This window comes from Oryzias latipes, chromosome 6 (assembly GCF_053564925.1).
Source record: "Oryzias latipes strain Hd-rR chromosome 6, Olatipes_Hd-rR_3.1".
Classification (NCBI taxonomy): Eukaryota; Metazoa; Chordata; class Actinopteri; order Beloniformes; family Adrianichthyidae; genus Oryzias; species Oryzias latipes.
The window spans coordinates 8,336,858-8,398,498 of NC_136242.1; the positions used below are offsets into that span (position 1 = coordinate 8,336,858).

The 61,641-nt window shown below is 44.7% G+C and overlaps 4 protein-coding genes and 1 pseudogene across 7 annotated transcripts in view; 3 read left to right on the plus strand and 2 right to left on the minus strand.

Annotated features, from left to right (window-relative positions):
- Positions 1–11,124, minus strand: part of LOC101172156 (fibulin-7-like) — an 11,726-nt gene extending 602 nt beyond the window's left edge. Inside the window, exons 1-7 of one of the 3 annotated variants that reach the window (XM_078948372.1) lie at positions 10,977–11,124; positions 3,577–3,739; positions 3,208–3,378; positions 2,928–3,134; positions 2,677–2,814; positions 2,467–2,602; positions 1–15 (exon numbers count right to left, since the gene is read on the minus strand). The exon at positions 1–15 is cut by the window's left edge and continues 602 nt beyond it. In XM_078948372.1, coding sequence (XP_078804498.1) covers positions 1–15; positions 2,467–2,602; positions 2,677–2,814; positions 2,928–3,134; positions 3,208–3,378; positions 3,577–3,685 — 776 coding nt within the window. In that variant the 5' untranslated portion in view covers positions 3,686–3,739; positions 10,977–11,124. Of the gene's footprint in view, positions 16–2,466; positions 2,603–2,676; positions 2,815–2,927; positions 3,135–3,207; positions 3,379–3,576; positions 3,740–4,937; positions 5,144–10,976 lie in introns of those variants that run through there. The other 2 variants (XM_004069435.5, XM_020703775.3) reach the window with 2 other exon arrangements.
- LOC105354183 (uncharacterized) lies at positions 6,372–7,282 on the plus strand (annotated as a pseudogene).
- Positions 11,125–27,387: 16,263 nt separating the features above from the next.
- Positions 27,388–30,344, plus strand: urahb (urate (5-hydroxyiso-) hydrolase b). Of its 2 annotated transcripts, XM_004069436.5 has the most exons (4): positions 27,388–27,505; positions 27,889–28,074; positions 28,172–28,307; positions 29,246–30,344. In XM_004069436.5, the coding sequence occupies exons 2-4, from the start codon at positions 27,941–27,943 to the stop codon at positions 29,333–29,335; spliced, it is 360 nt and encodes a 119-aa protein (XP_004069484.1). In that variant the 5' UTR covers positions 27,388–27,505; positions 27,889–27,940; the 3' UTR covers positions 29,336–30,344. The 2 variants fall into 2 exon arrangements, with proteins under 2 accessions (XP_004069484.1, XP_020559436.1); XM_020703777.2 differs by lacking the exon at positions 27,388–27,505 and having other exon boundaries at positions 27,815–28,074.
- Positions 30,345–35,130: 4,786 nt separating this feature from the next.
- On the plus strand, positions 35,131–46,468 carry afg3l1 (AFG3-like AAA ATPase 1). The gene is made up of 16 exons (XM_004069377.5): positions 35,131–35,389; positions 37,609–37,702; positions 39,138–39,223; positions 39,638–39,787; positions 39,885–39,956; positions 40,669–40,793; positions 41,010–41,277; positions 41,353–41,490; positions 41,572–41,725; positions 41,806–41,913; positions 43,403–43,528; positions 43,752–43,862; positions 43,989–44,104; positions 44,994–45,194; positions 45,275–45,469; positions 45,717–46,468. The coding sequence occupies exons 1-16, from the start codon at positions 35,264–35,266 to the stop codon at positions 45,942–45,944; spliced, it is 2,298 nt and encodes a 765-aa protein (XP_004069425.1). The 5' UTR covers positions 35,131–35,263; the 3' UTR covers positions 45,945–46,468.
- A 1,076-nt stretch (positions 46,469–47,544) lies between these two features.
- Positions 47,545–60,599, minus strand: znf277 (zinc finger protein 277). The gene is made up of 12 exons (XM_004069378.5): positions 60,473–60,599; positions 57,282–57,489; positions 56,911–56,999; positions 56,755–56,837; positions 55,383–55,474; positions 54,723–54,833; positions 54,380–54,512; positions 51,673–51,743; positions 48,879–48,975; positions 48,417–48,459; positions 48,154–48,328; positions 47,545–47,853 (listed from the first exon to the last, which is right to left on the minus strand). The coding sequence occupies exons 1-12, from the start codon at positions 60,501–60,503 to the stop codon at positions 47,673–47,675; spliced, it is 1,314 nt and encodes a 437-aa protein (XP_004069426.1). The 5' UTR covers positions 60,504–60,599; the 3' UTR covers positions 47,545–47,672.
- Positions 60,600–61,641: the final 1,042 nt, after the last annotated feature.

Genomic DNA, 61,641 nt, shown 5'->3' on the forward strand with positions numbered 1-61,641 from the left:
TTCCTCTCACAGCGCCTGAGGACACAGAGGAGGAGCAGGTCATGTCAGGCTCAGCGGTGAGGAGGAGCCAGCTGACATCACCCGACAGCCAGAGCTCCTTCCAAAAGCCACCACCACCGTTTCAAAGCTACAGCCGTTCAGGATCTCCTCCCTTTGCTTAAAGCTGGGAAGTCTCCAAGTCTGCTGATCTCCTGGCTGCTTCTTTCAGATCCACAGACCGGGAAGAGGCTGGTTTGGCTTCAATCTTCTCTTCTCTGCAGATGACTCTGACCCGTGCCTCCTCTGTCCTTTCTCTCTTCAGTTCCCTCTGCCTGATCTGAAAACATGTCTTCAGACATGCCAGCATGCCTAAACGTTGTTTTTAAGCTTCAGCAAAGACCACAGGGCTTCTCTGCTGATGTTTGCATAACTCAGCAAACACAAAATAAAAGATGCTGTTTGCAGTCTAAAGATATATAATAATGATTCCGCTGCAGCAATAGATCTCCCTGACAGCAGAAAACGGGTCCCGCTCCAATGATCCAGCACGCCTCACACTTCAGAACAGCCAGACCTCTGAGTTGTTTTCAGACTGCTGAAGTGGCAGGCCGCTGCGCCCTGCATTCTCTCTCTGCATGATTTGGTGCTGTTGTCATTGTCCTCTAATTAAATCATTTTTCTCGTGTTTATTTAAAGCCATCTGCTTACTTCTAATGAGAGGTTGGTGGACTGACAGTTGTCATTTTCAACCATGAGACTGAAGTCAAAGCAAATTGACATGCATTTCTGTCATTTTTTCAAACCGCGGCCATAAAATTCATAATCCACAGTTTTTAAAAGGGAAAAGAATAAATCTAAGATCCCAAAAGTATTTTCCTGCTCTGTCTGCCCATGTTTGTTCAAGTGGCCTTGGCTGCACGACTGGGACACAGCACAGCAGGGTTTGATTTTCAGGAACCGCAATGAAAATGAACATAAATCAGTGTGAACCCCTGGACAAGGTCCTTCACCCTTCTGCCAAACTCATGAGCCATGAGAGACAATGAAACACGTCATGCCAGCCCAGACGTAGGTCTGCGTCAGGTTCTGGGGGACCAGAGCACCCTGATGGAAAGTGGTCCACTGGAGCAAGACGGAAATGGACTAGATGTGAGAACAAGATTCTGTTAGAATGCTACTACTCAAGTAATCCCACCCATGCAGGGGTTACATGTAGAGAATGTGGAGGGAATGGATGCTTCCAAACCCACAATCAAGGCTAACTGCCCAGCAACTCAATGTTCCAACATCCACAAACGGCAATTCCTATCACAACTTGAGATTGAAGCAGTACAATACAATTGCAATACCACGGGGGAGCCAGAAGAGCAGGTCAGAGAGGACGCTATACCACACCCCCACCCTGAGCTTGGGTACACAGGCCCAACAACCACAGATACGCTGAGCGAGGCAGCAACTGACCTGAATGACAAGATCATGTCTAGAATGAACACTAGGCAACCCCGACACCAGCTACAACGGTTAGGTGATGAACTGCCTGAAAGTCTACTGGAAACTGTGAATGAAGAATTGAAGGTTTATTATATTTGATTTTTGTATCAAGAAGGGAAGAGAACAGTTATTGTTAAAACCTTTACATTTTTTTACAAAATCTAGCGTTTTAAAAAAGATCTCACAAAGCACAACTATAAAGATGGGATTGTGCTTTCAGTAAGGAGTGGTTAGTGCTCTCGCCTCACAGCGAGAAGGTGCTGGTTCAAATCCCAGCTGGGACCTTTCTTTGTGGAGTTTGCATGTTCTCCTTATGCATGTGTGGGTTTTCTCTGGGTGCTCCGGCCTCCTCCCACAGTCCAAAAACATGATCCGCAGGTCCAATGGGATCAACCACTCTTTTGACCAGAGAAGCTCAAGCCTGATCCTGTGGATCCACCACCACCCCGCTCGTTTTGCAGATATCAGTTCTGACTGATGAAACCTCAGTAAATCTAGTCTTCTGTGTCTTTTGTTTCGTTTTTCCTGGTTGTTGGATCTCTCCGACTGTTCCACCAGAATCATGTTCAGACCAGGTCTCAGTTGGTAATCACATCTGCTGTTTGATCTCAGTTTATGTCCTGTCCTGTGTTGAAGTCTGTGCTTTCAGTTTCTTGTAGTCAAATCAGCTGTATTACAATGTTTTTGGGTTTCCAATGGTTTGGTATTGTTTTTTCTAAGCCAAGTTGTTATTAAATGCAGTTAATTGAATCAAATCAAGAAATGTTTGACTGTCCTGTGATTTCTCTTGCATTTCGTCCCATTACTACACTTTTCATGACCCTGAGGTCATGTGCACAGCATATTTATCCACCTAGAATGATTCAAATTGAAGAGACTGCATCAGGAACTTTGTTTTGTGACTTTCAAACAGAAATGCAGAGTTTTCCCGCAGGTCAGAAGTGAAGATAAGAAATGGAAGTTCAAAGGGAAGTTCAGGTTGAAATTCAGTCTTACATGGGAGATGTTTTGATGTATGTGGCATTTTTCATGTGAGGACACTCCACCGTCACACACTGGAACCCCCCAAAGGTGTTCACACACGTCTGCTCAGCTGGGCAGTTGTGCATCCCGTTTTCACACTCGTCGATGTCTGAAGGTTAGAGGTGGGGTTATGGTTGACACATATCCTAGCAGTCGTGGCACTGACCCCTCCCTCCCTGTTACCGCTGCAGCTGCGAGCGTCCCGGGCCAGGCTGTAGCCGGCCGGACAGACGCAGTGAAAGCTGCCGGGAGTGTTGACGCACTGATGGACGCAGAGACGGCCGGGCTGACCCAGAGGAAAAAGACTGCACTCGTCGATATCTGAAGCACAGAAAGAAGCAGAGGTTTGTTGAGAAGCTCCGCCTCCGAAACAAGCGCCACCCATGGCTGACGGAAACTCCTACTGAGGATCAGAGACAGGAGCACAAAGTCACCTGTGCAGACGTTGTTGTCGCGGCCTGAGATGGTGAAGCCTACATCACAGGTGCAGCGGGTGGAGCCCAGGAAGTGGGTGCAGTGAGACGGTCGGATGGAGGCAGGAGGGGGGGCTGTGGCAGATGCAGAAGAGTGGGTGGGGAGGGAAGAAGCTGACAGGGCAGCTGAGGAGAAGGAGGCCATGGAGCTGTTGCTGCCGTTGAGGCCTGAGGAAGAGGAGAAGGCTGAAGAAAGCTGAAGACCTTTCTGGTTTCCTCCAAACATGACGATGAGGCTTACGTCTGCACATGGGTGGCTGCCCGCTCCACTTCAAGGACTCCAGACATGCTCGGGTCCTCGGCCCGATCAGCTCATAGCCGGGTTTGCACAGAAAGTGCACCTCGTGTCCGATGCCGAACACCCTGCCCAGTCGGCGTCCATGGGGGGGGGCCTCAGGTTTGGGACAGGTTGCTGGAAGCAGACAGGCATTCACATGAACTCAGCAAGAGCTCATTGTAATCTGCTAAGCAGCATCTGTGGGTGGCAGCAGACATGTTTACAGAGCCCTCAGAGCTTCAGCTGTGAGACAAGCAGCAGGGTTCGAGTCCCTCTGCGTGAGCTTTCCAGTGCCTGACACGTTTCCTGGAGAAGAAGACCGTCACATCTCACCGTTTCTGCCAGAGTTAAAGATGGCCATGGTGCTGTTGTGAAGAGCGCCGATCTTCTTCCTGAGGGCACGCAGACCGTGCTGGTAGGATGCTTCATGCACCACCAACATCTTCTCCACCTGCCTTAATGAGTTCAGCAAATCAATGGTGGACGGACACTCCTGCTGTGGAGACAAGGACATTTGTCATACATAAAGCACGTACAAATAAAAAGAGATTCTGTGTTTCAATTTGTGGAGTGAAGTTGTGGAACAGAACCAGTAAATGCTTGAAACAATGTCCAAACATAAAAGAATTTAAGTATAAATACAGAAATATGATCATGGATAAATATGTACAAATACAAAAAAATACAGAATGTCAGTGTGACGGTGTGTCACATTCAGCATTTGTCAATCTGCATACTTTGACAATACCTTTTGTTATTCATTCGCATGTTGTTTGGAAATTAAAATTACATGTATATATGTACATATACACTTGGGTAGGGCACTGGACTTTGATGGTGGGAGTACTGGGTTTAGTTGGGAAAGTGAGGATTTAAGGTAAAGGGGGTGAGTTTTTAAGATTTTTCTTCTTCTCACTCCCTTTTGGACTTGTGTTTATATAATTTTGTCTTGTTTTGTTTTATATAATTTTCTTTTTTTTGTTTGTTTTTTTTTAAATAAGTTTTGTCTCATTTTTGTCTTATTTTGTTATTTTACACTTGTTTTCACTAGTCCAAAATAAAAAGACTACTACTACTACTACTACACAGAGATGGTGATGGACTGTATTTCAGTGCATGTATGTGTGTGTGCTTTAGCCGACATACATGCTATCACAGGTGGCCCGCAGGCTTGAGAACTGAAGAGACACTTGCAGCCAAAACTCAAAGCTTTGGAGAAAGCCACTTGCTCAAAAAGTGAAACTGTTGTGTTGGAATTTGACAAGTCAGTGCACTTGTGTACATGTGCAGAAAACCCCGCCGGTCAGGTTACTGCAGACAGGTTTAACAGCAGAGTGAAATGTGGATTGGAAGAGCAACCTGCAGCTCCTGATCATCTGTTTGGAGGAGGTCCTCTGGTTTCTGAGCAAACTAAACTTTAATCGGGACACTGAAGGGAACCACAGAGTCCAAACAACCGAATCAAATGCAAAAAATAGCAAATATGTTATATTGCAGAAATATGCTATGCTGTGAGAAAGTCCTGTGGAATCCGTCATTCCCCCAATTCTATATTTTTGACCCATTAAATAGTTCTCTAGTGGAGCCGAGTATTTTTTCACGATTTTACATTTTAAAATTCAGTTTAAAAAGGTGTTGATGGCAGGCAGCTGCGGGTAGAAGTCAGAACTCCAAACTCTTGTTACTCTACTCACCTGGGCAGAGGACATGGTGACCAGATGAAGACCCATCATTAGGATGATGAAGGTCGTGCACCTCCAGCTCAACAAATACTCCATCCTGACTGACTCTTCAGTCCAGCAGCAGCTCTGCCAAGACCGATTCTCACAAATCTCTGGATCTTTTTGAGGAGTTCTGCCTAGTTTCTTCAGCTCCACCTCCGCCCATATCCATGTCGGATATGTTAGGTTTGGGAGGAGGGAGAAGAGGAGGGCAGCACCCACATCTGGAGCATGCTTTCTCTTTTGTCTTGAGCCATCAGCATCCCCACAAATAGCCAGACACTTTGGGACAAGCCACTGCCAGACGTCCCCTATAATCTTTCTCAGCTGAAACAAAGCTGTTCTGTTTCAGACTATTTCAGTTTTCAATGTACAGCTCAGGAATGTGATCTCTGCTCATAGCAGCCCCACACCCTCACTCTAATTATGAAACCCTCAACCTGCTGTTTACAGAAACAATGTATTGTTGCTCCCTGATAAGAGGCCACCACTATTTGTAGCAGATTTGTTGACTGAAAGATGGAGGTGGAGAAAAAGACAAAAATCTCTGCAGGTGTTGCTGTGACCAACACACATCATAGATGCGCGTAATACTCGATGAGAATCAGTTCAAATGAGCAAAACCATCTTTCTGCTGGTTTTTCTCCTGGAGTGATACTCCAGGATACTCCTCCTACTGGAGGCGGAATGGATCCAGGAAGCGCTATGGCTCCAGGAAGCGGAATGGCTCCAGTAAGTGGCATGGCTCCAGAAAGCGCCATGGCTCCAGGAAGTGGCGTGGCTTCAGGACGCGGAATGGCTCCAGGAGGCGGAATGGATCAAGGGAGCGGCATGGTTCCAGGAAGCAGCATGGTTCCAGGAGGCGGACTAGCTTCAGGAAGCGAAATGGTTCTAGGAAGCTACATGGATCCAGAAAGCGCCATGGCTCCAGGAAGTGGCGTGGCTTCAGGAAGCGGCATGGCTCCAGGAGGCGGAATGGATCCAGTGAGTGGCATGGCTCCAGGAGGCAGCATGGTTCCAGGAGGCGGAATAGCTCCAGGAGGCGAAATGGTTCTAGGAAGCTGCATGGATCCAGAAAGCGCCATGGCTCCAGGAAGCGGCATGGCTCCAGGAAGCGGCATGGTTCCAGGAGTCGGAATGGTTCCAGAAAGCGCCATGACTCCAGGAAGCGCCATGACTCCAGGAAGTGCCGTGGCTTCAGGTAGCGGCATGGATCCAGGGAGCGGCATGGATCCAGGGAGCGGCATGGCTCCAGGAGTCAGCATGGTTCCAGGAGGCGGAATAGCTCCAGGAAGCGGAATGGTTCTACGAAGCTGCATGGATCCAAAAAGCGCCATGGCTCCAGGAAGCGGCATGGCTCCAGGAAGCGGCATGGTTCCAGGAGGCGGAATGGTTCCATGAGGCAGCATGGCTCAGGGAAGTGGCATGTCTCCAGTAAGTGGCATGACTCCAGTAAGTGGCATGGCTCCAGGCGGCGAAATGGTTCCAGGGAGCGCTATGGCTCCAGGAAGCGGAATGGCTCCAGTAAGTGGCATGGCTCCAGAAAGCGCCATGGCTCCAGAAAGGGCAATGGCTCCAGGAAGTGGCGTGGCTTCAAGAAACGTCATGGCTCCAGGAGGCGGAATGGATCCAGGGAGCGGCATGGCTCCAGGAAGTGGCATGGATCCAGGGAGCGGCATGGATCCAGGGAGCGGCATGGCTCCAGGAGGCAGCATGGTTCCAGGAGGCGGAATAGCTCCAGGAAGCGGAATGGTTCTACGAAGCTGCATGGATCCAGAAAGCGCCATGCTCCAGGAAGCGGCATGGCTCCAGGAAGCGGCATGGTTCCAGGAGGCGGAATGGTTCCATGAGGCGGCATGACTCCTGGAAGTGGCATGTCTCCAGTAAGTGGTATGACTCCATTAAGCGTCATGGCTCCAGCAGGCGGAATGGATCCAGGAGGCGGAATGGTTCTAGGAAGCGGCATGACTCCAGGAAGTGGCATGACTCCAGTAAGCGGCATGGCTCCAGGAAGTGGCGTGGCTTCAGGAAGTGGCATGGCTCTAGGAGGCGGAATGGATCCAGGGAGCGGCATGGCTCCAGGAGGCAGCATGGTTCCAGGAGGCGGAATAGCTCCAGGAAGCGGAATGGTTCTAGGAAGCGGCATGGCTCCAGGAAGTGGCATGACTCCAGTAAGCAGCATGGCTCCAGGAAGTGGCGTGGCTTCAGGAAGCGGCATGGCTCCAGGAGGCGGAATGGATCCAGAGAGCGGCATGGCTCCAGGAGGCAGCATGGTTCCAGGAGGCGGAATAGCTCCAGGAAGCGGAATGGTTCTATGAAGCTGCATGGATCCAGAAAGCGCCATGGCTCCAGCAAGCGGCATGGCTCCAGCAAGCGGCATGGCTCCAGTAAGCGGCATGGTTCCACGAGGCGGAATGGTTCCATGAGGCGGCATGGCTCCAGGAAGTGGCATGGCTCAAGGCGGCGGAATCGGTCCAGGAAGTAGCGTGGCTTCAGGAAGTGGGATGGTTCCAGGAGGCGGCATGGTTCCAGGAGGCGGCATACCTCCAGTAAGTGGCATGTCTCCAGTAAGTGGCATGACTCCAGTAAGCGGCATGGCTCCAGGGGCGGAATGGCTCCAGGAAGTGGCGTGGCTTCAGGAAGCGGTATGGCTCCAGGAAGCGGCACCCCCACCGGCAGGCCCCCCATCCTGGTTTCTCTTGTTCTGCAAGAGAGACCAGCATGGTCTCTTAAATAATAAAAAAAATGGACAAAGGACACCCCGTCACATCACCCTCCCGTGGACCCACCACCTGCAGAAGAAGGAGCAATGTGATTAGGGTGGCAGTTGAAGACGGGTACCTTGGCTGCCCAAACTCTGGTCATGGAATTTGGCTTTGGAGACATGGAATTTCACCTCTCTGCGTGGAAAGCTGAGCTTGTGCTGGAGGTTAGCACCTCACCTCACGCAAAGCCTGGCCTCTGAAACGCTGTCCCTCGAGAGGGGTTGGAATCTACCATTCTGGAGTTGCACATGGTGAAAAGGGGCAGGCTGGTGTGGACTTACTTGTGAGCCCCCAGCTCAGCCAAGTGTTGAAGTTGACGATGGTGGACGAGAGAATTATTTCCCTTTGTGTTCAGGTTGGGGACAGGTCTCTGACTCAGGTTGGAGACATTGAGTTTGAATGGACTTTGTTTTCCACCCCTATTGTCTCTGCTGCTATGGTCGCAAAGTCTCTGGTGCCTGTCATGTTGTCAACCCCCGAACCCGGTGGTGGACACTGGAAGTAAGGGAGGCTGTCAAGCTGAAGAAGGAGTCCTACCTAGCCTGGCTGGCTTACGGAACTCCAGAGGCAACTGACAGGTACCGGCAGTCTAAGCAAGCTGTGGCCCGAGCTGTTGTGGAGGCAGAAACTCGGTCCTGGAAAAAGTTCAGTAAAGTTTTCAGTGCAGGTGGGGAGCTGTTGACTCAGACTGGGGACATTATTGGGCAGAGGAAGGAATACTTAGAGCAGGGGTCGGGAACCTATGGCTCGCGAGCCATATATGGCTCTTTTGATGGTCACATGTGGCTCGCAGACACATTTTTAATTTTTTCTTTTTCATTAGACCAGTCCTTCTCGGGCGCGATGCGATGCCAGAGGCGCACAGTAGTAGCGGTGCTTGGAGAGAAGGATCTGCGCCAGCATTATCACTTTACTATTATCTATTATTTCACAGAGTTTGTACCAGCCGGAAACCTGTGAATTGCCGTGCCTAAAACTGCGCGCCCCCGTCTCTGAGAAAGAGCGCGCAGTAGCGGGGACGGGATGTGACTGAGAGGGAGAAAGCAGAGGGTGAGGGTGGAGTTGTGGGCTCGGTCAGTAAGGTGAACCGCGCAGGGATTGTAAAAACATAAAACCTGCTGCCCGTCACTCACTGCAGCGAGTGAGTGTGTGTTTGTCTCCGCGTCTGCATGTGAGCAGTCTGTCTCACATTTACAGAACATTCAGACCTATGATCACGTTTAAAGTATCAACGCCTGCATGAAGCAGAAACTCACCACGTATCAACCAGACTAGACCATCAGCAAAACTACCACGAGAAATACTCATCATTTATTAGCAACAGCATAACAATGTTATTAAAAATAATATTGTCCTTTAAAAGTGTTGAAATTATATCAAATGCACACATTCACTTGAATATTTAGTTTTAAACATATTGTCGCGGACTGAGTTTAACTTGGCTGTTGGGCCGCGTTAAAAGTTCTGGAGTTCCTTGAACGCATCAAGCAGAGATCTGATTGGCTCTTAGTTCTGTCGCTCAGCCTGTTGTTAGTTAATTTGGACCAATGGGGTTCAGCTATGGGCCGAATAAGGGAAATGGGAGGGCTGGAGCGGGAGGGGGGAATATAAAGTTGGGAGAAGCGCTCTCGTCTCGGCGGGAGAGATTCAGGAGCTGCTGAATTAATTTACGGAATTTGTTACAGCCTGCATTAACCAGAATAAAGAACCTTAAAAGAGGTTAAGTCTCAGTGTGGGAAAAGGACACTACATTATTGTATGGCTCTTTCGAAATTACATTTAAAAATATGTGGCGTTTATGGCTCTCTTGGCCAAAAAGGTTCCCGACCCCTGACTTAGAGGATCTCCTCAATCCTGTTTTCTGCCTCTGGAGGAAGCAGAGGCAGAACACTTTGGGGTGAGCTTTCCATCACTCAAGCTGAAGTCCCTGAGGTAGTCAATGAGCTCCTCGGTGACAAGGCTCCAGGAGTGGATGTAGTCTGCCCTGAGTACCTCAAGACTCTGAATGCTGTGGGAGTGTCTTGGCTGCCATGTCTCTGCATCATCTTGTATCAGACAGGAACTGTACCAATGGATTGGCAGACAGGGGTGGTGGTTCCCCTTTTTAAGAAGGGCGACCGGAGAATGTGTTATAACTACCGGGGAATCATACTCCTCACTCTACCAAAGAAAGTCTATGCCAGGGTACTGGAGAGAAGAGTCTGTCCAATAGACAAACCTCAGATCCAGGACAACAGTGCGGTTTCCATCCTGGTTGTGGAACAGTGGACCAGCTCAACAGCCTTTTTAGAGTCCAAGAGAGTTAGTGGGAATTCGCTCATCCAGTCCATATGTGTTTTGTGGATTTGGAGAAGGTGTTCGACCGCGTCCCCTGATGTGTTCTGTGGAAGGTGTTCTGGGAGGGTCAGGGGAGACTTATTGAAGGCTGTCCGGTCTCTCGATGACTACATCTGTTGGCTGGCCTGGGAATGCCTTGGGGTCCCCTCAGAAGAACTGGAGGAGGTGAAAATCTGGGCAGCTTTGCTTAGACTGCTACCTGGACCAGGATGAGCAGAAGATGATAGATTGATGAATGGACAGTGAAAAGAAAATTCTAAAGAATATTCTTTAAAAAAGCTCATCCTTGTTGGAAGTTTCATTTTCATTATTCATAAAAAAGTGATAAATTAATTAATAAGGAATTACAGTGGTGGACAATATTTTTGGTACCCCTCACTTAAAGAAAGTAAGTCCACAATGCTCACTGAAATGAATTGAAACGTTCAAAACTAACAATAAATTAAAATTTATTGAAAATTAAATAATCAAAATCAGCCATTACTTTTGAGTTGTTGATTAACAGAATTATTTTAAAAAACAAACTAATGAAATAGGGCTGGACAAAAATGATGGTACCCATCACCTAATATTTTGTTGCACAACCTTTTGAGGCAATCACTGCAATTAAACAGTTTCTGTATTTGTCAATGAGCCTTCTGCACCTGTCCACAGGTATTTTGGCCCACTCCTCATGTGTCATGACTGCCGCTGCCCCTCCCTCTCAGCGGCCGCTCATCAGGTCTGATTCTCCTCACCTGTACGCCTCAGTATTTAACCCTGCGACGTAGTCTCAGTTATTGCCGGAACGTCTAGCCTTTTTTGCCTGACTACCAGCCTTGTTGTTGTGATTTGAGCTGAAGTCCAAGTTATTAACCTCACGCCCTGTCTATGTTTACGCTCCAGGTCCTCAAGCCAAACATCTACTTACCTGTCACGCTTCAGGAAACCAAGCATTCTGCCTGCTCGTCAGCCGACGCTCTCACTCCGTGTTTTTCTCCACAAGACTGCTATTCCAAGTCGGATCCATCCCAAGAATCTCTTACCCCGGCTCTGGCCTCTAGAGGACTTCTTCAGTCAAGGTTTTCACGCTTCGACCCCCCCCCCCCCCCCCCCTTCTCGCTTCTCTCTAAGTCAGTGTTTTTCAACCTTTTTTGAGCCACGGCACACTTTAACCTTGACAAAAATCCCGCGGCACACCAGCATCCCATAAAAAATAAAAAAGCAGAAATTCATAGTCTGTATTGATCGACAGCCCCCCGCCGCCACAATCTCACGTGTATTTTTGTGATAATTGTGGTAGAAAAAGCAGGAAGTTGCTGCTGTTTTTTCTAAGAGATGAAATAAGAGTTAAATTAGAAAATTTAGAAACTGTTTGTTTGTTGTGGTTTAAAGACGTTTCACAAGGTCGACTCATTAGGCGCTGTCCCTTTAAGCCAATGCATCATGGGAGATGTAGTGTGAAAACGGCTGAAAAAGGGCAGAAGGACTCGCGTCTCTGAGCTTCATTGTTTTGTTCACTTGTTCCACGGTCTGACACCGGACTCTGTGGAAAGCTACACCGCTAAAGACGAGCTGTAGCTGGTATTTTTGTTAGAACTGAGCGACTTTTCAGCAGAATTAAGAACAAGGAAGTGAAGACTTTAAGCACTTCTGATTGGTCAGACTGATGACATGTGATTAAGCCTTCAAAAATGATTGGCGGAGACAGTTAAAGGGGCGGGATTTTTCCGCAAACTGCTATAGCTGGAGGGTAATCGCGATACCGTCATTCTTATCAAAATGTCTTTAATAGAATTAAATAAACACAAAGAAAAAGTAATTTTAAGATCTTTTATATTCCTAATTACTCAGTGTTTTCTCAATGCCTGTTTGGATGAACAAAGAGCTGATCTCCTGGAGATGGAAAATGTTGTTCGAGCAGTTAATGAGGGCAATTTCCCACGGCACACTTGACCATCTCCCACGGCACACTAGTGTGCCACGGCACACTGGTTGAAAAACACTGCTCTAAGTGACTGTTTTTCGACTCTCCTCTCAGCCTGCTGGCGGCTCCCACCTCTTGCAACGCCCTCTGGTGCTTATTCCGAGTACTGCAAGCTCTTGCTCCCCAGTCTCCTCAGCCCAATAAATATTAAGTTGCATTCCTGGGTCTGTCGTTTTTGGGTTGGTCCTCAAGATCCTTCCTGACCGTTCCGGCCAAGATGGACCCAAAGACAGCTCAGGAGTTCCAATCCCAGGTTGAGGGTGCCTTCAGGAACTATGATCTGCGGATGGCTGAGTTTTCTTCAGGTTTACGTGACATAACTGAGAAACTCGCTTCTGAGTGTTTCCCAAGGATTACCGCCCTCTATCACTGTGCAATCCATCAATGAACCCAAGAGGAATCCACCAGAAAGATGACGGAAATCCTGCTTCGTGTCGGACTTTTCTCTGTCACTGCGAACTGATTTTTTTTCTCTTCAGGAATCTTCTTTTCCCTCAGAAAAATCTAAGGTTGCCTATGTAATTTCTCTGCTGACTGGTCGGGCGGCTCAGTGGGCAACAGCTGAATGGACTCGTGACTCTATCATCTGTTCCTCATACAGGAGATTTTCAGAAGAGCTCAGAGATTTTCGACCCAGTAAAACCCCATAGAGAAGCTGCTCGACAGTTAACCAAGATACGCCAAGGGAAAGAGACAGTCGATGATTATGTCATTCGTTTCCGGACCATTGCAAGTAACAGTGAGTGGAATGAAGAGGCCCTCTACGACATGTTCTATTAAGGTCTGTCTGACAACGTTAAAGATGAACTGGCAGCACGTGAACTTCCAACCCGCATCAATGACTTGTTGTCCCTAGCAGCTCGCATTGACAGACACATCCAGGAAAGAGGGAGAGAGAGACCACAAAGATCACGCCCTGTTTCTCATGAACAGCAATCCTGTTTTTTCCCCAAGCAGTCAGCCTCTTCAGGCTCAAGCACGGAGGAGCCCATGCAGTTGGGTCGCACCCGACTCTCCAAAGAAGAGAAAGATCGTCGTTTCCAGCAGAACCTGTGCTTTTACTGTGGCTCTCCTGGTCATCATGTCAATAACTGCCCAGTAAAAGACCAGGCTCAACACGAAAGGAGGAGACGTGTATGAGCCTTTCTGTGTCCTCCTCCTCTCATCCCAACCCAAGAACCAGAGCGTCCTTTCATGTCAAGAATCAGGTACTCACAGAAACTGTTTTTATTGATTCAGGGGCTGATGGCAATTTTATGGCAGAGGAGATTGTACATAAGTGGGGTGTTAACGTTTCTTTGTCTCAGCACCCTTTGAGTGTCAAAGCCATTGATGGACATGTGATCACTAACAGTCTTCTTGTTACAGAACCTGTTAAGATGTAGATCGACAATCACACTGAAACTGTCAGATTCCACATCCTCAAGAATATTGACCTACCCGTTATACTAGGACTGCCTTGGTTGCAACGTCATAATCCTCAGGTTGATTGGCTTACAGGACGAATCCTGACCTGGAGTACTGACTGCCGCAGAAACTGCCTTGGCGCGATGGAAACCCCATCAGCCCCTAGCCAGAAAATCATCTCTATTGAAAAATACCCTGACCTCTCTAAAATACCCACCCCTTATCACGACCTTAAGGAAGTGTTTAATAAGGTAAAAGCTACCAACCTACCTCCACATCGCCCTTACGATTGTCCCATTGACCGCTTGCCAGGTACTTCTCCCCCCCTAGGTCATTTATACTCTCTGTCGGTCCCTGAGAGAGTGGCCATGGAGACATATATTAAGGAGTCTCTAGTTGCTGGACTCATTAGACCCTCCTCTTCCCCAGCTGGGGCAGGGTTTTTCTTTGTAAAGAAGGATGGGGGTTTAAGACCTTGTATTGACTACCGTGGGCTAAATGAAATTACAGTACGCAACCGTTATCCTCTGCCACTCATGTCCTCTGCCTTTGAACTCCTTCAGGGGGCCAGGATCTTTACAAAGTTGGATCTTCGTAATGCCTACCATTTGGTGCGGATCAGGGAAGGAGATGAGTGGAAGACGGCATTCAACACACCTTCTTTTTTTTTTTTTTTTTTTTTTTTTTTTTTTTTTTTTTAACTTGTCCTGTCCAACAGCTAGGCAGACAGATGAGAGCTGAGGGCCTCTTGGGTTGGACATATTTTACTTTAACAAGAGGGGTTATTAATCTTCAGACAAACCAAAGGTATGTCTGAATAAACCCCTTTTGTAATTGAGGCCAAACTTTATTAATTTCAAACATGTCTGAAAATCTTTGGTGTTGGACCGGACGGAAAAGGAAAGAGGGGAAGAAGAAAGAGGGACGTTAGAGAGAGGGGGGGTATGGGGTGATAATAGGAGGGGAAGGGGGATAAGACCATGAAGCAGCATAAATCAACAAGTTTACTGGTTGTTAATCATTATGGTAAGGTTCAAATGTAAAAAAAAAAACAAAAAAAAAAGGGCGGAGCCTGTCCACACACACACTCAAATGTTATAAACACACCTGTTAGTTGCAAAAATGTCCACCTGTCGACATGTACACAAAACAGATAGTGTTCACACGCATACTTATGCCTTAAAACCAACTAGTGTGAAATATTTCAGTCATTCAGTCTGTTGAGCTGACACCTGTGCTCAGGTGAGTGTTTATGTTCTTCTAAAATGGATGGTGGAACGTGAAAAGAAGGAGGGAGAGTGCCCAGCCATCCCCACCCCAAGACCCCCACCGCACCAGCAGCGGCAGCCGGATTCCCCCCAACACCACACGGGAACCGGCAGGGAACAACCGCCGCCCGGGCGACCAAGCCCGCCACCCAGGCCAGGGCCAGCAGGGCCGCCGCAAGGCCCCCAGAGCCAGAGAGCAGGGAGGCACGGAGGGAAAGAGGGCGCCGCCCCAGCCCAACCAGGAGAGCAGCCCCCCCGCCGCGCCGGGAGAACCCAACGCAGGGCCCCACCGGAGAAGGACGCCCACAGCCCCAGACGAGCACCCCACCACCACCCAGGAGTTCCGGGCATCCCCCCGCCCCAACCCCAGGTACGGGCCAGGACCCCCCAAGGGAGACCCACTCCGCACTCCAGGCAGCCATCCGCCCGGCCAACGGTTGGTCCAGGGAGGAGCGAGGCAGGGGCCCGCCGCCCCCGCCCAGGAGGGGGGAACCCCGGGGAAAAAAGAGGGCCCACAAGGGGTGTTGTAAATATGGCCCGACCAGGCTCGGCCACAGTTGGAAATTTGGCGGGGCCCAGCACTCAGGAGCAAGGACCAGAACCCACCCCCTAGGGACACGAACACCCCCGGCTCAGATGTAATGTGAACCCCCCCCACCGCGCGGAGAGAGCACCGCCGGGCCCAGGAAGCCAGCACCCCGGGGACACAGCCGCCGTTGCAAAGGGGCCCGTACCCCCCACCAGGGAAGAGGCAGGGGACAGATGGTCCTAGGTCCCACCTTCCTTGCAAAATGTGTGTGCGTGTATGTGTGTTTGAGAGAGTGTGTGTGTGCATGTGTGTGTGTTTATGTTGGGATGTATATATTGAGGGGGGAGGGGTGTGTGTACTAAGGGGGGTGCGGTTAAAATTGGCGGGTAGGGCACTAAGGGGACGTCTCCTGATTACTCACAGTGACGTCCCCTCACCCTCCCCACCAAGGGGCCCTAAATGTCTAAGGTGCGGTTAAAATTGGCGGGTAGGGTGCTAGGAGGACATCCGCTGCTTGCTGGCAGTGATGTCCAAGCACCCCCCCTACCAAGGGCCCTACATGTCTAAGGTGCAAATAAAACCGAAAGAGGGGGGGCCCACTCCATACGGCAACCACAGGAGGGGGGTCACTGCCTAGTAAACCCCCCCCCCAAGGCTCATCGCAGGCTAAGCCCCCCACCCCCTCACCCTATTATGAGGTTATATGAGGAAGGGGGTAAGTTGGGGACAGATGATAGACTGTCCCCCGGTGGTCAAACAGCCGTCCCCCGCCCCCCCCCCCCCCAGCAAGGGGGCCAGGCCCACCCAGCCCCGGGGCCCCACCCGCGGAGGCGCAGACACCCCAGGCCCAGCACCACCACCCCCACACAGAGAGAGGGGAGCCAGAAAGCGCCGCCCCCCCCCGGAGCAAGCCCAGGCCCCCACCCCCAAACGCCGGCCCTAGAAGAGCTCTGGTCAGGCCTCGACGGGACCGAGGCAGCCAACCGGCCGGGGAAACCGCCGATGGCCTCAGCGGAGACCCCGACCCGTCAACCCCCCCTGCCCCGTACCAATAGTGGCCCCCCCCCTCCCCCAGAATGCCCCCCCACAGGACAGGGCCGACAAGACCCCCACCCCACCCCACCCCCAGACCCCGCAGCCGAAGCGGATGACACCCAGAGCGACCGGGGGCCCCAAGAGGGTTGTCCCGTCCCGCCCCAGAGCCAGGGAAGGGCCGATCCCAGCCCCAGGTGTAGACGGGAAGCCCATCCAGCGCCGCTGGGCCCCCCCCCCCGAGCAGCGCCCCCCGCAACCCCCCCCAGCACAGGCAAAGGGACCACCCCCCCAAGCCAAGCCAGACCACCACCCCACCCCCCCCACCACGCACCCCCACACCCAAGCCCAGAGGACCACGCAGCGCCCCAGGCCGCCCCACCCAGGCGCCGGACCCGACCCCCTGACCAACGGAGCCCCCACCACCCCCGGCCAGGCACCGGAGGTCCCGACCCCCACCCCGGCCCACGGCAGAAGGGCAAGGAGCAGCGACGACCATGCCCCCCCCACCCCCTAAGTCACGGAGTTAGCTATGGGAGACCAGAGAGACCGAATTCTTTCAAAGTTACTTGAACTTTGGGCTGACATTTTTTCCAAGCTGATATGATCAAGCAGCAGATTTCTGTGTTGACTTATATTTATATTTTTTTTGCTTTTCCAATTTATTAAAATAGTTTTTTTAGCAATGCAAAGAGTTATGAAAATGATAGAGCCTAATCCTCCTTCTACATCGATGGCACTCATGTCACCAAGCACACAAAGTGACGGTGAAGCTGTGATTGAAACCTTAAGCCAGACTGATAGATCGGCACATACCTGCTGCCAGAGAGCCTGGACAGGCGTGCAGAACCATAGTGCATGCATGTAATTGTCGGGTAGATTACTGTCACAGTGCTGACAAATGTCTGAGTTACTGAGACCCATCTTGAACATCCTCTGTCCAGTGTAGTAAATTCTGTGAAGAGTTTTGAAATGGATTAGCTGCAGATTTGGATTTTTTGTCATTTTAAAGGTGTTTAGACAAAGTTCTGACCAAAAACTTTCATCTGTGCTGATGCTCAAATCCGCATCCCATTTTGTTGTCGGAAGTGAAATATTGTTATCTAAATTACATAAAAGTTTGTATATTTTGGAGAGAGTTTTATTCATTGAGAAATTGATCAGAGTGGTAACTACATCTGGTAGCTTTAAATCGTTGTCTCTGTATTTAAACTTTTTAGTAATAATTGATTTAAGTTGCTGATATTCCAAGAAGTTATATATTCCATGTTTGTCTTGAAGTTCCTGGGGAGTTATGAATCTTCTATCAATAATTATGTGCTCTAGTTGTTTTATGCCCCCTGCTTGCCAAACTGGGAAGTGGATAATTTTTTTGTTTATGAGGATGTCTGGGTTGTTCCAGATGGGTGTCATTTTGCACGGTTGAATTGATGATTTTGATATTTTGAGAAATTCCCATCAGGCTGTTAAAGTGGCATTTATATTAATACTTTTGAAACAATCCTGTTTTTTAACTATTTGACTAATAAATGGAAGATCTGACAGGTTGATCTTTCCACATAACGCCTGTTCCAAGTCTAACCATGAGTTGGTTTCTGGATTATTTTTTAACCATTTTAAGATATATTGTAATCTATTTGCAAGAAAGTAATTGTGGAAGTTAGGTAATTCTAATCCTCCACAGCTTTTTGCAGATTTTAAAGTTTTTAGACTAATTCTTGCAGGTTTATTGTTCCATAGAAAGCTTGATATGGATGAGTCTAATGTTTTGAACCATTTTAATGGCGGTTGTGTGGGAATCATTGAGAAGAGATAATTAACTTTGGGTAAGATTTTCATTTTAACCGTGGCTACCTTGCCCATAAGGGACAAAGGCAGGTTGGTCCAGCGTGTTAGGTCGTCCTGTATGTTTTTCAGTAATGGGGTGTAGTTTAGCAGCACCAGTTCTGATATTTTGGGGGAAAAATAAATACCTAGATATTTTATATTGCCTGATTTAACTGGTATTGTGAGTCCTTGCTCCGCATTACTGTTCAGTGGTAATAAAACAGATTTATTCCAATTAATGGAATAGTCTGATATAGAAGAGAATTCATTAATGATTGTTGCCGTTTCATTTACAGAATGTATATTACTTAAAAACAGTAATATGTCATCTGCATAGAGACTAATTTTATGATGGCTGTGTTTGGTTTTAATTCCTTTAATACTCTCATTCTGTCTTATTGCTGCAGCTAGAGGCTCGATAAATATTGCAAAAAGCGAGGGGGAGAGTGGGCAACCCTGTCTAGTTCCTCTTCCAAGAAAAAACCTGTTGGAAGTCTGTTTATTAGTTCTAACTGATGCATTGGGGTTGTGATATAATATTTTGATCCAATTGATGAATGATTCTCCAAACCCAAACTTATGGAGGGCAGCAATGAGGAACTTCCAATTTACTCTATCAAAGGCTTTTTCAGCATCCAGTGATAGTATAGTCATTTCCTGGTTTTTGATGGTGGCAAAGTCTATTATGTTAACGAGTCTGCGGACATTGTCATCCGAGTGTCTGCCTTTGATGAATCCAGTTTGATCAAAGTCAATTATGTGAGGAGTGACTTTTTCTATTCTCTGTGCTAGTGCTTTGCAGATAATTTTTACATCTGCATTAATTAAAGAAATGGGGCGATAGCTTGAAGGACTCGTGGGGTCTTTGTCTGGTTTTAGAAGAAGGATAATGTTGGCAGAGTTCATGTTAGGTGGTAGAGATTGGCTTTCATTGATAAATTTTACCGTTTTATAAAACGTTGGTGCCAGTTGTTCCCAGAATTCCTTATAAAACTCTGCAGGAAAGCCGTCAGGCCCTGGTGCTTTACCATTAGGCATAAGTAACAGAGCTTCATGAAGCTCAGACAACGAGAGCGGAGAGTCTAAATTTGTGATTTGATCTTCGTTTAACTTGGGCAGGTTTATATTGTTGAGAAATGAGTTGATGCTTTGTTCTGATGGATTGATCTGTGGAGTGTATAAGTTTTGATAAAAGTCTTTAAACGCATTATTAATTTTTACCGGGTCATGGGTGACATTCCCTGTTTGGTCCATAATCGAAGTGATTGTTGATTTTTCTTTATTAATTTTAAGCTGATTAGCTAGAAATTTGCCAGATTTATTTGAGTTTTCATATCTTTCCAGTCGAAGCCTTTGTATCTGGAATTGTGTTTGTTTATTGATGATGTCATTTAACTGCAGCTTTAAATTTTTCAGGTCCCCCAGTATGTGTTCCTGTGCAGAAGCAGCATAAGCAGTCTCCAGAGTTTTTATTTTATTTCCTAATTCTAATAAATCTGCTTTCTCCTTGCGTTTTTTATGCGTTGAATAAGAGATGATTTTCCCTCTCATGACTGCTTTTGCTGCTTCCCAAAGAATACTTGGTGATATTTCAAAAGTATCGTTGAATTCTAAGAAGGTTGCCCACTCTTTTTTAAAGAATTCAATAAATTCCTGGTCTTTTAACAGAGACGTATTAAACCTCCAGGTTGAACCCGAGGGTCTGGGTACTTCCCTTGAAATAGTAACAGTAACTGGTGCATGGTCACTGATAATAATTGGATGAATGTTGGAACTTTTAATTTCTTTCAAAAGGGAGTTACTGACTAATAAATAATCTAAACGAGATTGTGAATGGTGAACTGGAGAAAAAAAGGTGAACCCCTTAGTGCTTGGATGACATGAGCGCCAAGCGTTCATGTCAACACACCTTCAGGTCATTATGAATACCAAGTCATGCCATTTGGCTTAACCAACGCTCCCGCAGTTTTTCAGAACCTGGTTAACGATGTGTTAGGGGACATGATCAACCGCTTTGTTTTTGTTTATCTGGACGATATCCTGATATTTTCTCGTTCAGAGGTTGAGCATATCCAACATGTGCGCAAGGTTCTCCTACGCCTACTCCAAAACCAGCTATATGTTAAGGCTGAGAAGTGTGAATTCCATGCCACCGCCACTTCTTTTTTGGGTCTGGTCTTCGCTGAGGGCAGAGTTAAGATGGATCCTAAGAAAGTCCAGGCAGTGTTGGAATGGCCCAAACCCGAAAACCGTAAGCAATTGCAACGTTTTCTAGGATTTACCAATTTCTATCGTCGCTTCATCAAGAATTACAGTAAAATTGCTTCACCTCTACATGCCTTAACATCATCCAAACAGAGCTTTTCTTGGAACCAGAGAGCAGAATCTGCCTTCAAAGATCTAAAGAACTGCTTCACGTCGGCTCCTGTGCTGGTTGTTCCTGACACCAGTAAACAGTTCATTGTGGAAGTAGATGCTTCCGACACTGGGATCGGAGCAGTTCTATCCCAACGCAGTTTGGATAACAGGGTGCACCCTTGTGCCTTCTATTCCCGCTGTCTGTCCAACGCTGAAATAAACTACCATGTCGGGGAGAAGAAGTTATTGGCTATTAAAGAAGCATTAGAAGAATGGCGGCACTGGTTGGAGGGGGCCGAGATTCCTTTTGTTGTGTTTACTGACCACAAGAACATGGAGTATTTAAGAACTGCCAAAAGGATGAACTCACGCCAGCCTCGCTGGGCCCTTTTCTTTAACCGGTTTACCTTCTCTTTGTCCTATAGACCAGGGTCTCGAAACGTGAAGGCTGATGCACTGTCCCGAAGGGATTAATGCCCCCTGAAGAAGGTCTTTCCTGAGTTTATACTGCCTACCTCTGCTCGACTCGCTGTTCTCAGTACCGACATAGAAGAGCAGGTAAGGTCGGCTAACCAGGACTCTCAATCTCCTTCTGCCTGCCCCGTAGGACGTCTCTACGTACCTGTAGATCTCAGAGCCAGAGTTATTCAATGGTTTCACACCTTCACATCATGTTTTGCCATCCTGGACAGAGAAGAACACTCCATCATTGGACAGCGCTGTTGGTGGCCCAACATGAGGAAGGACATCAATGAATATGTCTCTGCTTGTCCAGAATGTGCCCAGGTTAAAGTAACTACGTCCCCACCTGCTGGATTTCTGTAGCCTCTGTCCGTTCCTAGAAGGCCCTGGTCCCACATCTCCCTGGACTTCGTCACAGGACTTCCACCATCTGAGGGCAAGACAGTGATCCTTACGGTAGTAGACCGTTTTTCTAAAATGGTTCATTTTGTTGCTCTACCCAAGCTCCCCACGGCCAAGGAGACTGCTGAGGTCCTACTCTACAACGTCATTCGTCTCCATGGCCTTCCCAGAGATATTGTCTCGGACCGGGGACCCCAATTCACTGCTAAGTTCTGGGCGGAGTCCTGCCGGTTGCTTGGAGTCTCTGAGTCTGTCCTTTGGCTTTCACCCACAATCCAATGGCCAATTAGAACGGCTCAACCAACAGTTGGAAACCAGCCTCCGTCTTCTCTGTAGCCGTGCGCCTGCATCTTGGTCCCGCAATCTGGTCTGGGTTGAGTATGCACATAATACGCTACCTTCGTCTGCCACAGGGCTATCCCCCTTCCAGGTGGTGTTTGGCTACCAGCCCCCTCTCTTTGCTTCCCAGGAGGGGGAGGTTTCTGTGCCATCTGCCCATGCGTCCGTTCGCAGATGTCAGCAGGCCTGGCACAGGGCCCGGCAGACTCTCCTACGGACCGTGGAGACCTACCGCACCACCGTAAACCGACGGAGGATTCCTGCTCCCTCCTATCAAGTGGGTCAAAGGGTTTGGCTTTCTACCACTAACCTGCCTCTTCCTGTGGAGAACAGAAAACTGGCTCCACGGTTTGTTGGTCCCTTTCCCATCACCAAAGTGGTCAATCCAGTGGCAGTTCGCCTGCGTCTACCCAGGACTCTCCGTATACACCCCACCTTCCACACTTCCATGGTGAAGCCTGTCAAGACCAGCCCTCTTGTCCCTCCTGCTGAGGCCCCACCACCGGCTCGATTCATTGATGGGGGTCCTGCTTATACAGTGAGGCGCCTGCTTCGTTCTCGCCGCCGTGGACGTGGCCTACAGTACCTAGTAGATTGGGAGGGTTATGGTACTGAGGAACGTTCCTGCTCGGTTCATCCTTGACCCTGATCTTATTGCCCAGTTTCATAGTGAGCATCCTGACCAGCCTGCCCGACCGTCAGGTGCCGGTCGTTGAGTGAGGGGTACTGTCATGACTGCCGCTGCCCCTCCCTCTCAGCGGCCGCTCATCAGGTCTGATTCTCCTCACCTGTACGCCTCAGTATTTAAGCCTGCCACGTAGTCTCAGTTATTGCCGGAACGTCTAGCCTTTTTGCCTGACTACCAGCCTTGTTGTTGTGATTTGAGCTGAAGTTCAAGTTATTAACCTCACGCCCTGTCTATGTTTTACGCTCCAGGTCCTCAAGCCAAACATCTACTTACCTGTCACGCTTCAGGAAACCAAGCATTCTGCCTGCTCGTCAGCCGACGCTCTCACTCCGTGTTTTTCTCCACAAGACTGCTATTCCAAGTCGGATCCATCCCAAGAATCTCTTACCCCGGCTCTGGCCTCTAGAGGACTTCTCCAGTCAAGGTTTTCACGCTTCGACCCCCCCCCTCGCTTCTCTCTAAGTGACTGTTTTTCGACTCTCCTCTCAGCCTGCTGGCGGCTCCCACCTCTTGGAACGCCCTCTGGTGCCTATTCCGAGTACTGCAAGCTCCAGCTCCCCAGTCTCCTCAGCCCAATAAATATTAAGTTGCATTCCTGGGTCTGTCGTTTTTGGGTTGGTCCTCAAGATCCTTCCTGACATCATGAGCAAACTGCTCCAGTTGTCTCAGGTTTGACGGGTGTCTTCTCCAAATGGCATGTTTCAGCTCCTTCCATAGATGTTCAATGGGATTCAGATCTGGACTCATAGAAGGCCACTTCAGAATAGTCCAATGCTTTTCTCTTAGCTATTCTTGGGGTTTTTTGACTGTGTTTTGGATCGTTGTCCTGTTGGAAGACCCACGACTTGCGACTAAGACCAAGCTTTCTGACACTAGGCAGCACATTTCTATCCAGAATGCCTTTATAATCTTGAGATTTCATTTTACCTTGCACCACTTCAAGACACCCTGTGCCAGATGCAGCAAAACAGCCCCAAAACAGAACTGAGCCTCCTCCATGTTTCACAGTAGGGACAGTGTTCCTTTCATTGTATGCTTCATTTTTGAGTCTACCAACATAGAGCTGATGTGCCTTACCAAAAAGCTACAGTTTTGTCTAATCTGTCCAAAGGACATTTTCCCAGAAGCTTTGTGGCTTGTCAAAAGGCTTTTTTTGCAAATTCCAGTCTGGCTTTTTTATGATTTCCTTTCAACAGTGGTGTCCTCCTTGGTCGTCTCCCATGAAGTCCACTCTGGTTCAAACAACGACAAATGGTGCAATCTGACACTGATGTACCTTGATCTAGGAGTTCTCCTTTAATGTCTTTGGAGGTTGTACTGGGCTCTTTGGATACAGTTCCAACTATCCGTCTCCTTAATTTGTCATCAGTTTTCCTCTTCCGGACACGTCCAGGGAGGTTGGCTACTGTCCCGTGGGTCTTAAACTTCTGAATAATATGTGCCACTGTGGTCACAGGAACTTTAAGCTGCTTAGAGATGGTTTTATAGCCTTTACCCTTATGATGTTTGTCCATACTTTGGTTTATAATGTCCTGGGACAATTCTCTCCTTCGTTTTCTGTTGTCCATGTTCAGTGTGGTCCACACCTTTTCACCAATCAGCAACGTGACTATTTGTCTCCCTTAAAATAGGCAGACTGTCTGATTATGGCTTTGAAAACAGCTCTGATGTCAATTAAAGGACATACCTGAGTTCATCATGACCCCCTGGGCAATTAGTTCTCAGTCTTTTATGGAGGTACCATCATTTTTGTCCAGCCCTATTTCATTAGTTTGTTTTTTAAAATAATTCTGTTTAATCAACAACTCAAAAGTAATGGCTGATTTTGATTATTTAATTTTCAATAAATTTTAATTTATTGATACTTTTGAACGTTTCAATTCATTTCAGTGAGCATTGTGGACTTTCTTTAACTGAGGGGTACCAACAATTTTGTTCACCACTGTATATCATTTTATCTTAAAACAAGGAAATGCAACTCATCAATTCTTAAGCTTTTTCCTGTTTTTTCCCACAATTTCTGAATTTGGAAATAGGTTCAATATCTGACAGAAATAGTTATTTATAGTGATACTTAACCACTATATGAGACAGATCTTAGACAAAGGGATAAAAAGCTACAACAAAAACAGCACAGGTCTATATATAAAAAGCACAATACAGTATAAACGAAACAGAACAAAATTAGAAAAAAAAAAAGTAATATAATGATACAATAAAAATAGATCACCGTTGTGAAACCTGTGGGACCAACACTGCCCGTTGCAGGACCTAAAGACTTCCATCTATGCAAAATTAGGTGCCTTGCAAGCAAGGTAACAAATAAATAAGAGAAGACACAGAGAAGGAAGATGGTACAGATGGTGGAGGTGCACCAAAGATAGCTGTCAAAGGATTAGGCTCTATCATTTTATTCATGATCTGGGAGAACGATCTAAAAATGTCTTTCCAGAAAGAGTGTAGACCAAAACAAGTGGGCGTGATTGCTGGTGCCTGGTGACATCTGTCCACATCCTTATAAAATTTAGAAAGCCTGACTTTAGTCCAATGAGCACGTGGAGAATCTTGCACTGGACCAGACTGTGCCTTGTACAGACAGAGTATTTATGCAGCCTCTTAAGAGCTACCTCCCACCATCCCCGTCATCCAGATGAGCCGTCCCCCAACTCCATCTGGATGAAGTCCATCTTAGGGACTATTTAAACATGTAGTTGTAGAGTTAGATAAACTAATTCTTCTCTATGAGTTCTGGTACATCACGTGTCCGTCCTGGGGGAGGATCCCTCCTTCAAGTGGACACCCCTGAGGTTTCTTCTTTTTTTTCAAAGCAGAAGTGACTATCGCTATCCTTCAGGCTTTCATTGAAAAGTGAATGAGCTGTTCGACTAAGAATAGTGTCTGTGCATAACCTGTAAGTCATTCTCAATGTGATTGTCTGATGGACCAGAGGAGAGCTGCCACTGAAGCCTTACTTTAGTTTATCTCAACCTTTAACTCAGGGGTGTCAAACTCATTTTCACTAGGGGCCACATCAGCATAGCGGTTGTCCTCAAAGGCCCAGATATGACTTATACATGTAAATAAATGTAATGAAAAATAAATGTACCTACTCCTTAATGTTAAATAACTCATTATTATAACATTTTAAAGTGACAATTACAGTTGCATAGAAAACATGTTTGCTTCCTACTTTAGCATAAATCATGTTAAATTTTGTCTGCTGATTAAAACCCACATAACTCCATTAATGAAGGATCAAACTGTCCAAGTGAATAAAGACAAATAACATCAAACTGAACTAGAAACAACATGTATTATAGTGTAACATTTAACAAAAAAGGCTGCACACAGGCTTGCATCCAACTAATGGTTTGATGACAACAATTTGTCTGGATACACACATAAGACCTGCAAACATTGAATAATTACAACAAGCAGCTACACATAAATGTAATCAACTAAAAAAACTTTTTATTTTAAGAAATTAAAATGTTGAATGCTCTTGCGGGCCACATAAAATAATATGGCGGGCCACTTTTGGCCCACGGGTCTTGAATTTGACACATGTGCTTTAACTGGATAAATAAACTCAGTCCAAGGTTTGTCCGTTTTTAGCCTCAGACAGATTCATGATGCTAGTTTGTTGTATGTTGCTCCTGTTTGTTCCGTGCTCAGACTTGGGTCAACACCAGAGCTCATTAGATGCCTGTGCTTATCTGTTTTCATGTCAAAGATGGAAATTATACATTTTTTTCTTCATACATGCTTCCTTATCTCCGGAGACAAAGGAGGTTGCTTGTTCTTTGTGGTCATTTTGCAAACCTGAGCGGGTCCGAGGGGTTTTGTGGAGTCAGATGAACCAGCTGCTCTGTCAGCTGATGCCCCAGAGGAGCAGCCCCTGCAGGAGCTCAGACTCCAGCACCCACCTCATTGTCTGCCTGCAGCCTCATCCTAAAAGGAAACAAGGAGCCACATTTCAGCTGAACTGCTTTGGAGCATAGTTTAACCCTTGTGCTATTCTAGATGACCCCACCCTTACATTGACGTGTTCTCCCTACCATGACAAAGGTGGATAAAGGTGGAAAGATTTCATGTAATCAATGGACACCAGTGAATATCACAAATCATTGAAGAAAAAAGGTTCAGAGCACTGTCTAGTGGGTCTACATCAGTGTTTTGCAACCTTTTTTAAGCCACGGCACACTTTAACCTTGACAAAAATCCCGCGGCACACCAGCATCCCCAAAAAAAAAAAAAAAAAAAAAAAAGCAGAAACTCATAGTCTGTTTTGAACTACAGCCCCCCCCCCCCCCCCCCCCCCGGCAATCTGACGTGCATTTTTGTGATAATTGTGGCAGAAAAAGCAGGAAGTTGCAATAAAAGTTAAGTTACATACAAACTGTATGTTCGTTGTGGTTTCAAGACGTGTAAGGACGACTTATTGTACGCTGAGGCGCTGTCCCTTTAAGCCAATGCATCATGGGAGATGTATGTTTTCAGAAAACAGTTATAGCTGCAGCTAAATCGCGTTACCGTCATTCCTATAAAAATGTCTTTAATAGAATCAAATAAACACAAAGAAAAAAGTATTTTATGATCTTTCATATTCCTAACTACTCAGTGTTTTATCAGGACCTGTTTGGATGAACAAAGAGCTGATTTCCTGGAGATGGTACATGTTTTTACATCAGTGAATGAGGGCAATTTTCCACGGCACACTTGACCATCTCCCACGGCACACTAGTGTGCCGCGGCACACTGGTTGAAAAAAAATCTGGTCTAGATGACCCAACTCCCAATGTAAAAGTGCCTAAGATAGCACAAGGGTTACAGACATTGTAACTCATACATATGGTACTGTGAAGCAGTCAGTCTGCTAAATCAGGCAGTACCCCCAAAAATTCACACTGATACCTTCAGAAGTCCTAATCTCTATGATTCATGTTTATGATAAGCAAACAGAACGAATGAAGACAATTATAGAAAAGAAATAAAAGCAGCAGATGGCAATATTTGATGCAGGATGTTTGCTTAAAGGCTGCATGGAGAGCTGCAGCTTCTGGCTGCTGAAATCATTCACCGGACTGAGCTTTGACGCTTACAGAGGAACAGACCTGAGCTGTTAAGCATCCCCACAGTGGAGGAGCAGGGTGACCTACAGGTAAGCCTTCCTTCAGACCCACAACACAACCAAAAGAAAAGCTTTGAATGAATAATAAACCAAGTGTTTGGGATTAAACTCATTTCTTATAAGAGAAAACAGTTTGGATTTCATGTTAAAGACACAGAGCAGAGCTGCAGAAAAGCGACGTGAGTAAGATGAATTCAGCCTCAGCGTGTTAAGACACCTCAAAAGAAGAGGAAAACACGTGTGCACAAAATGTGTGATGAGAGACTGCTGATGGAAACAGAGTAAATCAGTCAGATAACACATATATTCACATCCATAGAGCAACCAGCTCAAACACGTGTGTAGCATGTTTATCATCGGAGCTTTTGTCAAGCATGCAGCACAAACCTTGAACACATCTTTGTATATTTCAGGGGTGGATTTTGGAGTTTGGCTGTAGTCCAGGTGTGCACAGGTTTGTCGGTCATGTCCACTGCGGAGGTCAGCCCTCTCACCACACAAGTTCTGAATTCCAGTGATGGGGTCCCAGGGGCCAGGATGGCCCTGAGCCTGCACCGCCTAGACTCTGAGCTGGTGATCTGGACCATGCTGAGTGTCGGGTAGAGTTTCCTGTCTGTCTCATTCCATTTGTAATGGATTATTGAACTAAAACAAAGGGAACTACATGCTATAGTTGTAATGCAATCTCTTGCTCAGAACCACAGATGAAGCTGGCCGCTGCCCTGGACTGATCAGACGAGAAGCTTTCACCCCCGGCATGTACAAGCTGCGCTTTGAGACAGCTTCCTACTGGGAGAGCCGCACTCAGACATCCTTCTACCCCTATGTGGAGGTGGCGCAGTCATCGTCTTTTTTCTTCTGCATAATCCCAAAATGTCTTGAAAGATTTTTGTTCTGCTGCAACATTCCCTAATCATGTTTTGGCATTTTTGACAGTTTCCTTCATTAACAGATGCGTGTTCAGACTAAAGATTGAAGGTGAAATATTTTAAAGTAACTCAGGAAGGAGAGGAACATCTGCATCAAATACAGATTACAGGAAAGTCCAGCTGCTTGAAGTAAAATGAGAGGAAACCTGCCCCCTATCAAGAAAATAATGTGCTTTTAAAAAGGAGCTGCGTTTCCAGAAGAAAATACAGGGTGGAATGTTATATTGCTGAATGAAACTTAAAGGGTAATAATTGGCCAAAAAAAAAAAAATAAAGCAAAAAAAGGACAAAGTAAAATGAATTTAAAACAGCACAATAACAAAAAAGATATGTTTGTTGAAAAATGCCAGCACCGGGTATCGAACCAGCAAGCTTCTGCACCAAGGATTCCCCATGTGTTTCAATGGAGGCAAAAATCCTGGAACGTCTTGAAAAGTTCAAGGATTTGAAGGACCAAATGTCAAAGCTGGAATAAGCTGAAAGAGCTGAACATTTGAATAGTTGAATGGTTAAAATAGCTGAAAATGTAGGAGGAGTTAAGCAGCAAAGAAATGACTGAAAATACCATAATAACGAAAGAGAAACAGGAAAACATTGGATTGAAGGCTCTACAGCGTTCAATGCTATATACAATATTGAATGCTTCTGGCATTCAACTGACAGTTCATATAAAAATTACACTACACCCATCAACATTGTTTTTTGCGGGTAGTTTGAAAGACTTTTCTGTGAATTTTTCCCTTCAGAAAATGTTTTCACACGGATCTGATAACCTTGAAAAAAGCAAACAGGCTCAGTGATGGACTGACTGATGAATAATCATGCATGCTCCTGTTTGCAGGTAGTGTTCAGCATCAGCGAGCCGGAGCAGAGCTGGCACCTGGCCCTGCTGGTCACTCCCTTTTCCTACAGCACCCACAGGAGCAACTAAGCGCTCTGACACCACCTGCTGTGCCTCACCTCATCCAGCACCTCCTGCTGCCCTTGTTGGCTTGGAGAAAGGAGTCACAGTCCATCTGCATTTCCATCATGCATGTGGGCCTGCTTTACTCACACTCCTGCTTGGGCGCGGGAACATCTCATAGTCCTGGTCTTTCCTGGCAGCATAGCTTCATACTTGTTCTGGGATCTTTGACTTTTCTCCTTGATTTCTGCATGAAACATTAGATCCTATTTTTAGGTTTATGCAACCCTGATGCAGTCAGCTCTGAGCTTCTTCTAACAGGACTACCAACCTGCGAGCTGAAGCCGAAATGCATCAGCGGGTCTCATTTTTATTAAAGAAGGAAGCATTTCAAACCGCATGTCATCTTTCTGAGCTGATGTCCTGAGGCTGCTTGCCCACATGACTGAACACAAGGTTTCTGTTGATGATTATTGATGTCAACAGTATTATTATGTTAGTTGTGTTGACACAATTGCTTTTTCTTCTGCTGTATTTTTATTTGTATTCCCCAAAGTTAATGGTCAATGCACATCTGAGAAAATCACAGAAGCCTAACAATATGATCCATCCCTTTGCTGACTCTCAGTCTTTTTGCGCCTCTGCTCTTTTCTGGTTTTGAAAGCTTGAAACAACTATTTGTTTCATTTCTTCATTTTTATTAGTTAAAATGTCTTAGTCAAACACATTTATACATTATTACATGTATATGTAGCCTTTACATTCCTATATAAAATTTTAGAAAACTTTTCTGACATGAATGAAAGAACGTCTCCCAGAAAGTGTAATGTTTGTTTTTAGAACTTGCCTATTTACTTCATTTTTTTAAAACTATATTGTACTTTATTTGCAATTTCTTGTGTTTCTGTCGAAAAGAGCCGTAGTTTCTTTTTCTTTTATGGAAACACCTGGAACTATATGGAGCCTCAAATTGTTCATAATTAAAAAAATAAATATGACCTTGTGCAATCACACAATAAACCAATAAATCTCTCGTCAATATATAACTAGATCATAAAATTGTGAAAAACCTGGACACAGATTATAAATGAGCCATTATATTATTAAATATGTTTCATTTTGCTTTAAAAACCTGTTCATTGTTTTAAAACAGGATTTTAAAATATTCCTTTTAATCATGTTGAATTTTATTATAATTCTATGGCTTCTTTCAGGAACTTGGATTTCAAAATCAATATTTTCCAAAGTAGCTTTGTTTTTATTTCACATTGCTGTTTTTCAGAATGACTTATTTATTCCATGATGAGCTTTTCCAGCAGAATGAGTCTGTCTGTCAATCAGTACATTGGCTGATCCTTAGAAATCGAGTCGCACCAGGTTTTAAGGCGCTGGCGCGTTTAAGCATACCGGTAAAACAAACACGCTAGTGAGTTTTAAAAGGGCAGCAGGAGCAAAACTGAGTTGGTAGTGATTTATTTTTTATTTTTTCAGTCATCAATCAGCATCCAAAAATCCATCAAAGTCCTCATCTTCTGTATCTGAAATCAACAGCTGGGCTAAATTTCTATCAAACACGCCATGTTCTCTTTCATCATCGTCAGAGTCCGACTCGTTTTTGTGCGGCTCCTCATGAATGATGCCGTTCGCAATCTTACTTTGGTTGCCCTGTTCACAATCTTTTCACTGCAGTAGGAACAGCTTTTCATTGTAATCAGCTGGAAGTCACTGCGTCCCCGTAGTCATTCCCTGGATGAAAAAGGACGGCGTTTCATTAAACCAAAGCACCAAGACGGACCTCCTTGAAAATGTTCCATTTTCATTTCCCCTGCAAGCCTTCCTGCCTTCAGTGGAAAGGTGACTGTAGAGACACTTTTCCCAGCTGTTCTCCCATCGTGAATCCATCGCTCCAGTCGGTCTCGGGCCACCTCGCCTTGTTTCCACGGAAACTCAGCTGTGTCTTCTTGACTTGTCTGAGTTCGTTTTCCAGCTTCCTCTGCTTTCAGTTTAACTGTTCTTCATAATCGTGTCTTTTTGCAGCATTTTCAGGGTTGCCAAAATGATGTTGTTCTGCAAAATTCACTTACCTGGACATTTGTAGTATTCGGGGGAGGGGGGTGTCTTCTTTCACATCCTCACTTCCCTCCTTACCATTCTAATGCTGTCCTCTCTTATGTCCTCTTTACAGAAGTCATTCAACATATATGATTTTGGAGAAAATGTAAGACTTTTCCGTGCGCCTTATGGTCGTGAAAATACGGTATATATAAAATAACGGGAACAAGAGAATCAAAAATACACAACTGTTTTTTTCCTCTACTGGACGAATTATACACCCAGGTCTGTTCATTTTTCAAAAATAAAATATTAGTTCAAACTCAGAATCTCTGAATAATCTCATGAACTCAAACATGGAGACATGATTAGAACCATTTAAAATAAATAAACCTGATCTCTGTGGATAATGGGTCAAAAACTTAGAATATATAATCATTCTAGTTTTATTTTTCCAAAATACAATTTCTTTTTAAACTTCACACTTGGCAAAGATCAGATTATTAGTCTATATTGATGTTTTCTGCTCATATTTAGTCAATGAATTTGATTGTTTTCCTAAAATAGACGTTATTCGCACAGCAGTGCTTCCTTTACTCTCAAGACCATAATGTGAATCCCTGTTCTCAAAACAGGACTTGTGTTTTTTTTACCAAAAAATCTTTGTTGAAAATATACAGAATCATAATACAAAAATAAGTCAACTTTAAAATACACCGATAGAAAAATGAGTAACAAAATGTGCCAGAGGAACATAAAGAACAAAAGAAAAAAACAAAACATTTTTTGTATAAACAAGAGCATTAAAAGCATTAAGTTGCTATTCTGTACATTTAAAAAAAATTCCAAGGTTTCAAAAGTTCTTATATCTTTGGGGTTAGAAGAAAATTTTATTGTGTTGGTATATTGGTTTAACTCAATCATAAAAAGTTTGAATAATGTGATGATGAAAAATGTGCACTTATGAATATGAAATTTGGCTAGTATTATTAAAAGATTAATTCAGTAGTATTCCCTTATTAGTGAATTTTTAACATTATAAAAACCAAATAATATATATTTGTATACCAGATCAATTTTTTTTTTCGATTTTACATTGTACAAAGGAGTTGAAGTCTTTCCAAAAAGCTGCTGTTTGGGGGCATTTCCAGAACAGAAGTATAATTGTTTCAGTGTCTAATTTACAAAAGGAGCCGTTTCTATCATTACTTTGTGTTGAGAGGATTTGGCTGGGTGGCGTCAAACAGGACTTGTGTTGGAAAGAAGTTTTTTTTTATTTAAGCTTTATTGAACATAGCGTTAATAAACAAAATCCAACATCAGGGAATCAGACAGTAACAATCAGCAGCAGCAGTCAATCCCATCATTCCAAACCTATCAAATCACCAGGAATAATCGTATCGGAAATATATCAAAAATAGAACTTGCTGATAAGAAAATAAAGTATCTTAAAATATGTTAAAAAAAAATGTTTACAATCAAAGTTTTCTTAGAGGAGAGGATTACCTATCAACCAAAAAAGTTGTCAAGAAGTTGTTGTTTTTTTAAGTTGTAAAGAAGTTTTTCTTTTTTCATACTTTATTGACAAACAACACAATAAAATAACAATGTGAATGTCTCAGGCGAAATTGCAATGTGTACATATTACAGAAAATACAAGAAATAAAACAAAAAGTATATAAGTATATATACATACATATACAACATAAGACAAAAAGAATCATTACTTCAAAAATCTTTGGGGCTTAATAAATTTTAAATTTATCAAAAATTAAATTAGTTAGAATTGCTTTTTGGTTTTGCAGATGTTTGACAATAGTACAGTATTGATTGATTTCACTCAAAAACTGCTGGAATTTAGGTTTGGAGGTTGACCATTTGGCTTTATGGATATGAAATTTTGCCAATAATAAAAACAATTGTGTAAGTTATAAAGAAGTTTTTTTTTTTTTTACTTTATCATTCAACACAAATAGAAAAAATATGTATGACATGAACAGTAGTCATAAAAACCTCATTGTCAGGGGATGGTACATGTATTACAAAAAGATTACAGATGCTGTGCATTGAAAATATTCAGAGACAGACAGTTTTCATAAATATGTATGGCCTTTTTGTTTAAACTATTAGAAATAGTATGTAAATAAGATTCTAATTCTTTAATTATTAAAGGGAAAAAAGTTGTGATGAAGAAAACTCACTGATTTGTGAATATGAAATTTACCAAATATTATAATTAGATCAATTGCCAATTTTACGTTTGATCTTATATTTTTTTCCTGTAGGCCAAATATGATATGTTCAAATTTCATCTGATATTGTGAATCTAATTTATAATTTATAAAACGTGCACAATCTTTCCAAAGTTTTTTAGTAGTATTACAGTTCCAAAATAGGTGACTGATTGTTTCTGGGTGTTCTTTACAAAAGGCACAGTTGGGGTCAATAGTCTTCTTATATCTGACCATGTATTGATTAGTGGGATAGATTCTATGTAGGAGACGTCTCTCATCTTGTTATTAATTAATAATTTCTGATGCAGGGTCCAAACATTTTTCCAGGGCAAGTCAGGAATAAATTTTCTCCAATAAAAACAGCAGAAGGAACAGAGATAACATTTTGCTGAAACAGGGCACGTATGATCTTGTTATGTTTTCGAGCACAGTTGAAACAAGATTTTCCAATAGTGGTGTCACTTAGAGATATGAAGGGAATATTTGCATCAAGTACAGTATTTTTAAAGAGTTCACAGATTTCATTAGTGACAGCATCAAAGACAATGGCATACTCTTTAGGAGGAACAGCAAGGTTGTATTTAAGGTTAAATTCTTCATATCTAAGTAATTGACCATTGTGGTTAAAGAGCTGACCCACCAGTAGGGTATTATTGTCAAACCAATTATTGTATAATAAAGATTTGTTCTTGTAAAGGATATATCTGTTATTCCAAATAAAAAACTTATGAGGGGAAAAATTGTGTTTATAGATAAGTGCCCATGAAAGAAGAGTTTGTCTGTGAAAAGCAGAAAGTTTCACTGGGATTTTGTCGATATTATAATGACAAAGCAGAAGAAAATGGAGACCACCTACTTTAGCAAAGATGTGATGAGGGAAAATATTCCAAATGGAGAGTGGATTTTTTTAAATATGACTCAATCCAGTTTATTTTAAAAGTATTATTTAAAGTAGTAAAATCAAGAAAATTTCATAGGAGTTCATTAATGCAGATTTTTTTTAAATAATGAATACGGTTTTTCCAGATGAAGTTTAGCAGCATTTGATCAATGGATTTAAGAGTCTGGTTCTCCAGGTGCAGAGACAGAGCGGAATAAATTAGTCTAGAAATCCCCTCTGCTTTGGAGAGTAAAATCCTTCCTCTCAGACTCAGGTCTCTCTGAAGCCATTGGTTAAAACGTTTCTTGGCTTTATCAATGAGGGGAGTGAAATTTAATGAGCATCTTCCTAAAAGTTGTAAAGAAGTAAAGATGCCGAGTCACATCGAAAACCGTCACGTTCCAAGTACAGCTTTGTCAGCCAATCAGAACGAAGGTTGACTGTGAAGCCCTATTTGCTGGTCTTTATGATGCCTGAACAAATTCAAAATATTTTAACCAGATTTGGTGGTTTTAAATGGGACCAAAGCAAGACTATACTCCCAACTTGTTTATAATAAATAAAATCATCATAAAACTGTTTTATAATACAACTGATGGAAAACTCGAAATCATTTCTCAACAGGCGTTTAAAGAAAACTTATTTGGGTCTTTACATCATCCTCGTGTTGACATTTTAGTTGGTTATCCAACATACAGGACGGAGCTGGTTCTGTTCTGACCCAGCCTTTGCGGGTTCCAAACTGGTAACAGACATCTGTTGTGGGACCGAGAGGGGGGCGCCGGGAGGATGTCTCAGCTGATGAGGCTTCTCTCTTCGGCCTGCTTGCCCAGAGGAGCCCGAACTATCCTCACAGCCACTGCCAGGAGGGCAGGACAGTTGCTCACAGTCGGCAGCAAAAGCTCCACTGGCCCGGTAAGAGAGCCGAGCCGTCCGTGGTTGAGAAAATTAAAAGAGCAGTTTGAAAACTCCAGTCAATTGTAAATTCACTCGACACTCAGCCGAGCGTAACCAGCCGAAGCTCCAACGACCGTTTATTTAAAAGCTTCCCTGGACAATAAATAAACAGGCGGGTCAGTTTTACTTAATCAAACAAACTTTCTTTGATTCACTTTAGAGCAAGAATTCAAAAAGAAGATGTATTTTCGTTCGGTTCTTAGAGTGGCGGTGGAAAAAGTGAAAGCCTCGTCGGGTCATTGATTCTTATGATCAGGTTTGGTTCCAGAGGCAAACGCTGTTATCACCACAGTGAAACACGTCAGACAACAGAACACACACAGCAGCGCGGGTCATCTTTATTTTTCAACAAAACTCGTTTACGTGGATTTACAGTGGATTATGTGATATTTTTTTTAATAACTTTATTGCACATTATGCCATTTTACAAGAAAGTACTTTTAGGTATGCAATAAAAAAAAAAACACAACAGCATATATCAAATACACATCTGTAATATACAGAGGAACAAGAATAGAAATAGAAATAAGCCAGGGGGTTAAACTCTATGAAAAGATACTGAATCTATCACATACAGACAATGTTCTGACTGCTTTTTGCTTCTCTGAATTTCGAATACTGTTGATATATTGACCTAAATCAGAAAGGAATACAGTGAAACAGGGTTTTCTACCATGGATTATGTGATATTATGTGCTCCTCAGATTTAGAGGTGACGTTCGCTGCTGGTGAGGTACTGACGTCATCAGTCAGATTTACATAAATGAACCCCACAGAGCAGCTTCTTCACCATTTGATTGGCAGCAGTTGAAGAAGTGTGTTGTTTAAAATGTCATTTCAACAATTTTCTTCCGTTTGTTATAAGAATCTAAAATGCAAGAATACTGTCCGCTTTCATTGAAGATAATGATAATAAATTTTATTTGTATGGCGCCTTTCTAGACACCCAAGGTCGCCTTACAGATACAAAACAATAAAATAAGGAGTTATATGAAAACCGCTAGTGTTGTTTCATCTTGTATCATTTGTATTTGATTTGTGTGGGATTGTTTTTAACTGTTCATCTTATTTTTGTGTTGACTTATTTTAAAATTGGATTTTTAAAAAATCTTTATTTCTTTCTGTTCTGGGTGTAATTATGTAATTATTATTACGGTTCTGGGTGTAATTATGTAGTGTAATAATTATGAAGTTGTAATTTAAACAAAAGCTGCAGCTCAATTGGTGTGTGTGTGTGCGGGCGGCACAGTCTGGGTGCAGGAGAGGCACAGGCTGCCGCTGCCTCTCCTGCCGCCTTCTCAAGTATTTAAACAGGAAATTTGTAAATTTCAATACTTTTTTTTCTTTTTTTTCTTTACCCAAAGAAACATTGAAAAACCCTCACAGAAAAAAAGTAATCAGATTTGTAATAAAAAAAGGTATATTCACGTTATTTATTTCTGTATTTTTTGAGCTAAACTTGCCTCCCCTGACTGCACGTCACTTACCAAGAAAGAGTTATTGTCTAATTAATATTCTAGCATTTCTTATGTTTGTGCTGGTTATTTAAAACAGTGGCACCAGTGGCCTTTACAACCAATTCTGTTGGTTTCACAAACTTTTCTCCGCTCCATCTATAATTCTGTAACTTCTGTAATTTCATGTTTTAATGACCCCTCAATGATGTCAAAAGTTAGGCCTAGCACGAAATTTGGGGAAATGAAATGTCTGAATTACAAAACATTTGACATTTTTGTCTTTATTTGTGTGCTTTTACTAATTCCAGCATATTTAAAGATAACAATAGGAATAAAAAGACAGGAAAGTCTTTTCAGTCTTCCATAATGTCCTACCATACTCAATACGGTACATTTTATTCTCTATGAAGCCAACAATTGCAGAGATTTTGCCCTTTTTATAGAAGCATTTCCTTCTTTCGTGTAGGTCGTTTTTGTGAAAGAAATCAATGAAAAAGATGAATGGCTGGTGAACTGCTGGAGTCTAACTGAGCCTCACCAGAGGGAAGTGGTTTTGTGAAGCCGGCGTTAAATTCCTAAATATCTCTGTAAATTCAAAGTGACAAATGTGGGACAGAAAGATAGATTTACAAAGTGAATTTAAAGAAAAGTTGCTTTCTAGATTTTAGACTGCCATCAGTTCAGCTTGAGTACGGTAAGCATCTTTGTTGTCTTTTCCAGAAACGCGGACTGTTTGGTCAGGGGCCGACAGACGTCCTGTCCTGCTTCAGACTGCGGTCCGGTCAGCGGAGACTTTTCTCCAGCGAACCCAAAGGTGAGAACCTCCAGATCTTCTCATGTCTTCAAATGATCATGTGCTCACCTGAAGGATCCTCAACTGCTGCAGACTTCAACAGTAAAAATTAAATTCAAGTCAGGTCACTAGTCATAAAAACAAAATCCAGGTAAGTCCAGGTCCTTCCACTAAGGCCAGACTGTCTTAACTGGACAATAATGGCCTAAATGAGAGCCTCTGATGATTCCGTGTAATCCTCATCCAGAGCGAGCAAAAGGCAACAAAGGAGAAGAAAAATCCATTTAAACAGAGGGTCAGGAAGAATCCCTTAGCGGAGGAAGACTGAGTCAGGGCGTCCGTCTGCTGTATGCGACTGGGGGGGTTTAGCTCCTGGCTCTTGTTTACCCCCTCTCCGGACGTCCTCTCAGCAGTGGCCCAGGGTTTCATTTCAGACAAAGAAGAAAACAGAGGCCGAAAACATTAATTCAACTCCCATGGAAGTCAGACTCCAAAGAACTCATGATGCCGGCTCAGCGGCTGTGGATCAGTGGCAAAGTCTTTGATCAGACAGAAGAGTTTAACTGAGTTGAGCTCTCCAAGATACCGACAAAAGTCTCCAACAACGGGGTTTTTCTTCCCAGAAAGTAAGGTTAAACTACCCTGACTTTAACCCTGAACTCTCGCTTAAGTCATCCTAAACTTGCTTACTCTCAACTCAACTCAACTTTATTTATAAAGCACTTTAAACAGAACAAGGTTCACCAAAGTGCTGAACAAAACAAAAATTAATAAAAGCACATGACAATATAAAGCATACTCTGGGTATGTCGGTTCCAAAACAGCGGTTATGAGTTTGGATGATTAACCTCCTCTTGGTAACCCTGGGTTACCAAGAGGAATTTTCAATGGATCGCCGATTTCCGGAGTCACCGTGGAAACACGTGGAGAAAAAACGAGAGCGCTATACTTCAGTGAGACTGAGTCAGAAGTTTTTTTATTTTATCTTTATTTTATTTTTATTTTTAAACTTGTCCCGTGCAACAGCTGAGCAAACAGATGAGAGCTGAAGGCTTCTGGTGTCGGACATATTTTACTGTTACAGCAGGGGTTATGAATCTTCTGACACAGCAGAGGTCTGTCTGAATAAACCCCTTTTGTAATTTAGGCTAAACTTTATTCATCTTAATCATATTTGTAACATTTTTTGGTTGGACCGGACGGAAAAGAAAAGGAGGGATGAAGAGAGAGGGATGTTAGAGAGGGGGGGCAGGAGGGTGATTATAGAAGAGGGGGAGGACAAACCCTTCCAAAAACATACCTCCGTTTTTGGAACAGAGAGCTGCGGTTATCCACTTCCTTGCCCTCAAACTTATCGAGGTAGTTCACATATTCTGCTTTCTGGAACAGGGTACAGATGGATGAGTGTTGTTTCAGATCAAAAGCCGTAATATACATGTGATCATCTGATCTGCAGATGGAAAAGGAGGACCGGCAGGAGGAGGAAGACCGGGTGGAGGGAAGAGAGGAGGAGAAAAAGACTGGTGGAGTCGGATACAGAAGGTTCTTGTTCCTAAACACATCCAGCAAAACAATTCAGAAATCCAAACTCTGGGTTACAGTAGAACTTAGACATGCACAGACACCTGGGATTTGAACCCCTGACCAACTGATTGGCAGATGGCTGCTGAACCCACTGATGCACAGTCACCCTCATGAGGTTTTAGAGAAAGAGAGACTTCCTCTGGGAAAAGGCAGCAGCTGCAGCGAGTTTGGAGTCTCTCGGCGTCTTTCATTCTTCCCGCTCACACTGACATGGTCTCAGTCCCGACAGGGAAGCTGCTTCATGCTTGACAGCACCTGCTTGAAGAGGCTGATTCAAGGTGACGCTGCTCCTGCTGAAGCTGAGCAGGACCATGGGTGGAGTGGCTGACACCACCTTTGTTTTAATGCTTCTGCATCCCTGTTGGTCTTCAGGGAGACTTTCCCTGGGATGAAAAGGATTTCCGGTACCTGATGGTCACTGCAGCCGGTGTCGGCTCAGCCTTGCTCTATTTCTACTTCAGAGACGGCGGCCAGGAGATTACCTGGAAGGACTTTGTCCACCGCTACCTGGGCAGAGGCACGGTGAGACGCTGGTCACCGCCGCCAAACCTTTACACGGATCTCTGTTAAAGGGAGCTAGCTGCTGTGTGCTTGGAAATCAGCTGTTTCTGTCTTCCAGGTGGATCGGCTGGAGGTGGTCAACAAGCAGTTTGTGCGGGTCATCCTGGTGCCGGGAGCTGAAGCTGAAGCGGTGAGGAAAATCCTGAAGTCAAACCGCTTCCTCTTCTCCACATGCAGTCATGTGAAAGAGTTTGTCTCAATCCTAACTTATTTGTTTCCGAGATTATCTCTAAAATGGTTCAGATGATCAAAAGAATTTAAATATTAGATATAAGTAAGACAAATGAAAACAAAAAGCACCTTTGAAGTCAACAGAGCGACATGGAAGCTGCAGTGGAGTTCACAACTTTAGCACGAGAAAAATGCTAGTTCTGCAGGGCAGAGTCCAAGACCAAACCACAACAGAGCAGCTTTAAGGACAATCCTATGTGGACCGATGAGACAAAGCCGGAGGTTTTCGTGAGGTTGTGTGGAAAATAGTTCAGAAAAAGAACATCATACCAACAGCCAAACAGGGTGGTGGTAGTATGATGGTCTGAGGCTGTTTTCCTGACTGGAACCAGGAACCAAGTCCTCTGCTTGTTAGTGAAGCTGTCTTGGGTTCTGCTCCAGGACATTGATCTAAACCTTCATGTCAAGCTGCTTCTGTCTTTGCTCGTGTTCTGGTTTTCTGCTGATTTGTTTGGCCGTTGGAAACATTTTAAGTGGACGATGCACAGACAAGTTGGTGAAACAGTTCAGGGACAAACACCGTTTGCCGCTCCGTTAAGAAACAACGCCTTACAAGTTCTGTCACTGCCTCGTCCAGTGCCGTGAGTTGTTGTGTTCCCTGTGAAGTGCAGAGTTACGTCTGGTTCAACATCGGCAGCGTCGACACGTTTGAGAGGAACCTGGAGGCCGCACACGTGGAGCTGGGTCTGGAGCCGTCCCACAGAGCCGCTGTGGTCTACAACTCCGAGAGCGACGGGTGTGTTTCCTCCCTACCTTCAGGGCTTTTCCTGCACTTCACTACAAAGCTTTAGGACCAATGAGGCTCACACTGCAGAAGCCGTGGTCCTTCTCTAAGGAGTTTGCTTAGCCGTCTTCGTTTTCACCACAGCAGATTTTATAAAAAGCTTTTAGAAAAGAGCTCAGTCATTTGAATAAAAAAAACTCTTACGATGTTTTTCTCTGATCTGTCCAGCTCTTTTCTGATGAGCATGATCCCCACCCTGCTGCTCATCGGCTTCCTGCTTTTCACGCTGAGACGAGGGCCGATGGGCGGAGGTGCTGGGGGTGGAAGGAGCCCCTTCAGCATGAGCGAGTCCACAGCCAAAATGATGAAGGACAACATAGACGTGAAGTTCAAGGACGTGGCGGGCTGTGAGGAAGCCAAACTGGAAATCATGGAGTTTGTTAACTTCCTGAAGAACCCACAGCAGTACCTGGACCTCGGAGCAAAGATACCCAAGGTGTGAGGGTCCCCTTCAGCCTCCGTGGTGTGGGGGGGGTGATGATTTTCACTCCATGCTGTGTGTCCCGCGCAGGGAGCGGTGCTGTCCGGACCTCCCGGGACAGGGAAGACTCTGCTGGCCAAAGCCACAGCCGGAGAGGCCAACGTCCCCTTCATCACGGTCAACGGCTCAGAGTTCCTGGAAATGTTTGTGGGCGTGGGCCCAGCCCGGGTGAGCAAGGAAGAACCCCTCCCCTAAATGGGGTGCCGCTGCTTAACATTGAGTGATGGACTGAACTTTGTTCCTGTGAAGGTGAGGGACATGTTTGCTTTGGCGAGGAAGAACGCCCCCTGCATCCTCTTCATCGATGAGATTGATGCTGTGGGAAGGAAGAGGGGTGGAGGGAACTTTGGGGGTCAGAGTGAGCAGGAGAACACCCTGAACCAGCTGCTGGTGGAGATGGACGGTGGGCCGCACGCCAGCACACCCAACCTGTCAGGAATGTGGGGGTTCCCGTGTGGACTGATGCTTTTCTGCCATCTTCAGGTTTCAACACAGCCACTAACGTGGTGGTCCTGGCCGGAACCAACAGGCCCGACATCCTGGACCCTGCTCTGATGAGACCAGGCCGCTTTGACAGGCAGATTTACATCGGTAACCTCTCTATCATGTTCACTGTGACCTTTAAAATCCATCCATCCATCTTTAGAACCTTTTGGGGTCATGGAGTTGCTGGAGCCATTCCAGCTACTGTTGGGCAAAGCTGGGGTACAGGGGGCCGGGCACAAACACTCTCACATGTGCAGCCAATTAAGAATCACTAAGGATCATATGAAGCATGTTTTTGGTCGGTGGGAGGAAGCTGTAGTCCCCGGAGAAAACCCACGCATGAGAACATGGGAGAGACGGGGAGAACATGAAAACCACACAGAAAGGTCCCCATCGGTTTTCTGATGGGGCTAACCACTGCGCCACTGTGCAGCCTTTAAAACTGCAATTCTAAAAGCACATTCTTTATTCTTGGATTTCTTTTTCTCATTTTGTCTGTAATACTTCAGGTTTACCTTTGATGAAAATTACAGACCTCTCTCCTCTTTTCAAGTGGGAGAACTTCCACAAATGGTGGCTGAATAAATATTTTTTTTGCTCAACTGTACAGATCAGAACAAGGTCAAAAATGCAGGAGAGCACTCAACCTTTTCCCCCAAATCTTCTCAACAAGTGGTTTTAAGTCTTGGAAAGTTAAGTTTGATTTATGGAAAGTTTTGATCTCCTTCAGACCTGCTGCCAAACATCTCAGCTCCTTCTGGACCATGTCTGATCCTCAGGTCTTTGAAGGAGATTCAAGTGTGACCTTTAGGATGACACTCAGAAGAAACAAAATTATTTTTCCTTTTTATCTCAACTCCTAAAGGAGCTTCATGACTAGAAATCAGTTATCATTATGTTTAATTATACCATTGTCTGGGTGAAAACTCGATTCTGACTGGCTGCTGGTTGTGAACTAAAAAGTGATAATGAACAGTGATAATGTAAACCTAAAAAAGAAGTTCCAGTCACATAGCTTAAATGTTCTATATCACTGCGCTGGCTTCCGTTATTAAAGAAACTTTAGCTTCAGCAAAAACGAGCGGTGAGAGGTGAACTTTCTCTCTGAACTGATGCTTTATTTAACACATCGTGATCATCAGCATATATATATATCGCTTTCCTTTACTGCTGCAGTCGAGGTCGGCTAAGCAGGGCGTTTTTATGTTACCATGACAACACGCTGCACCATGTAACAAATAATCCGCTTTTTGGGGGAAAAAGCTATATAAACACAAAAAAATCAGAATTTACTAAAAACCGATTGAATATTTATTTTGTAGGTGGCCGTGGTATAAGCGGGAAAATGGGCTCTGAAGTGTGCATTTTCAGAATGAACGCATTAAGCAACCGCTGGACAGTTCCGGCTTCCACGGCATGCGTTCATTTCTTTTGGAAAGTAACTTTTGGATTATCCAAAATACTTTTTTCAAATGTGACTGTTGTAAAAGAATGAACCTCAAACATCTGGTTCATGTAAACAGGTTACACTTTTTAAAGATTTTATACTTTCCTGTGCATTCTTGAAACTTGTTTTGGGTCTTCTTTCCTTCAGGACCTCCAGACATCAAAGGCAGAGCGTCCATCTTCAAAGTCCACCTGCGGCCAATCAAAGTGGAGCCCAGCCTGGACAAAGACGCTCTCGCCAGGAGGATGGCAGCTGCTACTCCAGGATTCACCGGTTTGTACCCGTGTCATTGATTGAAGAGCTTTGAACAGGACTTCTGCTTAGTCCTGACTGCAGCCGGACTCTGACCAAAGCTGCACCTAAAAACTTTCATGTAAAGCAGCTCCATTGCCCAAAGTCCAGCAGAAATCACAGTCAGGATTCCAGCTTTGACTGAGCTTTTCCGGCAGTGCTCATAGATTTGGGTTGACGGTGTGATTTCTCCTGTGTTTATCAGGCGCTGACATCGCCAATGTCTGCAACGAGGCGGCTCTGATCGCCTCCAGATACCTGGAGCCATCTGTCAACGGGAAGCACTTTGAGCAGGCCATCGACCGGGTCATCGGAGGTCACTTCTGCTTCCTCACCAACATGTCCTCCTCTGAATGTTTTTGACAGTCACAGAGCCACAAACCGGCTCCTGACAGCATCAGAACAGTGACTGCTCCCATGACCGCTGTGCTCTGGTGTCCAGGTCTGGAGAAGAAGACTCAGGTCCTGCAGCCCTCAGAGAAGAAGACCGTGGCGTACCACGAGGCCGGACACGCCGTCACGGGCTGGTTTCTTCAGCACGCCGACCCCCTGCTCAAGGTACACACCAGCGGCGCAGAATCCCTCATGACGAAACGTTAGAAAGCTCAGGCTGATTTTCAAGAGTAGGAATTAATTCATGCAAGCAAAGCAACGTGTCAGGAGAGCAACTGGAGCTGAAAGTGAACCAGCTTAAGGGAAAAGATTCATTTATGATCCAAATACTAAGAAAAAGGTTCCCGCTGATGTGCAGCAGACTGCACTGAAGGACAACAGTTGTCTTGTGATAAAGATCAGAGACTCGGCATACAGCCACACCTGCAAACATGTTTTTAATCACGCATCACTGTTTCCAGCTGTCAGATAAATGCATCTAGACATTAAAGAAAAACACTTATAAATAACAGCCCTCAACATGAATCAAGTTTCTCATGCACAAGGGAGAAGAAGCATGTGTGGCAGAAGACGTCCACCACGCTTCTCTCCTCAAAGGATCTGCTTCTCCCAGTGCTGCTTTTATTAAGAACACAAGTAGGAGGTGACAATTTCAAGAGAAAAGTTCATTAGGGGGTGTCGTATAATGACCCATTTTGGTGGATTCTAACTTCAAACAGTATTCTTTATCAGCTCAGGACAGTGTGTCGTTAAATCCCCTCTTCCTAGCTGGGATGAGAAGCAGATGAACAAACACACGACTGTTTTCAGAAAATGTAAAAAGGTCAATCTGAGTTAACATTTAAACAAATTCATTTAAACAATGATGATAATAAAATAATTTCCTTCACACCAGCCGGCCCTTATTACCTAAACTGATTACGATCCTCCCACTGTTCTCATTAGTCCATAAACGGGTGCAGGAGTTCTACTCAGTCAGGAAGCGAGTCCTGACTCGAAGCTCTGAGAGCCTAAGGGAGGTGCAGCGACTGATCACGCTTTGCTTGTGGAGCAGGTGTCCATCATCCCGCGGGGTAAGGGTCTGGGGTACGCTCAGTACCTGCCCCGAGAGCAGTACCTGTACAGCAAGGAGCAGCTGTTCGACCGCATGTGCATGATGCTGGGGGGCCGTGTGGCGGAGCAGGTCTTCTTTGGCCGCATCACCACGGGAGCGCAGGACGACCTGAAGAAAGTCACGCAGTCTGCCTATGCTCAGGTACGTTTGGGTGCTGCAAGTCCCACTGCTGTCTGAGAAGAGGGCTACCGTGACACCCCGCCTTGCTTCCTGATGCTTAGGTGGTGCAGTTTGGGATGAGTGACAAGGTGGGCCAGGTGTCCTTCGATCTTCCTCGGCAGGGCGAGACGGTTCTGGAGAAGCCGTACAGCGAGGCTACAGCCGAGCTCATCGACCAGGAGGTGCGGGGGCTGGTGGACCGCGCGTACGAGCACACCCTGCAGCTCATCCAGCACAAGAGGGACCTGGTGGAGATGGTGAGGCTCTGGCCCGGTTCAGTTCTGTTTATCCTGAAGTCCCAATGTGTTCCTGTAAAAGTGCTACTCTAGTTTAAAATCTGCTGGACCATCTGAAGGGGTTTTTGTAGCCTGGATGAAGGTCAAGCTGACCTGTCTCCTGACTGCAGTCCAGAGGAGTTTCTGCAGCCGTGACCGCCACTTCAGCTGCAGGGGGGCTTTTATAAAAAAACAGGTTTCCTGGTAACGCCTCACGTCTGATCCTCAGGTGGGAAAGCGGTTGCTGGAGAAGGAGGTGCTGGTAAAGGCAGACATGCTGGAGCTGCTTGGCCCACGGCCGTTTGAGGAGAAGTCAACGTACGAGGAGTTTGTGGAGGGAACGGGGAGCTTCGAGGAGGACACCAGCCTGCCAAAGGGCCTCGAAGGCTGGAACCAGGAGAAGGGAGAAGAAGCTGAGGAGCCCAAAGCGAGCCTGGACAAACAGCAGGCCGTGTAGGCCGATCCGTGCTGATGTTCGTCCACATGAGAGGCTGCCTCCATGCTCCACCTGGATCCCATCACCCTTTTAGGTTGAAGCTCTGAACTTTGGTTTGATTCATCCACACTTGTTACATTTCTAGTCGTTCAAACCACATGACCAAAACGTTCCATCAAGAACAGGGACCTGCAGTTTTTAACCACTCCCAGCGCGAATGACCCCTGACCCCTGTCTGTTAGAGCCACAGCAGCTGTAAACATGAAATCCCCTCCAGAGCAGAGGAGTGGAAGCTTTTCTGATTGCAGCTTTGATTATCAGCTGCTGATCCAGAGAAGCGTCAGTGATGCTGCAGCCTTTGTTCAAGAGCGCCTTAAGGAAACCACACACTCTAGCGTGAGTGTGAAACATGGCACTTCTGTTCACTCAGGACTATTTTGTATTTATTTGAATGGAGATCTTTGCTGCTGTCCTCCTGGAAAAAAGGTTCCGAGTTTGAACTGAGATTTTATTGATTTAAATGCAATAAAAGATGAACATATAAATTCTGTTTGATGACTGGATAAGGGTGGCTGTGTCCCCGCACAATAACCAGAACACCAAAGCTGGAAACTGGCTGTTGCTCTGGAAGCAGGTTGTTGGTTAAAACGCCTCAAAGGTCTTCTCACTGGTGTTTCCTGACGAGGATCCACGTGCAGACAGCAGACTCAGATCTAAACCTCATGCTCTGGAGGAACAAACGGCCGTTCCTCTGCATCTGAAATGCCATTTTTCATATTTATTAACCCTTGTGCTATCTTAGATGACCCCACCCCTACTTTGACGTGTTCTTCCTACCATGACAAAGGTGGATAAAGGTGGAAAGATTTCATGTAATCCATGGACACCAGTGAAGATCACAAATCATTGAAGAAAAACGGTTCAGAGCACTGTCTAGTGCAGAGGTGGGCACTGAGGGCCGCATTCCTGCATGTTTTCCAGCATACCATGCTCTGGCATGTTCTAATTGGCTGGACACACCTGAACCAGGTAATCAGCCATGAGTAGGGAAAGGCTCTTGAAATCATGCAGACACACCGGCCCTCGAGGCCTGGAATTGCCCACCCCTGGTCTAGTGGGTCTAGATGACCCAACTCCCAACATTAACCCTTGTGCTATCCCAGGCACTATAATATTGGGAGTTGGGTCATCTAGACCCACTAGACAGTGCTCTGAACCTTTTTTCTTCAATGATTTGTGATCTTCACTGGTGTCCATTGATTACATATATCCTCTTCACCTTTATCCACCTTTGTCATTGTAGGGAGAACACGTCAATGGAAGGGTGGGGTCATCTAAGATAGCACAAGGGTTAAGCGACAAACCCTAAGTTTATGTGAGCAGAGCAAAGTGACATGGGAACAGAAGCCCCTGCACGGCGCATTCAGATGACCCCACTCCCAAGGTTAATGTTGGGCGTGGGGTCATCTGGACCCCACAACATAGCACAAAGGATACATTACCTCCCTACCCTAAAAACCCGTGAGATGAAACAAACTTTGTTTATGACATCCATGGAGTTTTCCACTGTATTCCTGACTAATTGTGAGTGGTGGTTAAGTTACACATGTCAGAGGAAATGATCATTTCAAATGAATTTATTGAACAACAACATAAAGTCTTGATTTTTGTATCTATTCTCTGTAAATGAGCAGCAGTTCTGCTGGTTTGGAATGGAGCAGAACAACAGAACCCAACGACATGATGCGGTCAGCTGTGCTTCAGCAGGTGATTGAGGACGCTGCTCTGTTTTAGTGCTCTGAGGTCAGAAATGTCTTCTGCAATCACTGGGACGTCTTCACCGCAGTCTGTCTGCTCCCCCCTCTCATCTTCGTCACTTTCAGACAGTGTGCACAGCAGAGCATCGTTCTCATAGGTGGGGAAGTAGTACCTGCAGACATGAGGATGTGAGACGTTAACTTTAAGGCTCAGCTGGCTCCACTCACCAAACAAAAACACTCTGAGATGTAATTCATTCAGAATGGCTGATTTAAAACATTTACAGTCCCACAGTTTTCATAAATGGAAATGATGGCAATAACCTTTTACAGCCGAATGCACATAGGTTTACTTTAGGAGGCAAGTTGGAATTTTTGAACATAGGGGTCTATCTGACACCAGCCTCCAATCGTGTTTGGTAAAGTGCTTTGTGTGCAAACCTCACATTCATGCAGGTGGGCCTCCTACTTACTGTGGCTGGTCCCAGGCGGACGTGTCGGGCAGCTTCATGACGTGGGCCTCCCTGTCAAGGTGCTGCATCAGATCTGCTTTGGAGTCAAAATTCTGCTGGCAGCTGTAGCAGCGGCTTTGGTGGATCTGCCGCCGGATGAAGTTCACCAGCTTGACCTGCTGATAGAACCTGAGGTCTAAGAGAGGACACAGCAGCACCGATGAAGAGCGCTCAAATGACGTGCGTGGACTTCAAATCCCACTGACCTACATTCCTTCACTCACCCAGTTCTGTCTTGAGTTGATGGAGGTCAAAGGTGTGTGCGTCCTGAAAAACAGGGATCACACGACACAGTCCTGAATGTGGATTTGAGCCCCGCTGCTCAGAACCGGACATTTACCCCATCTACGGCCAGAACTGGCCAAACTCGGCTCACTTCAATACAACGGTCTTTGTGACAGAAGGGCGCTAAAAACCCAGTTACCATCCCCATACAGACTATAAGCTCCTCCCACATCCCTGCCAGCAACCTCCTTTTTTAAGAGATTGCCTGTTTTAAAGGTTTGCCGTGAACTAAAGTGGGTTGGCTAAGGTGGCAGGTCTTCTTGCTGTTCCAGCAAACATCCTGTAAATTTTGCTTTTCTTCCCAGAATCCCTTCTGCTTCTGCTGCAGGTGAAACACTCTGCTGCAGCTCTTTGCGGCTGACAGGATCGGACACGCAGAAACCACGGCAAACTCTGCTCACCTTCATATGCGAGTAGAGCTCATCCATGGTCTCCGACTGATGATCACAGAACAGACAGACAGCAGAGACTGGGTTCGCCTGCCAGTCCGACCAGTCACTGCGAACACACAACAGCAGGGGGGTGTGAGGAAACTCTGAACTCGTTTTCTTCTTTCTTGTCCCTGGAACATGTTTGGGTTTGTAAGGCCTTCTTCAGAGCACCGGTCCGCATCCTCCTGTCAGGAGATCCGGCAGAACCATCGCTGTGTGGAGCACACCTTCCTCCTGACACGTCCGCTTTGACAGACTGGCCTTCAAAGAACGCCATGTCCATAATCAAGGAGGAACTCCCTCTCTCTCTCTGGAGTACCGTATGGATCCATTTCAGGCCCATATTGTTTCTCGCTCTACAGCAGCATGTCAAACTGTGACAGGAATACATCATCCTATCTGGTCAAGGCCGGCTGCTTGATTGTAGGAAGGTCCAACGGGTTCAGGATGCTGCTGGTTCCCAGGCCTGATGGACATAAACCCATCGCTCCTTGGCTGAGTTCTCTCCAAAGGGTTCTATTTAAACTTCTTTAACATTTTTGGGACGTCTCAATGGTAAAGCTTAGCACTTTCACAAACATTATTTACTATATGCTAGCGCAGAGCAGGCAACCCTGGTCCTCAAGAGCCACAATCCGGCCCGTTTCCAGCTCTCCTTGGCCATATTTCTGCTGATTGGCTGACTCCAGTGATTCCACATCCTGGTTGACTGAACACACCTGGTTCAGGTTCTCAGCATCAAGCAGTCCAGGGAGGGCTGGAAAGCAGGCAGGGTTAAGGCTCCTGAAGCTCCTGAGGACCAGGGATGGCCTTCCTCCTACAGATGGAAGAGGTACATATAGATGTGCTTACTATATGCTCGCTTTTTGTAAATACTGTAGAAAGACTTAGTGCTGTTATTTCTAGGGGAGCAAGTGAATCCTGTATATCTGGTATGTAAAATTGTCAGTTTTTTTCAGATGTTTAATTCTTTCCTTACCCTTTTCTGCTACTAATCTGTGTCTGTGTGTGATTGTTTGCTCTCAAACTAACCCTCGTCTTCGTTTATGGCATTTCTTCCTATTCCTACCATCTTAATTTATGGATTAGGTCTGCATGCCGTTCATTTGAATATTCAAAGCTTACACCCCAAAACTGACCTAGAGCTTGGCTTGCGTATACAAATATAATCACCTTTTCTGAAATTATTACTGACTCCTCTATTCATGTTCCATCTAATATGACGTCAAAATCAATTCCTCCTAAAGTGAAGCTATTTGAAGGCATCTTTATTGGAGTTAGTAAAAAAGGATTCATTGGTAACATTTATCAACCTCTTTCTGCAACATCATCTCATCAATTTTAAAGACTCCTTCCTCAATTTAGGACGAGTTAGTCCAACACATTTCAATACTCCCATAGGTGGCGCTACAATCTTTTCCAATTTGTTCCCCATTATATCTCCAAAAGGGACTGACTTGCATGAACAAAACTTGACCTGCAGGTCTTTCATAGCAAAAGCTTTAAAATGGTTCAAATCTAGAGTTAGGTATCAGCAATAGCTTCCGGAATTGATTGATTCACGATTCTTAAGACTTTTCACGGTTTACACACGCAGACACATTTGTATAGAATATGTGTTTTGAAGATATTCCTACTGCTGTTATGCTGATCTCTACTTTATGGATCAATGATCTATTTATTAAGCTTGGATTGATTCAGATCGATGAATCGATTTTATCAACGCAGTCCTAATTAAAAACAGCATTGCTTTCAGCAGTCAGATGAAGGAGCTGCACATCCAGTCATTATTATCATTAATTTCCCCCCAAAATGATAACTTATTTTGCTTTATTTAATTTTTGCTTTAAGCTTTGAATGGTATTTATTCAGTGCAGTGCATTGAAGGCAGAGGTGAATTTGGACTGGTGTGTTTGTGAGTCTGTGCATTCTGCAAACTAGATTGGACAGTTTATTTTCTCATTTTCCCCTTTTTTCTTTTGTTTCTACTTTTGTAAACGCCTGATACAGAGGACCCTCTTGCAAAAGAGTTTTTAACATCTGAAAGGGCTTATACTCGTGTTTAAATGTTTCAATAAATAAATACAAATAAAGGAATCTCAAAGTGGGGCAAATGTTGTGAATCTGGCTCCAGGTTTTTTCTCTCAGCTCCATTCCGATGTATGAAAGAATTCCGCCCAGAAACAAACTGCAACTATTCATTTCTCCTTCATGATCACTTTGGCACCTCTATGAATTAAACAGGACGTTACCCAAACGTCACCGCCCAATCAGAGGCCCTGATTGGTCAAAGCACAACTGGTTGAACTTTCAGAAACTTGCATAGCAACGCGTGAACGTGAGAGTTTTGACCCTGGAAACCTGATAGGCACATTTTTATAGACTTTTCATCGGAAGTGGCCGCTTGAACGCGCCTGGCCGAGGGTGGTGTGAATGTAGCATTACTGTAGCACCACCAGAGCTTGGCGCTCTATTGCCCAACATCTGCTGAACATGCTCCTCATCTGGGTAGATGCTTCTAAATAATGTAAATAAATGTAAATGGTGTTTTTTAACATTGTGTTCTGGTGTTTGTTATGTTTTACATGTTTAGGTCAGGCTAAAGTGCTCGGTTGACTTGACTGACTTCATTTGCGACCACTACAAAATATTGACATTTGAAATGATCTGCAGATAGCCTTTTGGATCGAAACCCTCAGAGGTCTCTCAGAAAACCTTGACAGCAGCTGATCATTCTGGTTCTGTGTGCATCAAAGACACGTACTCCTCCTCATCATCTTCCACCAGCTCCCGGTCATCCTCACTCTGAACCTCCTCCCAGGTTTTTCCCAGTTCCTGAAAGAAGAGCAGACAAATTCAGGACACTTTATTCTGTCTCTACCATACTTTTATAACAGAAACATATGATAATTATCCCAAAACATTTACACTAAAACCATTCCGGATCAAATTCAAGCGGTAACAGGAAGGAGGAAGCTTCAGCAAAACCAGACTCTGCTGTGAAAGACAGACGACTGAAAACACTAACATGACATGAAGATGAGCACAAAGTTACCAAATGTCTGTCGTTGGTGAAAGTTCTCCTTCATCCAGGTGATGTCTTACAGTTGAGTCATAGCAACTGGACTTGAAATCTTCTCTCCTGAAACATTTTGCGAGGAAGAAAGTTTTACAGCGGAGCAAAAAGTATTCAGTCAGTCACCAATTGTTCAAGTTTTACCCCTTAAAAGATGAGAGAGGCCTGTAATTTTCATCATAGAAAACTTCAACTATGAGAGACAAGATGAGGAAAAAAATCCAGAAAGTCACCTTCTCAGATTTTTAAAGAATTTCTTTATAAATTATGGTGGAAAATAAGTATTTGGTCAATGACAAAAATTCACCTCAATCCTTTGTTTTATACTCTTTGTTCACAATGACAGCAGTCAAACATTTTCTGTAAATCTTCACAAGGTTTTCACAAACTGTCGCTGCTATTTTGCCCCATTCCTCCATGCAGATCTCCTCTAGAGCAGTGATGTTTTGGGGCTGTTTCTGGGCAACACAGACTTTCAACTCCCTCTAAAGATTTTCTATGTGATTGAGATCTGGAGACTGACTAGGCCACTCCAGGACCTTGAAATGCTTCTTATGAAGCCACTCCTTCGTTACCCGGGCAACGTGTTTGGGATGGTTGTCATGTTGAAAGACCCAGCCATGTTTCATCTTCAGTGCTGACAGAAGGAGGTTTTCACTCAAAATCTGACCATACATGGCCCCATTCATTCTTTCCTTTACACAGATCATTCATCCTGGTACCGTTGCTGTAAAACAGCCCCAAAGCATGATGTTTACACTCCCTTGCTTTACAGTAGGTCTCGTGTTCTTTGGATGCAGCTCAGCATTCTTTCTCCTCCAAACACGACGAGTAGAGTTCTTACTAAAAGTTCTATTTTGGTTTCATCTGACCATAGGACATTCTCCCAATCCTCTTCTGAATCCTCCAAATGCTCTCTAGCAGACTTTAGACGGTTCTGCACATGTACTGGCTTTAGCAGGGGGACACGTCCAGCCCTGCAGGGTTTGAGTCCCTGGTGGTGTAGTGTGTTACTGATGGTACCTTTGTTACTTTGGTCCCAGCTCTCTGCAGGTCATTCACTAGGTCCTCCGTGGGGTTCTGGGATTTTTGCTCACTGTTCTTGTGATCATTCTGACCCCACGGGGTGAGATCTTGGGGGGAGCCCCCGATGGAGGGAGATTCTCAGTGGTCTTGTGTGTCTTCCATTTCCTAATAATTGCCCCCACAGTTGATTTCTTCACACCAAGCTGCTTACCTGTTGCAGATTCAGTCTTCCAGCCTGCTGCAGGTCAACAATTTGGTTTCTGGTGTCCTTAGACAGCTCTTTGGTCTCCATAGTGGAGTTTGGAGTGTGACTGTTTGAGGTTGTGGACAGGTGTCTTTCTATAGATAACCAGTTCAAACAGGAGCCGTTAATACAGGAAACCTTAAGTTACAGGTCTGGGAGAGACAGATACAAATACAAATACTTATTTCACTAATAAATTCATTCAAAATCAGACAATGTGATTTCCCTGGATTTCTTTTCCTCATTTTGTCTCTCATAGTTGAGGTTTACCCTTGATGAAAATTACAGGCCTCCCTCATCTTTTTTAGCGGGAGAACTGTCATTGATGGCTGGCTTAATTCTTTTTTGCCCCTCTGTAAATCCAGTTGCTATGACTCAACTTCAAGACATCTTTTGTAGAAAGGAAATACAAATACAAGAAAGCAGGAAAGAGGTAGATGGACAAAAAAACGGAAGTATTCACAAGAAAAGTGAAACGTAAACGTCTGTAACTTAAAAAACTAAGTTCAGATGATCCTTTCTAAAACTTTTTCTACTGTAGCTTTGATGAAAAGGGAAGCAGCAGTTTTTAAACACAGAAATCCTTGACCGTAAATCCTATAAAGGTCTGTTTCTGTTCACATGAGCACAGCAATGCTGCAAACTGTTTCATTAAAAACAAACTCTTAGACAGATGGTTCAAATGTGTTGTGCAACCATCAGGTGAGAGAAAACAGGAAACCGCATCCTTCAGTTAAGAGCCCTGCGCGGGACTATTTTCTTCATCCTGCTCCCGGTGGGACCCAATCCCAATGCAGCCCTCTACTTCAGTTCATTCCCATGTACTGTCTCCTCATGTTTGGTGTGCATTGTGTGGGGGGGTCATGGGGTATATGTTTCAATAGGGGAATTATAGGGCATGTAGGTTTATATTTTAATTTTTTCTGGTCTGTTTTTAAACTGTGAAGCCCATTAACTTCTTTGCATAAAAAGCGTTTTTATAAATAAAGCTTGAGTGATTGAAGCTTTGTTTTATGTTAGTATGAATAACTAGTTTGTCAGATTTTCATTCTTAAACTCAATTGATTTGATTATAAAATACTTTGTAATGGAACCCTGTTCTACTAGAAATTGCTCTTTCCTTACCAGGTAGTTGATGACATAGAAGCGGTCGTACTGGTGGTTGTTGGCGTTGATGCGGCGATGGGCTTTTTTCCTCATGTGATCCTTCAGCGTAGTTTTATCCCGAAATTCTTTCTCACAGTATAAACACTGCAGACTGACGGTAGGAAGAAACAAAACAGCCGGCTGTGATCGGCCTCAACATTTTCTCAAAAACATTTCAGCTTTTTTTTGGTCTTTGTTCATTTTGAAATTGGTTTTACGTCTTGGTTTTACATTTTCAACAGCTTTCACAATGTTTTGTTGTTGAGTTTCAGTTTCCCATTCTCTGAATCCCCTTGACTTTAATGTTTAGAACAGTTCCTACTTGTCCAGCTTGTTCTGCAGCGTGTCCAGGAACTCGCTGCAGAACACGATGTTGTCCGGAAGTCCGATACTGAAGGAATGTTCTCGAGCCATGTGGTTCAGCAGAGAAGACCTGACAAAAACACGGAAACAGACAACTGCAGAGCTGCTCTTCATCTTTTCTTCTCGTTTGTGTTCTTTGCTCTAACATGTTGCTGCTGCTGAAGTAAGTAAGGGATAACGCCCGATCAAGCGTGAATTATCAGAAAGAAATTCAAGCAGAAACTCCCAGAAAACTCCAAAAAGTTCAATGGATGCAAGGAAGCTGCTCCAAAATATGGGCTCCTATGTTCAAATGGAACTTGACCTATTGAGATGTTTCTGATTGGAATAGCTTTAGATTTCTGTCAATATGACTTCCTAATGCAGCAAATTCAACAAAGACTATTTTCAGTTCTTTAGAATCTGTCAAATGTTGTGGAACTCTGTTGTAATAATGTGGAACAGTGACTTTGAAGGTTTTTATTTAAATAAAAATACTGTTATCTTTAGGAGGTTTGTTCAATAGTATTTTATATTTACTCTAATGGTTAGTAACTTGAAAATGATGCTGACATGCTTGCAAAGTAAATGCATGAGAGCAACAAGAGTTCACAGAAGGTCTGGGATGAATGAAGTCTACCTGTTTCCAGAGAACTCCTCACTGCAGAACATGCAGACACGATGGAAGCTGCAGTCATTTCTCTCCTTCTGCTGCTGTTCCAGCACCTCCTCCTGCACAAGAAACACAAAAGTCACCATTCAAAAGAGCTCAGCCTTCACTGCAGCCTCAAATACAAAAGGGGTTTATTCAAATATACATCTTATGTGTCAAAAGATTCTTAACCCGCATTTGTAGTCTGTGTATGTCTCTGGTCCCTAACCCCTTTGAATGTGTGTGGGGGGGGTAACTGTACCGGCTGGCCATGAAGCCAGAGTCCCATAGACGTCTACAGAGAAATGAACAGCTGTTACTCAGTCTATTGGTCAGAACAACCATTCTTGACATGTTACTTTATATCAGTCCTTCTCAAATAGTGAGGCGCTTGATGCGATGCCAGGGGGTGCGTTCCAGTAGTAGCGGTTTTAGGCACAGGTAATACGGGCAAATGTCCAGGATGCAAATTTAACGGTCGGTGGTGACAGCGGCTCAGCTGTGTCCATCTCTATATACAGTCACTGTTTGGAACATGTATGTGTGTGTGTGGGGGGGGGGGGGGGTAAATGGTCTGTCCCACACTCACAGCAGCTGTCCTCAGCCTAAAGCATGTGAAGCAGATGGATGGAGGTTTGTTTGCGTGGTACATGCGGGCCACGGTGGAGCTACGTGGCACAACTTAGCTTTTTACACCAAACCCTCTGCTGCTTCGCCCTTCAGCTGCCAAACGGCAGAGCCCATTTAGAAGCATGTTAGGAAAAACACTGGGTGTTTTACTCCTCCAGAAGCAGCAGGAAAAAAATAGATCTATACATGTTTCTTAAATTTGTCTTTGATGGATAGTTTAAAGATTAACTGGGATTTTTCTCAGATTGTATTTAACTTTGTTTTATTTACTTGATAAAACTTCAGGTGGCTATTTCCCTCTTTATATACATTTCTTTTGACCCTATAAGACACGCTACAGTTCAATGGAACATCCTGCAGTTATTTTGTTTTAAACTTATTTAATTTATGTTGAAGTGTCACTTTATTTACTCCGAAAACTTTCAAGGAACTGTTTATGTAACTTTAAAAAAAACAAACAATAAAAGATGCTGCTGAGCCTGATTCCTCCAGGAGCCACGTTGTTTGGAAATAAAGTTCATTGTTGGACGTTAGTTTCATTCTAAACGATGATGCCGATATTTTCACTTTCACTGCAAATGAATATCAGCTCCAAATATCAGTCATCAGCCTTCTGGACCACCAATCATCTCTATAGGCCTGTTGGTCTATCTCTAATCCTGATTGGACCAGCATCATCCTCATGCTGAACATTGATCGTTGAGCAGCTGGAGGACTTTCAGATCCTCACCAGACGCTTCTGCTGCAGCTTCTCTCTGAGGGTTCGGTCCTCCGGAAGCACGTCGCACAGCAGGAAGTACTCTTCCTGTTTGTCTGTGGGGTCAAAATCGTCTCATTAGAAGATGTGAGGTTGCTTCACAGCGAGCTCATCCCGGGACCGACTCACCAGCCGGCCCTGCCGAGTTGGTTTTGATGACGCTGCAGAAATCTGCAACGGGCTGCTCCAGAAATCGCCCCTTCCAGTACAGCATGTACCTGACAGGGGGCGTGAAGCGAATCAGAACAGCAGCAAGGCACCATGGGCCACAAACTGATGCTCTTAACACATGCATACATTTTATAAATGTATAAATCTATTAGATTTGAGAAATCGCTGACGTCATCTCTGCTGTTTAAATAAATAAATAACTAAATAGTGAGCGTTGTGTCCGAATTGCCTCTAAATAGGGGTTGGGGTGGGAATTGGGACACAGCCAGGATCTGTAGAATGATCTGGATCCTTTGGTCTCATGTGAAGCACACAGGGGGACACCATACTTTGGGAGGTTTGCGATGAGGCGGACGTCAGCGATGACCAGCTTGTGCTCCAGCAGCAGATGTTTGAGGAGCGAGTCTTTCTGCGGCAGGGGGGCCGACTCTGAGCAGAACAGACACACCAGCAGCTCCGGACCGGGACTCTGCACACCGAGACCCCCGTCAGCCTGCTGCTCCGGAAAAGACAGCGCCTCCAGGATGGTGCCGTCGCCTGCAGGAAGAGACGGCGGATTTCAAAATGATGGAGCAGGATTTTATCTCCAAGCTTCTTGGTAAAACACAACAGTCATCCTCGTCTGGCGTCAGAAACCTCGAAGTTAGGGCATCGACGTAAACAGAGACAGATCTGGGATCTTCAACTGAGGGCAGTGCGACACATTCCTCAGCAGGGATCAGGTCTGTGTGGAGGCGTTGCTCGCCTCCATCACTCGTGGTGGCGTCACCAGTATTCTGTACTTCTGATGTTCATCGTCAGGCAGACTGACTAAAAGGCCGTCAGAATCAATCAATCTTCACTCCCGGAAGGATGAACCCTACCTTTTGTTTTAATCAACTCTCACAGCTGCACAGCAGCATTCTGTCCTCTTATCCAGAGTGCTCTTTAATGGCGTTAGTGCAGAATCGTTAGCAATGATCAGATTTTAGCAATCAGACATCCTCACCGCCGTTCGCTTAATGCAAACCAAACGTCTGGCGTTGCAAGTAAACCTCATCCAGTTTTTTGGAGATGTTATAAATGTATTTAGGTATTTTTGAATATGTGGTAGTTCACATGTTATAGATTAAAAGCAGCTAATTTGGCACACTGGTTGTAATGAAATAGGTTCAGAGAACACCCAGACTTTGATGATCCAGTTGTGACATTGTTATCCTCTGACAAGTCAAGCTGCTGCTTCATAGATGTCAGTTTTCATTTGGGATCCCGTTCCAGCAGAGAGAGACATGGAAAGCTGGGCTAAAAAGAAACTAAGAGTTTCTGCCGCCGTGAGCTGCATCCTAGTTTCTGCAGAGCGGCTGTTGTCGCCAAGCAACCTCGTCCCCACTTCCCATCATCCCACCAGCTAACATTAACTGTGCAACAAAAGTGGTGAGCAATATCAGAGCTATCCAACTGTATGGTTTGAAACCAGATGTCAATTCACTGCCGTCAAGCCAGCCGTCATTCAGATCTGCGGTGTCAAATGAGCCGCTCCTGAAATTCTCAGCTTTACGGGAACTGAGCGAACACGGCTAAAATCCATTTCCGGTTTTTAAATTAAATTCAAAACACTGAAAAGTCAAATGAATGCTTGAAGGAAAACAATTAGTATTCTTATATTAATCAAATGAAAAATTATTATGAAAAAGGCTGAGATAAGATTGGGTGTATATACACATACTGCCAACCATATAGCCCCTTCATTTATGTTACTGTCATTTCCATTTCAAACATGAATACAGGGATCCCTCGTTATATCATGTTTCGTCTTTCATGGCTTCACTGATTTTTTTTACAGCGCAGTTTCTCACTAAAAAACTACTGGCACGGATACACCAGTGCATCGCGTCTCCAAAATATTCAGAGGGCCATTCGGGAGATGAAGATTGAAACTTTGAATGCCTGCTGGAAAAAACGATGGCAGTGCAAAACGCAACCAGAGTCTCTCCTGACGAGCTCCATCACGCTGCAGTGGATACGGCTGTCAATCTAGCCAAACGGCTTGGAGGTGACGGCTTTCATGACACGACTGCTGATGAAATTAATGCCCTGATCGATGCACACACACATCAACTGACAGACGAAGACCTGGCAGAGATGACAAAGCCACCAAGCCAGGACGAGGGAGAAGAGGAAGAAGAAGACACACGGGTTGATAAAGAGGAGGAGGACGGACTAACACTTGGTCGCTTAGCAACCATGGTGAGAATGGCCACTGAACTTCAGCGCACGGCACAAGAATGGGACCCTTTGATGAGTCGTTCCTTGCAGTTCTCAAATATAAATCGAAGGTGGTATATCAGTTTATAAAAATCTTCTTGCTCAGAAAAAGAAAGAGCGCCAACAACTACCCATAACAATGTTCTTCTTTCGGAGAAAGACTCCTGCGCCTTCAGTAGAAACAGACGCTACAGCGGAGCGGAGTCAGGACGAAGAGGCACAGCTGGGACTGTGAAATACGTGAGTGACAATGTTTCCAACCTTGTATTACTATATCAAAATTATTGTTTTAAACAAATTTTGGGCTTTAAAACGGGTTTTGATTTTTGGTTTCATTCTATAGTTTGGTATTGCATTGTAAAATAATAAAATAAATAAAGCTGACTACTTCACGGATTTCACTTTTCGCGTGTTATTTTTGGAACGCAACTCCCGTGATAAACCAGGGATCACTGTAACTCAAATGTGAAACACAGTGATACACACAGTGAAAGTGTCTGGAAATGACAGTCTGAGTAGCCAACATAGTCCTGAAGGGAATTGAAGAAGCTGCTGACCTAGATTATGGCAAAAACTTAAACTACAGTGTCTCAGACATTGCATCTCTCAGATGTTGTGACAAATACCAAACAGTATTGGACATTAGATCAAATCTACACAACTATATTTCATCATGAAGTGTTTGTAGTAATTCTCAAAAATCATACTTCATAACATGTCCACATGTGAAACATTAAATTACATTTACAATTAACCTCGTGAGAGAAAACAAAGACGTGACTGACAGAAGCATCAGAATGGAGCGGCGCAGAGAGTGTGTACGTCACAAATACCATCTTTTTCCATTTTTGTTTGCTGTCTATTCACAAAGAGAAACGCAGTTTCAATGTGGATTCTCCTTACATTTCCTCCATCACAAAATGCAACATGACTAACATGTTAAACACTTTTCATCGGGGTGGGATTTGAGTTGAGTGTATGTGGGACCTGTGTTTGTGTCGTGCGTGGGAGATGCGCGTGTTGACTGTATGTGAGTCAATGGTTGACAGCGTGGCTGACAGGTAGTAATCGGGGTACAGGTGGGGTCGTGTGGTGGATGGATGGATCCCCACCAGAGCCGCGGCTCCCGTTTCTGGACCTAAAACCCAGTATGACGGGGCTGTAACCAAACGGACAGTCCTGCCGCTGCTGCTCGTTCCTCCGGAGGCGGAGGTCTCTGCGTCCGGTGCAGGAGAACAGCCTGCATGGGTTAATGTTCTGAAGGGTCTACACTCACCCCCGGGTTCCTGTCCGCCACTGCCGGCCATGCTGCCGGTGAGCACCTTCGTCGGCGGTGGAGGCCGCTTTTCCTTTGTGTGCGAACTACTGTGTGATGCAGCAGCGCCGCCTGCTGGTCTGGAGGTCTGAGAAGATCAAAACGAACCCTAATCAACAGAACCCTGATCAAACTAAAGGAGTCTACCTTTGTTTTTATTTTTAAAATTTAAACAGCTTTTCTTTAATAAACATACTAACTTATATCAGTAAATGTAACAACTGGATGCCCTATTAATTACACCCTCTCCATGTTTTCTTATGCTGTATGTAGCCCTACTGCTATCTGAAGAAAACAGTTGATTCATACGGAAAAGTACACTCTGCTACAATTCAAATACTGGACATTTTGAAAAGCTACATTTTATAAATGAATGGCTTAATTTCCACAAAAACCTAACTATAGAGCTTTAGTATAAAGTAGAGTATTAAAGTGGGACTTTGTGGCTCTCACTGGGTTTTAGTCAGTTAGTAACTGGAACTAATGGCTGTTTTAGTTTTAATGGCTGCAAACCCCTGAGTTAGAACTGATGAACTGGTGAGTAAGGATTGATAAAAAATAAAATAAAAACAGTCTTAAATACCATCAGGCGAGGTGCAGATGGGTGTCAAGAGTCCCCACCAGCAATCCAGCACACCTGTGGAGACAAAACAGAGAAAACAGCAAAAAATAGAAATTACCAGAAGAGGACAGACCACCAGCCTAAAGGGTCTATGTCATGCATAACCACTTTTTGACATTTTAAGTTTCTTATAATGTTCATTCTTGACAAAAACAGCACTTAAATCCATTCACACACTAAGAATTCCTCTAAAAACCTGCTCTCTGAGCCCCTCCCCTCTACAAAAACCAGTGGGCACTCACATTGTGATGTCACAAAGTGGGGAACAGCCCCTTCCAGGAAGGGTCTGCGCTGCTAGCCCCCCCCCCCCCCCCCAGACTAACAGACACACCCACTTTCTCAGTGGGGCTGAATGTTTTCGTGGCCGACACAGACACACTGATGAGGCCGACTCTAGGATGAGGTCATGAAATGGGTGGAACCCACATGGAGAGAAAGGCGGAGCCTCAAGACGCTGATGTTGGATTCCTATTCATAGCTTCTGAACATTCCTCTGCATTATTCACAA

Coding starts and splice junctions, on each gene's coding strand:
- urahb (XM_004069436.5), top strand. CDS start 27,941: ATGTCCACTGCGGAGGTCAGCCCTCTCACCACACAAGTTCTGAATTCC. Junction 28,075..28,171: donor TGGACCATGCTGAGTGTCGG/GTAGAGTTTCCT, acceptor TCTCTTGCTCAG/AACCACAGATGAAGCTGGCC. Junction 28,308..29,245: donor CCTTCTACCCCTATGTGGAG/GTGGCGCAGTCA, acceptor TCCTGTTTGCAG/GTAGTGTTCAGCATCAGCGA.
- znf277 (XM_004069378.5), bottom strand. CDS start 60,503: ATGGCCGGCAGTGGCGGACAGGAACCCGGGG. Junction 57,490..60,472: donor TGGCGGACAGGAACCCGGGG/GTGAGTGTAGAC, acceptor CTCTTCCTGCAG/GCGACGGCACCATCCTGGAG. Junction 48,976..51,672: donor GTGGAAGATGATGAGGAGGA/GTACGTGTCTTT, acceptor GTGTGTTCGCAG/TGACTGGTCGGACTGGCAGG.
- afg3l1 (XM_004069377.5), top strand. CDS start 35,264: ATGTCTCAGCTGATGAGGCTTCTCTCTTCGGCCTGCTTGCCCAGAGGA. Junction 39,957..40,668: donor CGGGAGCTGAAGCTGAAGCG/GTGAGGAAAATC, acceptor TGTGAAGTGCAG/AGTTACGTCTGGTTCAACAT. Junction 41,726..41,805: donor GCTGCTGGTGGAGATGGACG/GTGGGCCGCACG, acceptor TGCCATCTTCAG/GTTTCAACACAGCCACTAAC.